The sequence below is a fragment of the Aphelocoma coerulescens genome, chromosome 2 (assembly GCF_041296385.1).
Source record: "Aphelocoma coerulescens isolate FSJ_1873_10779 chromosome 2, UR_Acoe_1.0, whole genome shotgun sequence".
Classification (NCBI taxonomy): domain Eukaryota; kingdom Metazoa; phylum Chordata; class Aves; order Passeriformes; family Corvidae; genus Aphelocoma; species Aphelocoma coerulescens.
This window is the reverse complement of record NC_091015.1, coordinates 128,427,864-128,497,282: the sequence shown is the minus strand read 5'-3', so window position 1 is coordinate 128,497,282 and position 69,419 is coordinate 128,427,864. Positions and strand designations below refer to the sequence as shown.

At 39.7% G+C, this 69,419-nt stretch overlaps 2 protein-coding genes across 5 annotated transcripts; both read left to right on the top strand.

Moving 5' to 3' along the window:
- The first annotated feature begins 23,448 nt into the window (after positions 1 to 23,448).
- On the top strand, positions 23,449 to 43,685 carry LOC138105112 (DGAT1/2-independent enzyme synthesizing storage lipids-like). The gene is made up of 7 exons (XM_069004760.1): positions 23,449 to 23,514; positions 29,381 to 29,711; positions 30,687 to 30,851; positions 33,347 to 33,540; positions 39,926 to 39,986; positions 40,382 to 40,521; positions 42,275 to 43,685. Exons 2-7 carry the CDS (start codon positions 29,384 to 29,386, stop codon positions 42,377 to 42,379), a joined length of 993 nt encoding a protein of 330 aa, XP_068860861.1. The 5' UTR covers positions 23,449 to 23,514; positions 29,381 to 29,383; the 3' UTR covers positions 42,380 to 43,685.
- Positions 43,686 to 46,109: 2,424 nt separating this feature from the next.
- Positions 46,110 to 68,007, top strand: LOC138105111 (DGAT1/2-independent enzyme synthesizing storage lipids-like). 4 transcript variants are annotated; one of them, XM_069004758.1, is made up of 7 exons: positions 46,110 to 46,124; positions 50,685 to 51,015; positions 53,461 to 53,625; positions 58,830 to 59,023; positions 61,670 to 61,730; positions 63,551 to 63,690; positions 65,691 to 68,007. In XM_069004758.1, exons 2-7 carry the CDS (start codon positions 50,688 to 50,690, stop codon positions 65,793 to 65,795), a joined length of 993 nt encoding a protein of 330 aa, XP_068860859.1. In that variant the 5' UTR covers positions 46,110 to 46,124; positions 50,685 to 50,687; the 3' UTR covers positions 65,796 to 68,007. The 4 variants fall into 4 exon arrangements, 3 of the variants coding, with proteins under 3 accessions (XP_068860859.1, XP_068860857.1, XP_068860858.1); XR_011148388.1 differs by lacking the exons at positions 46,110 to 46,124; positions 65,691 to 68,007 and adding exons at positions 46,934 to 47,060; positions 63,233 to 63,323 and having other exon boundaries at positions 63,551 to 63,627; XM_069004756.1 differs by lacking the exon at positions 46,110 to 46,124 and adding an exon at positions 46,934 to 47,060.
- The last annotated feature ends 1,412 nt before the right edge of the window (positions 68,008 to 69,419 follow it).

Here is a 69,419-nt window from a genome sequence, read left to right as displayed (position 1 = left end):
AAAAACGAGGGGCCATGGCACTTGGGTGCACAACAGACAGCTTCAAATGCATAAATAAGGGACTCGAAAGTAGAGGAAAGGTCTGGGACAAAAGCAGGATCTTTCACACTGTGCACAAGTACCATGGGATGCTCTGGGCAAGGTATCTTTTGAATCTATTGTATCAGATAAAGTGAGCGACATCATTATGAGTCAGGGAAGTGCAATAGCTGATATAAAAGCCTGCAAGTGACATCCCGCTAATCTTCAGGGATTCCTATGTAAGTGATGAGAGATTAGACCACCAAACTGATTTTTAAAATGAAAATAAATCAGACATGAGCAGAGTGTTCTGAAAACACCACCCTTGCAGCATTTCAATAGATTTTGCAACAAGTCTTGTAGCGCTGTGACCAGGATAAGAAGAGATATAAAGCTGACATCAGATACATAGTATAGCAGTTCATGAATTTTTTTTCCTTTCAAGGCAGTTCTGTGCATACAGGTGCTTCACTTTCAGCACTTAGAGAAAAATCCTAGTAAGTGATCTTTCACTGTGCAGTTCACTCGGCTCCCTTGCTGTTGTCAATGGGATTAGGCCTGTCTGTACTACAGCACTGGTAGCTCGTGAGTCTCTGCAAGCAGGAGGGGTTTTGCCAATGACTTTCAAAGGTTTTTTCTGATAGCAGAATAATATTGGGTGTTACTACAGTGACTGCAGGGAAATGATCATAGTTTCTGCTCTTATCTGTTCCCAGTAGGATTCATTTACCCCAGCTCTTTTTACCTGTCAAAGCCTTAGCCATGTTCTTTTATTGCCTCTCACTTCCTTTTTTTTCATTTAATACTTCTTTATACCTGTGCCTTAGCACAGTAAATCCTACTATTTATTAATGACATTCTTAGTTGTAATCTCTGTTAGCCGTCCTGGCCTCCTTCCCAGGATACTTCTGGCTTCATTCATTTTGAAAAAGCACTTGCAGGAGAACTGTGCAGCTTTGAACTTGGTGTTCAGAAGTTAAAAACAAAGAAAAAGCCTACAGTGCACTGGGCTGTAACCTGTTGCGTTACAAACTTCTTCAGAACATCCCTTTGGTTTTGTTAGCAGAATGCCTTTAAAATAATTTTGACTTGGAATTTCCAAATTATTATTAGTGCAGGTTTATAGTGACATACGTATTTTCATACTTATTTTACATGACAGCAGGTCAGAAAATAGACTTTCATTTTTAAAAGAACAACCATGGAACTGTTCTTTCAAATCACTGCTATTTAAACGATTAAGCAATATGTAATGAGTGATTACAACTTGTTTTAAAATAGCTTTGCCATTTAAGAATAAAAACATTTCCTGATCTTTATGGTTGTTTTTTATTAGGAATTAAACATGAAGAGATGTTATTTGGTAACAGATTATTTTATACAAAAGGAAAGGGATGGTCTGGTATCATCTAGTTGTTACATCTCCTTTCAAGGGAAATGTATGTTAGGTATTTTAATGAAAAAAGTATTTCTTTGAGCTGGCCAAAGCCTCTGAACCTGTGGTATGTTGCTAAAATGTCACCAAATACAAGACAATTTAACAATTCAAGGCAGTCTGTAACTGTTCAGACTTCTTTGTAAGCTTCAGAAGATGCTGCGAAAGTCTCTCAGAATTTTTGTGCTGAGTTCAAAATGGAAATGCAATCTTGCATGAGGCTTTCAGTCACAGTGCTGCCTAGAAAACAAACAAAAGGATTGTCCATAAGTAAACTGCTTTTTTGCCATTTTTCCTAATAAAGAATTTTCAAATTGTGTGTGTGTTTTGCTTTTAGAATTGCTCCTTTATTAGGAGTCTTCCTTTACTTCCACATTTCTGAATTAAATGTAATTTTTTTGGTCACCTTCCTCTGTGGATATGCATGTGCAATGCATCCTTCTTTTTAATAATGATGACCAGAGGAAAAATCCATGAATTTTAATACCTCTAATAGGAAGTAGCTTCCTGCACTTTATTGTATTGTATGCAGAAATACTATGTTGTGCATAGAACAAAAAAGAAATAAAGTCTCAGGTGCAGATTTCTTAAGCAGCTTCTTTGCAAAGTGTAATGAAAAGTTTGATCATGAGAATGGGTAACTGTCACTAGGACAATCTCTTGTGCTCAGTCTGTGACAATTTCATATTCATCTTCTCAGTTTTCTGATTTTGGAATTATTCTTACTTGCTCCATGTGCTCGTTTATTTTTGGTGTTATTTTTAAGTGTGAGTTTAAATTCCAGATGATAGCAGGGTACATATATTCATGTATTCATAAGTTACACAAACTGGTGCTTAAAAAGCTGTTATTGAATTGGCTTGTAATAACTACAAAAATGTCACAGGAGCACTATAATCAACAAATTTTAGGCCTCTAATAAAATGAACACAACACAAGCAAAGCGTGCCATATGCTATGCTCTTGGTTTTTCTTCACAGAATTTTGACCACATTGGCATTCTAAAATATTTGAGTGCCAAGACTCAATGATTATTGCAAAAATATTTAATTCTTGACTGCTCACTGAATCTTGACTAATGTGTATTTTCAGTTACTGTGTCCTCAGCATGCTGTAAGGGGTTAGGCTGTAGGATGCCCTGCCTGAAGCTGTGATTTGAAGTTTTGCATTCTGCACACCTGACCATTTATGAACAGCATGATGCAGAAACCACACTGGAAGGACCTTTGCTTATTGCTTGTTACCATGATGCTGTTCTTATAGATTATGGTTGATTTCTGCATTAACACAGCCTGACTCTGCCTCTCAGCAACTGATCACTTTATTGTCAGGATATTACCACAGTAAATACTTCTGTGGTAAATAAGATGTTTAGAGCCTAAATTTGTAATCTAAATTCAGACACCAGCCTTCATACCGCAACATGCAGGATGGATTTCCTGTTTTTCTGTTCAGTATTTAATTTGTGCTCAATTCAGATACAGACTTGTCAAATGGAAGAATTAATTACTTAATTATTTTTACAATCATTTGATGTCAGATTTGCAAGCAAAAGTGTGCACCATTTTAAATAACCTTTTACATCGGCGTAACAAATGGATTTCATATACAGTAATTAAATCATGTTACACTGCTATGTACAAGTAGAAAAGGCAAATACAGGTTTTAAGAACTGTGCAATGGAAAAGGGGATAGCATAGCTTTGGCAGAAGCAAGAGGAGTTCAGAGACAATTTATTCAAAGAATGACCCAGACAGGAAATCTAACTCAGCCCAAGGATTCAGGTTCAGTCTCTCTGTGACCTCAAGTCCATTTTGGTGCATTACATTGGGCTGAGCTTTGAGCTTTGAGAAGATTATTTTTGAGCTGCAAGACAGTACCTGAGCAATAGCCATGTAAGATAAGAAAAGTAATAAGACAGGCAAAATGTAATTATTGAGGTGGTAATTGCTAGTAACTGTACAACAGAAAATAGCAAGAAAAAAAATTAGGGAATTGAAAGAAAATGGTGAGCAATAGTGTTGTATGCTAGTCCCAGCTATTCATGCTTTTTGTTAACCAAGAAATAGTTGCTGGGTAATTTTTGAGCTGTAGATATACTGTTCCTAAAATCTCTCTGTAAACGATGAAATACGACCAAACCTGAAGAGTGAGAGTTAGTGAGGGTCTCTCTATAATCTGCTGTATGTACATGAGACAGTCTCTCGTCCATCTGAGTAGCTGCATTGGAAAGCTGTGTGAATTCTGCCTTCTGCCTTGTGATTCCTCAAGAGAGCAAAACAGACTTCTCTTTTACAGCATGAGCATATGTCTCTGCATGACGTGTATTTGCCCTTTGCAAACAGATGTCGTCTTAGAACCATGCCATGCCTCTACATGAAGTAACCTGTGGGTTTAAGATCCTGTGAGCCCACTGTTCTGTAGGATTACAGGGGACTTTTTTTATTTTTGCAAACAAACCAAGTTCACACTGCACATTTTTGGCACTGTGCCACTAATTTGCGTCAATTTTGTATGTTTGGTTCTTTATCAGCCTGCTTATCAGATATGTGATTGCACTGCTATTTCAGGGTAAGGCACAGATAATCTAGTAATAATTTATTTTATATGCATCTACATATCAGATTGTTACAACTTACGTGTCCATCGTTTCTACAGTTCTGCCCTAGGACCAACACTGGTTTTCGTTTGAGCCTTCTTAATACTGTCCCTGCCCGGCTCCGTGGGGTCCCTCGTGCCCCCACAGCCGCACGGGAGGGCTCAGTGTTACAGTCGGTACCAAGGAGTCGAGAAGGGCCTTTGCCTGCCTTCCACCAGGAGCATTCATTGCTGCTACACGGTCAAAGGGTGCAGAGGCAAACAGGAACATGACCCCGAAGCTCAGAGTTTTATCTGGGGGTGGGGAAAAGGCGGGACTGGGGAACGGGGACCAATGGGGAAGCTCTGGGGGTGGGATGAGGGGTAGAGGCTGACAGCTAACCAGGGAATCCAACCTGGGGTAGATTAACATAACAGAACGAGTATCCTGGGAGAAGCCTTTTTGGTCACCCTAACATAAAGTGGGTCTTGTGGTACTAGGGACTTGTCTTACTGAGAACTCTCTGTCCCTTGTAATGTATGTTCACTGGCCACCACACCTTCTTTATCCATTCTTCTATGAATATATTTCAAGTAATTTAGTATATAATGCTTATAGTATAGAGCTACCAAGCATAGCTCATTTATGTACATAATATTATATTATAGATTCACTCAGTTTCAGTCAACTAAAAAGTAGACCGATCAATTTATGTTATCTTACACACAAAGATGTTCTTTCATACGAGGAAGGGAAATTGTACTTATTAGCATCTAGCAAGTGCATCCAGAAGAGGGCACAAACAATATTTCTTCTTAAGAATAGTAGACATTTTGTACTACAATAGACCAGAAATTCCAGTTAGCCCAATATGCTCTGAGAGAGGCAATAACATGCTATTCAGGAAGACCATGTGAGTCTGGCTATTTTCTCTTTTACCTGTGTGTTACCTGTGTTCTGCTGCATGCAGAGATATTAGGAGTGTTACAGGGTACATTTCTGCCTGTCCTGTTTAAGAACCAGTTATTCATGACTTTGTCTAAACCCTTTTGAACCCATTGATAACCTCTGCCTTTATGAGCTTCTTTGGTAGGGAATTCCAGAAGTCCAGTGTCTGCTGTGTAATCAATTATTTCCTTTTATCTTTGTTTAAACCAATCTTCTACTCATTTCATTGAGCTTGCCTTAGTTCCAGTGCTGTGTGAGTTGATGAAGAGTTCTCTGTTCACCTTTCCTGCTGCTTTTATGACACAATAAACCCCAACCACATTCCTCTCCACCTTCTCCTCTGAAACAGTACTCTGAGTTTTTCTTCTCAAAAGACAGATGTTTCACTCTCTTCATCATTTTAGTTGCCTTTCCCTATGCCCTTTCTAACTTGACTATGCCCTTGTGAAATACGACTACCTGAACTACAAAAATTACTCAAGATTTGGGGGCATCATACTTTCACACTAGCACAAAATGACACTATCTACATTATTGTCTAAATGCCAGTAAACATTCAGCTAATGATTTCAAACATATAAATTATTATTATTATCATTATCATCAATGATAATGCCAGGATCTCTTTTTTGAATTATGAGTCAAATGTAACTTCTTTCAAAAAGCACTTTGCAGCTGATCACGAAAAACTTTCACCTGTTGTAATTTATCAGTAAAATGAGCTGTGTGGTTACTTGATCTCTGTGATTTACTCAAGAACTGACTCTAGAACTGATTTTGAAATGCTTTATTCAAAAATTTTGAGAAATTAATGTAGAGAATAAAATAAAACAGGACAAATGTTGCCGGAAGGAAAAATAACTCCCTAATGACATCTCAAAATTTCATTGATAGATAGGAATCTTGATACTAGAAATGTACGCATTCTAAGTTGTTAAGAAACATATGCAGGAAGCTGTTCTCTTAGGGATAAACACTGCCTAAACTCCTAGATGATATGGTGCAGAATGACGGTCTCATTGCACCTCCAGGTGGGAGTACCAGGATAAACACAGGACCAGAGAGCTGTGCCTCAAAGACAAGCCTTATAATCTTACTATTGAGATGAAACTCCATTAAAACTGGAGGAGGTAGATATGCATAGCTGGTCATATCCTGTCTTGGCAATCGGATCTAATCTTAATTTAATTTAATGAGAATACATTCCACTTGCTCTCTGGCTTAGGTCCAGACCTTTTTGTGATTATCTGGTACTTAGCATAACTGGGTTCACAGTTCTGTGCTTTTAGATACATATTAGGTCTTACACCCGGGGTAAAACAAACCCTGAAGAAGAGAGGAAACAGGGAGAGAGAGCATAGAACACACAACTGGTGAGTAGCATCAGGTATGAATAGAAAAGTTGCTGGGAAAGGATCAGGTGAGATTTTATCTTACTTTCAAGAAAAATGTTCTAACCAAATATAGACCAAGTTGCTCCAAAATCTGCCCTGAGATGTACTGGCAGATGGATAACAAAAATCCACTAGCAACATACAGGTCAAAGTGAATGTTGCAGCCAGATTGGTTATTACCAGAGATGCTGAGATAAAACAGAAAGAAGGGTGAGGAACTGAATTTCATCTCCTTAAAATAGATGACCCTTTGATCTAGATAAAATAAAAGAAAAAAACCCTACCACATAGAAAGTTAAGCATGAAGGAGATTTGTTTACGTTAAAGGGCAGTGTTGTCACAAGATAAAATGCTTATCTTGGTAATAAATACATGTAAATTGGAAGCAGTATCAGAAAACATGGTTCTGGAATAATGTCCTGAATGTGAAAAACCTAAAGTGTTTTAAAACTGAGTTTGAAATATTTTGGAAAGATTATACAGAAAATTCTCAGGGAGAAAATTAAATTCTTACATATTGCATGTGTTACTACCTCTGAAAGAGTAAGAAAAAGGGACTTTTATTTACATTTGTGTAAAAAAATTCAAATATTATATTGATCTATGTGTCAGTTTCTGCTGCTTGTCTTCGGAGTAGAACAGGAGGCTCTTCCTGCCTCTTTCCTAATCTTTCCACCTCTTTCCTAACCCTGGGTTTGCAGGACAAAATGCCTTTGTGTTTCTATTGACAGAGTATACCCCTTAAATGTTCAGCATTAACCTCTTTGGCCAGAATTGCAGTCAACAGAGAATCTTTCCTTAAGTCAGTCTGTCAGGGACAACAGGTGTTTCCCACTACCTGTGAGTTTTCTTCAACAAATTCCTTCTTGTTGCAGATAACTCTGTCATTGACAACTCCCTTAATCTGTCCTGTTCTAGTCCTGTGACACTTAATTGCTATGGCTCTTGACCTCTCATTAAAATTCTTAAGCTAGCTGATATGGAAGCATCATGTGCCATTGCAACTGGAGTAGATGATTTATGGGCTTCTTCAGTAACTGTCTGCCTTTTCCAGAGATTTCTGGAGACTGGATTCATACAGATCTTTTCAGTTCTGTGTTTTTATATCACAAATGGCAGTTGAGTAGCTTAGTTCTGTTATAATTACTCTGCACGCTGATGGCTCTGTTTTCTTCCCTGAAAAGTACAAATTTCATCTCTGATGAACACTGTGGAAATGAAACAGAAAGACAGCAATATTTATCCCACATAATTTTACGTGTTCAGATTTGTTTGATCCAGCTCAACTTGACAAAACAGACTGAGAAAACTTAATCATTGGCAAGGTGTGAGGGAAAGATGTTGCAACAAAGCAAGTTTGATTTGGACATACAGCCTACCTTCTGGACATCTTGCATTTCTCAAGAAGGATGTCACCTAGTGAACCAACCATGGCTCATTATCAACCCACCTCCTGCTTAAATTAGCTACCAGTATCCACAAAGCTGTGAACTACTATTCTGAATCCCTCAAAATACTTGGACAAGCAAATGGGAGATATTTGAAAACAGAATTAGGAGAAGAGTAGTTAATCCAGTGGTTAGCCAGAAACAGATAATGAATTTTAAAAGGAGTTGATATTTTAAGGAGTAAGAGAGGTAGAGATGAAGTTATAGTGTGTTTCTGTTGTACTTATTTGATCCCTCTAGTTTTTCAACTCTCCAGATAAAATTCTGGTGTTTTTTCAATAAACTACACAATTTGGCTAACATTCAGAGTTTGAATAGAGAATGTTTAAGTCTAAGGTCTGAGGCTGTCAAAGAGATGCATACTCTGGACTAGCTGTAAAATATTTTTTTCATCTGAATAAGATTGAATGAGATAAAAGCATTCCATAAGAGACATTACTGCTCTTCCCTGGGTAAAGAAAATCACTAGCTGTAGTTCTGGATCTCTGTTCTCCATGGCAGGGGTGACCATAGGTCCCCTGTGGACCAGAGGCATTGGACTTTGCAGTAGTTCTGAGAAACCAGGCAGCCTCGTGTCTCTTGCAGTTTCTCTACAGACCAAGGAATAGTATAAAAAGAAAACCACTGAGGAAGAACCACCCAGCTTACATATATTCTTTAAGCAGGAAAAAATCATCCAGATCAAATTTTTTGCCAAAAGTTAAAAAACCCACTTAAAAAAAAAAAAAAGAAAATTATTTCTTGCTAGTTTTGTTTTCTGTTTGCATTTGTTCCAAATTCTAATGTGGTTTGTTCATATGGCAGATGAAGTGATCCTTATCTTTTCTCCTGAGTAAGTTGTCTGTGTTTGCTTTTACTTAACAATTAATCTTCAACGCTATTTAATGAGAGGAAAAAGGACAGAAAACACCAAGCATTAAATTCATTATCTTAAGTTACAAGGAAGAGAGAATTTAAAAATTGAAACAGTGTTCTTCAAGCAGGAAAGCAAAAGAAGGTGGAGCTGTATATGAAAACCTCACATTATACCAGTATAGAAATTATGATTACAGAATTTAAAAGATAATTTCAGTAGACATTAATCTTATTCCTGCACTTAACTGCTAAGGAAAAAATAATAGTGTGAGAAGTGAGGATGTGAATTTATAGAAGATTAAAAAAAAAGAAGACATACTAGAATTGCATTTCATTAGAACCAGTTAACAATGCATTCCAGATTTAGTTTGTGAAAACTCAGGTAACTGTGTTCACACTTCTGATAAGAAATTACATGTTGGAGAAGAAATATCCATGCAAAGTGCAACCATTCACTTGGTTTCTCTTCTACTGGCATATCAAAAGGAGTGTAAGGTCACTCCATCAGTTGTTCTTTATCAAGACCCTTGCTTGAGAAACTGCCATGATCTCAGGATGATCTCAAAAATCTCATGATCTCAAAAATATTTTAAGCAATAGTGGAGTAAAAGTAATATTCTAGCCCTCCACAAAATATATTTGGAGATCTTTTGTCTTAGAGAGCATATGTTGTCCATTTTGCAAAGCCACTTACCTTCAGGAGTAATTTTTACTTTCTAAGAACTCAAGGACTGAGATCAGTGTCTTGACAGTAGAGCTGCATGAAGGTCCATGAAGGCATCCATGGAGGCTTCATGAGCATGTACCTCAAGAAGTCATTACTATCTATCCAAAATGCCTTAGACAAAAAAAAGTTTAAAAGCACAAAGAAGACTGGAAAAAAGTTCCCCAAACTAGAAATTAGTAAGACACGTTCTGGGGAAGAGAAAGAAGCAAAGCAACTCTGTTATGGCTATGCAATTAATCAGGAAACCAATCAACCAATCTTGTCAGAAAAATCTGTGAACTCATTGCAGAACTGGCAGTCAAAGAGCAACTTGAAAATACACTTTTACTATTTCACGCCATATATATTTAGACATATGGTCTAAATATATTCAGATATATTTAGATATATGGTAGGGTTTTGCCAGCCAAGGTGCTGATACTGAAGAATTACAAATGCTTTCTTGCAAGCAAGGTAATATAGGGAAATACTTTCAGTTAATGGGTTCTAGTGGCAGACCCTAGGTCTTACAGGGGAAGTCATGGGATTGAACCCTGATCCCTCTGGACTGCATGTGAAATGACTGTCTTCCAGAGAAACGAGAGATGGCTGAACTTCCTGTAGAGCAGGGATAGACAAGATGACCTCTTGGGTCTGTGCACTGTATTTTTGTAATTTTATATATCTCAGGTTGGTTTGATTGTTTTGGGTTTTTTTTAACAAGAATTCCACTGGATTTTATGTGAACCTGCACAGAATTTGGATACAATGTGATAATTTAGGAGGACAATAATAGGGTGGGTATTCTGATATCAGGATGCTATGAGTCTCAGCAGTGCTTTTTCAAAGTTTCAGACCACTGTTGCAATACCTGGGGTTTTTTTTTCAAAATCTTGATGATCCTTTTGTTGCCATGAGGTATACATTGTCAGAGATGAAAAAGACATTTTACCCTCCTAAATTAAGATTTATTTTCATAACTGATTGGGAAGAGTGGCAGTTATCATCATATGCATAACTTTTGGATATGCCTGGGGGACTCCTACGAAGTTTACACAGTAATAATAGCATGTCAATAGAACATGATTATCTAACCTAGAAGATGTCCAGTATGATCAAAAATTTTACTCAAACTGCCTCTAACTTCCCTCAGAATCTCCATTTATGCTGTGAGCAACTCCCTTACTAGATTTTTCCAGCTCTAGACATAAGTCAGGCTACCTTTACTGCATCTGGTGCCAGGTACAAGTAATTTATACAAACAAGGGCTAAAGAGAAAGAATGTTAAGATTTGCTAATGTAAAGTCACAACTTGCCAATCTCAGGCTCACTACTACAACATTACCTGACCTCTTTTGTAGATGAACAAGGCATAATTTTCCTTTCATAGGATTCACATATTAGTTGGAGTGAGTGGGTGAAGATGCATCAAGCCACTAAAGGAACTAAAAATCCTTTTAACATCGTGGTTATTCTAAAAACTTGTTTTTAAATAGGGATTTTTATGAAACTCTTCTTAGAAAAGGAGCAACCCCCAAAACCTTAGTCTGCATCTAGACATACATAAAATAGATAAAGAAAAATATTGATGCACAAAGGCTCTGTATAATGTCAACTGTTACGCAAGGTTATTTACAAGCACTGCTCTAACCAGGATGATTAACAATATTATTTCCACATCTGGGTGGTGTTAATGCAAGAGTTAATTATTTTTAATAACTTTGATTAAGCTGTTTATGAAGTTGGACTTTAATATCTGCTCTATGACTTATAGTGTCTAGGCAAATGACACTCCTATTGGTTTTAAAGATGGTTTTGACCCACAGATGTGAAATCAATTAGTGGTTTGTTCTCTCACTTTTACTGTAATGAGCCTGGTCAGTTCTGAGCAGGATAAAAAGGGATTTTGAATCTCAAAGGACTCCCTGACTTTAAAGAGCTTCTCATACTGACCACGTTTGTGAAGGTCAGGAGATGCTTTTTCACTGAGGCATCATCTCATGGAGCCACATCACTGAGGCAAGAGAACCAAGAAAAGAAAAATCTGCGCAAACATTGTTTTTTTTCTTATTGACTACTTTCAGCTGCACGTGTAGCAGAACTGCCTTGTTGGGTGAATGATTCAAAGACACTGTTGTGAAATCCCTACAGGGTATAGGAAACAAGTGTTTTGTTAGGGGTCTTTGGACTTTATTACCAGAAGACAGAACTCCTGAAAGTCCCCTTAACAGTGTAGGCTATCTAGCAATTTACCTATAGCTCATGATGCTGTAGAAAACATCAGTGTAATGACAGCTGTGCTTAACTGCACACATTGCTCAGCAAATATCCTCTGTTTTTAAGATTATCTTAAAAAGGACTTTTTTTTTTCAGGTACTGTTTAACTCATTAGTTCAACCACCTATTCACAAATAAAAATGGTAAAAATTTCAGTGGCTTCCTATCTGAGGATGACGGGAGTAAGGACATCCTACCAGGAGCAATGGTAGGTTGTTTGCAATTTCTGTTGTTAGGTTTGGAGTTATGTGGACAACCAATACGCCTGATGGCTGGAAACAAGAGTGATCTCAGCTGGGGGACTGAGCCATGTAGCACACAGGCAGTCTCAAGGCCTAGGGTAGCAGATGAAAGAGGCTATTAATTCAAGATTAAATCTGTAATACCGTGACCAATTCATCAGGGAGTGCACTTGCCTTTTACCTAACAATTAGAGGTAATAACAGAGCATTTAAAAACACATAGATATTTTTATCATCTTCCAACAGAATTATTTCGCTCCTTAGGGATTAACAAACTTTTCATTGGCCATCAAAGGTCAGTAGGGTAAGACTATTTCGACATGAGACAGTCCTAAGTCTGTCCTCTATCAAAGCTGCTGCTGCATTAAGAACTAGCCAGACTATGCCAACTGTTAGGTGTTCTGAGCAGCAAAGCAACTGGAGTCTTGAAGGTGTGTGATCCAGGTTTGCATCTCCGACGCGGAGCTTGGAGAGTTTTCACTCTAAAGTGTGTCGATCATGATCTCTCCTGCTCCCTTCATGCCCACTGCATGAGTTTGTGGGATGGAAAATGTCTGGCATCAGCCAAACTCTCTCCTGATGCCAAAATCCCAGAATCCAGATTCTTAGCAGATTCTGAAAGAGAAAGGAGGAATGTCAAAAAGCAAATATCCATAAAGATGATGCACTTTTAAGGACTGCAGCTGGGAGAAGTCACTCTCTTTTAATTTCATGTGGCTGTTTATGTGCATATTGAAACTTCATGGAGTTTTTCACAGTTCCTGAGTTATGGGTTTCATAATCCTGGAGGTAAATAAGGAATGTGGAAGGCTTTATCCTAGATAAAGTAAGTCAGTTTGGAGGGCTCAGTAGTGGCAGGGTAGTCAGAAGCAGTATGGATGCAGTTACGGAAAGTTACAGACAAGACATGGGCCATGTGGGAATGGTAAAATATCCTCAGAACACTGGGGCCACAGATACAGCTTGAGCACTGGTGGTGTGGGCTGTGATGACAGAGCTCACTTCCATCCACCTTAGCAGTGTCATAACAAGCCTTGATGGAATCTGCTCTGTAGTTATACAGTCTACCTGGGAAAAAATAGTGTTGTGGAGGGAAAAGAGAGATGGCCTTCTTGGTATCTGTAGCATACACCTCAGTCTCAGAGTTGTAAGGTCTAGGAAGGAGCACAGGTCATCTCTCCGATTAAATTTTAGCATCTGTGAAAAATTTGTCTCAGATGTACCCAGCCAAAAAAAGAACACTACTTTTGGAGAAGCAGCCACACTGGTCTTGATCTCTTCCAACCTAATGGAAACTGTTATCATTGGGAAAAACACTTTCCTGAATACATGTAATGATGAATAAATTTCCAGAGGCTCAATAGGTGAATGCAGGAAGGCTGCAAATACTGACATCAGGCCTTTACTAAGTGACAGTGTTTTGGAGATGGGAACAAGTCGGCCCATCCCTTTGTGAGTAATTTGATATGGAAATATTGAAATATATATATTTGTGGAAATATTGAAATACAGAAATGCCATGCAGTGGCCTAAATTGATTGCCAGATTAGCTACCAGGTGATACAATTCTTGCCTGACCCAAAAATATTTTAGACTCCTTCAATTCTAACTGAGAGTTCAGAATGATTACAAATCAGCAGGTAAAAAGGGGCAAGAACACATTACACATTATCCTGATGTATTTTGTCAAATAGATTTTATGATCCATTTTTATAGTTAGCAGGAAAAAGGAAAACTTAGTTTCACAATGAAAGAAAAAGCATTCTATGAATGCAAATGAATCATTATGCCAGGCATCCCTGGGTTGGAATAGAAGACCACCACAGAGTTCTGTGCTAAGCTGGGAAGAAAAAGGCAAGCTCTTGGGATTTCTCACCGAAAAAGACAGACGTACAAACGCCACTTTCTTCCTTCTTTTCCATTCAGATGAATGCTAAATTATCAAGTACAATTTTAATCACATCATGCAAGAACATATTGGATTGACCAAGACTCCATAATTTTCTCATAGACAAAGCCAGCAATCAGTGATGACAATATCTTTGGCCAGTACTTTTTAGCTCCTATTAGTATTACCATAACAAGGGGCAAAAGAAGCAACTACATCAAAGTGATTTGTCCTGATCAAGGCCAGCATGCTTATGTCTCCTACTGGTCAGTGACTTGAATAGACTGTTCTGTGGCTCTGAATCCATACCCAGAAATATCTTCCAGGAAAGCATTTCATGAAGTCTGGAAAAAAACCTCTAGTTACCCAGACAGAAATAGGAAATTAGTTCAATCCTCAAACAAAGCAAAGCAGTACTTAGTACAAAATACCCTCAGAAGAAAGTAGGAGAAGGATTTTTTTGATCTGATTATTTGATTATTTGATTCAGATTATTTGATCTGAGGTGGCCAAGCATAGGCCCATTCACATGTTGGGCATGGGAATGAATATGTGTGAAAATACAATACATATTTTTAAAATGAACTGCATCTAAAATGAGTTACGTTTTCATTATGTGAGCAGCATTTTAAATATAAACTAGATATTTTTAGAGAAATCTTATTTTAGATTCTAAGTCTGTAAGGAAGCCCTAGAGATATATGAATAGTAAGTAGATTTTTCAGGTATCCTCACTCTGCTAGAGCAGTGTAAAAAGAGTTCAAATGTGGATGAGAACCAAGGATCCTGCTCTGTTGAATTGGCAGCATTACTAAATATATCTGTGGCACAGTGAGTGAAGTAAGTACAGTTTAACACATTGCAGTAGATCCAGTAAATTCAGATTTTATTCTGAAACATGTAAAATATTGTATTTTTTCCTTCTTGGATGACTCTATTTTAGAATAATGTTGAATTATTTTTTTAATGAAGTAAAAAACTTGGGGTTTTAAAAGGTTTTTAGTTAGTGGCCACTGAAGCTTACAAACATGTTGTGGTTTTGGCTGGGATAGAGCTCATTTTTTTCCTAGTAGCTGGTACAGTTTTGTTTTTTGGGTTTAGTATGCAAATGATGTTGATAACACAGTGATGGTTTAGTTGTTGCTAAGCAGGGCTTACCCCAAGTCAAGGACTTTCCAGTTTCCCATGCTCTCGCAGTGAGCAGGTGCACAAGAAAGCAGGAGGGGGAATGGCCAGGACAGCTGACCTGAGCTGCTCAAAGGGATGTTCCATACCATAGAATGTCATGCTCAGTGTATAAACTGGGGGGAGTTGGCTGGAAGGGGCTGATCCCAGCTTAGGGGTGGGCTGGGCATTGGTTGCAGCTGGTGAGCAACTGTAGTGAGCATCACTTGTCTGTCTTGGGTTTCATTCCTCTACCCCTTCTTGTTATGTGCCTTTTCATTTCATGGCTATTATTGTTGTTATTATTGGTATTTAATTTATTTAAATTATTCAACTGTTCTTATCTCAACAGGTTTGACTTTTTCTGATTCTCCTCCCCATGGCACCTGTAGGGCAGGGGAGTGAAGAGTGGCAGCGTGGTGCTCAGTTACCATCTGGGGTTAAACCACGACACAATGTAACCTTAGATACCAGTAAATCTAAGATACAACAAAGTCACTGTGTTGTAAATCAGCTATTTAATTAATTACTAGTCATAGAGGTATTGAAAAATCCTCATTTGACTAGGTACAAAGTGTGGCTGATCACTGAAAATCTAGAAATTGAAAATCCAGAAAAAAGAACTAAGTTCAAGAAGCACTTTGTCACTTTTTCTAAAAGGAAAAGAAGACTGAAAAACATGCAGGGGAGATAAAAGGTCTAAGCCAGTCTAATTAAGCAGGTATGATGGTTTTGATTCACTTTCTTGTTACTAAAATACAAGCTTAAATTCTTGCCCCATTTTTCAGATTCCTTTCAGCTAATAGCATTGCCTTTGCAAAATTACTTGAAATAATGATTTATTATTGTATGATTGTGAAAATTATTTGATTTTACATGCTCCTGAAGAGCTCCTAAATTTTTTTCTTGTCATGCCTTGAACATCTAAAATTGCAACCAAGAAAATGTGTATCTCTGATTACTACTAATTTTACTGGAATATTAAAGTGCTTTTATTTATCATCTTTCAGTCCCTTCCAATCCTCTATCTCCTGAAATGCCTGTTTGCTTTACAGAAGGCTCATAACAAACTAGTAATATCACTTATCATGTTGGAGTGTTGTGGGGCAATCTCTATCATTAGATTTTTTTTTTTTAGACCGATGCAGAGAAACATCTGTGAAGACATGGACACAGGCAGCACTGCCATAAGCAAGGGGATGGATCTGATCCCCTCTTGAGGCGACCCAGTCCCTTCCAGTTCTGTGTCTTACTGAAGAGATGGTTCAAATGCCTTAGTGACACTGGACCTAGCATGTTATTGAATCATTAATTTGTTGTACTTTCTACCATGAGAAAAACTGCTCCAGTAAGAAACTTGACTGCAGCTTCTGACTCCTCATCAACCTACCCAGGATGTTTGTCACATTTCTGGCTGGGCTTTCTGGTTTTATTTAAGAATGAAACACTCCTGTAATCTGAAATTATGTTACAATATTTTCTCATTTGTCTTTAAATATATTCCCCTATGAGAAGAACTGTGGTTTCTCTCAAAAAAAAACACTCCAAAAACCAAACCAAACCCAAACAAAAAAAAAAACCAACAACAAAAAAAATCCAAAACAAAAAATCCCTCAAATCGGTTTTAGTGTTTTCTATCTGCTGTGGCTTAGTCAAGATCATAATCCACATAACCTTTTCTTAATGATGCAGAAGAAAACACTCATAAAATTTTCATTTTAGGCAGAATATTTGAAGTTACAGTTTCATAAATGACCAAAACAAGTACTTTCCTCTTAAATTGCTGAAGCATAAAGCATGCTACACAGATCCATTCAGCAAAACCCATGCTCCTGTAAGGTTTTGTGACCTTCCAGCCCTTCAGAAGGCTGCCCTGTTTGGTGTGTAGCTCCTGCGTGGGCAAGGGGAAAGGGTGTCACCCACACTTGATATTACAGCTCATTTACTTCATTTTCATCTTTGCAAATTCTACCCACTTAGACAATTGCTACATAGACACCCACTCAACTGCTTGCAATAGAAAGAATGCTATTATTACAGTATTTATGAAGTAATAACTAGAGCAAAGCTGTCCAACCTCTTGACAATCCGGACCTAAGTTATATTACAATGTTTATTTTGGGATTTGATGGCGAATGCTGTTTGTAATGCTCAAAGTGGTGCACAATCAGTCAGGAGAAATGGGACCATCACTTAGACTGTTCTGAAGGGAAGACCTGAGTCCAGCCATGGGATGAGCCTTACAACCCTGCATAATGGAAAAATGTCTAACGAGATAAGGCCATACTCTACTGTATCTATATGTACACAAGTTTAGAAAATAACCATGTATTCAGGTGCATGCAATAGTTAATAGCCTTATTATTTGCATATGTGTCTCTCAGTAACAGCACCACAGGGCAAGTATATAAAATACACTTCAGTCCTGATAAAAGATGTACACTTATGGCCATCACTAGTATTTTGACTGCTCACATCACACTGGGCTTGGTTCATTCTGCTCAGAATGGCACTGAGTTATCAGAGAAACTATGTATGCGTGGTTTTGCTGCGGTACCATGGGTGTTGCAACCCCGGAAATAGTGTGCAACCACTGCAAACATTTCTGAACCTCTGTTTGTATTAGGGATAAATTGTTTCTTCCTCCCTCTTCTCTGGTCTTTATGACAGCAGGCTGTGTGTGACATAGTTGTTATGGTCTAGAGGCAAATTTTAAATATTTCTATCCTTTGAACCATATGTTGCTCTTGGTTACATTACCAACTGCTTATTTAGTCTTTGAGCCATTGACTCAAAGGCTAAATAGTCCATTGTCACACTGGGCTGAATGGAGGGACATCACCAGATATATTTCTTACCTGAATCTAGGCTGACCTATCATGAAGCATAAAAAATGTAGTGTGCTTATGTTCAGAAAAGTGTCACCTTTTAATATCTAAATGTCTAAATGGCAGGGGAGTTGTAACTTGATGATCTTTAAGGTCCCTTCCAACCCAAACCATTCTATGACTCTATGATCTGCAAAGACTCTGTCCTCTCTATGCTATGTTTTTCTCAATATATAGCGTTAATCAGACAAAAATGATAATTAAACAGAAAACCTCATCCTATTTCCCCTGCCTCTAGGCACATAAACAGCACAAGACTATCAGAGCAGGCAATGAAATTTTATGGCAACTGCTGAGTTCCAGCAGACTGGAAGGAAAGAGAAGTGCAAGGGAGCAGTGAAGGTTGGGTGAGAATCATGAAACATCAGTGGGATTTGACAGATACGAGGTTGGGTAAGAAGCTGGGGAACAGCCTTTTTTTTCAAACAAACCATGGTATGTAAAAGAGCTGGGAATGACAACGGCATTTCCAGATAAGGAGGCTGTGGAGATTCAATAGTTTGGGGTCAATGAAAGGATGCTGGGAAGGGTGCACCTAACCACAGAGGGCAGCTTTCTTTGGTGACACTGTGATAAACTGGGCAAAGAAACTAGGAACCAAGGTGATGGAGACAAGGCAGGGCTTGTTCAAGTGAGATGGATTAATGTTGAGAATAGAAAAAGAGATGTAGAAAGGAGAGAGAGAATCTCAGTCTAAGAACTGGTGCTGGGAAAGAAATAGGGATTAGGAATAATGCAGACTGAAATTAGGTAAGAAAGAAATGCAAGGCAGGAAAATTATATGAATGTCAGTAGAGTGCACATGTATTGGAAAAGTATGCAGAGGACACTTTCAAAATATTAAGGTATATAGAAAAGAGAGATAACAGTACCTGCTAGAGACCATGTTTTCTTACAGATTGGATGGGACCCAAAAGTTCCTGATGATTTGTCACATCTCTGCTATCAGCAAATGATGTGCTGAAAACCATTAGTAAGGCATGCATGACAAGAAGGCAGGATGGAAACCTGTGGTATGGTGAAGGGATGCCCTTCTGTCAAATGGCAACCTCCAGCTGCAGTGGTTAGGAGGCCAGTGGTTAGGAGCCCTGCAAGCTGACACCAGTGTCCCTGCCAGTAGCTAGCTCTGAATCTGGAGCCAGCTAGCCTACATTGACAGCTGTAGAAGAGAAGAATGAAATTGAGGATATGGAAAAGAAATAGGGAGGCTTGTGCAGGAAAGTAGCCTTGGCTCTCATCCTCTTGCATATATAAGAGGGATGGTTTACACAGATACTGGATGAAGGAGCTCTTCTTGGAGCTAGGAGTAAGTACTCAGTGTTTTTGCTCAGATTAATATCTTCTGCTTCCAGGCAAGTGAACTGAGTTAGTTTTTAGACCACTAAATCTTAATGTCAAGTGACTTTGTATTTTCCTCCAGGACAGCAGCGATATTTGCAAGCACAGGCTAAGGCTGAGCCTTGGCAGAATTTGGTTTGATTCTACTGATTTTACATAGGCAGAAACAGAACAAGTTTTCACACTTAATGTTTGGATTCCCCTTCCTGAGCAATATAGTTTCTTACACGATCTACAGCCAGCAAATTCCATCTATATAACAGCTTTCCAAGAATGTTATTGGGAGGTATTTCCTTCAGGATCTAAAGGAAAAGCTCATTTTCTTCATCTTCATCAGTGAAAAATCTCTCCAAGAAAAGAAAAACTAATTATTCTTTGTCTTGGCAACCACCTCTTAAGCTTCCAAGCCTGCCTGCAAATATTGCCACATCTGTGGTACTATCTTGATTCCCACATTTAACATCAATTATTGATATGTTTAGAATGTCAATGTTGAAGAAAAAAAAAAGGCGTTCAAATTCAGTTTATTGAGACCTCCAGGACTGCATCTCTTCCCATCACTCTTCAACATTAGTGGCTGAAATAGGATCCTATCCTAAGAACCCACAAAGACTGCCATTGCTTCAGAATGGGGTCAGTAGCAATTGTTAATCCTGTCTAGGTTCTGGCATATATGCTCAAGCAAGTATTAAGAGACAGCAGGCAAGACTGAGGCACATCTTTAGAATCAAGTAATCAGTTTCTTTTTGTAAGAAACTTTATAGCCTCCAAACACAAATTGTCATTTTATGTTAGGCATAGAATCACAATATTTCAGGGCAGAAAAGACCTTTACGATCTAGTCCAAGCATTAACCTAACACTGCCAAGTCCACCACTGAACCATGTGCCTATGCACCACATTTATTTGTCTTTTAAATACCTCCAGGATTGCTCCAGGGATGGTGACTCCACCACTGCCCTGAGAAGCCTGTTCCAATGCCTGACAAACCTTTCAGTGAAGAAACTTTTCCTAATATCCAATCTAAACCTCCCCTGGAGCAACTTGACACCGTTTCATGTTTCTTGTTGCTTGAGAGAAGAGGGATCACAGGAGTGGAAGTGTGACCTCACCAGTGCTGACTATGGGGGAACAATCACTGGTCCTGCTGGCCACACTATTGCTGATACAGGCCAGGATGCCATTGGCCTTCTTGGCCACCTGGGCACGTGCTGGCTCATGTTCAGCCAGATTTGACCAGCACCCCCAGGTCCTTTTCTGCTGGGTTGCTTTCCAGCCACGCTGCCCCAGCCTGTAGTGCTGCAATGGGGTTGTTGTGACCCAAGGGCAGGACCTGGCACCTGGCCTTGTCAAACCTCATACCATTTGCCCTGGCCCATCGATCCAGCCAGTCCAGATCCCTCTGCAGAGCTTTCCAACTATCCAGCAGATCAACACTGCTGTTCAACTTAGTGTGACCTGTGAACTGAAGGTGCACTCAGTCCCCTCATCCAGGTCATCCATAAAGATATTAAAAAGGACAGGCCCCAATACTGAGCCCTGGGGAACACCAGTAGTGACCAGCTAATAACAGGATCAACCATTCCACATTCTATTGGAATCATCCTTGAGGAAGGGGTGCCAGCTCCAAGCACATCTCACCTGCAGTGTCATGCAAGCAACACCAGACTGTGATTGCCAAATTCTGTAACCTATCCATTTTCAACTTTCAAACAGCAGTAGAAACTCTATTACTTCTCTTGTAAACAGATTCATAACTTCAGTTTTTCTTGCTGGAAAACTTACTGGAATATAAAGTGTGCCAAAGTTATATGGCCATTAACTCTCATTTATTCTGTGCTTTGACAGACCTTTAACTGAGTTACTTTTTTACCCTCTTACTCCCAAAATTATTTAACAGCAACAGGTATATCCCACTTGAAATTTCATTGTGATAAGTTAAAATAAGCCACATGCCTCTGCCTCATTCTTTGGACTCTTTTCTGTCCTTGTTGCAGTGTAAATTGATCTACGTAAACAATGAGGAAATAGAATTAAATAAAGAGAAGATCTCAACCATGCCTTCAATGTTAGCTTTAACACTTCACTAATCCTACCTGGAACTTTGTGAGATAAACCCTAAGGTTATATTTACCCTTTCCATAGCTTCATGCCATCGGCAGGACTGCTTAGCAGCTTTAACAATTAGAAAAGGAAATGAGTTTACCATTTCTCCACATCTTGAACTCCTATTTTCTTAACACATATTGGTCTGGAACACACTGGGTAATGCAGAATAGAGGAGACTCCTAATTATTCTTAATTTCTCAAATATATGTATTAAATTTGCTATTCTTTGGTCACCTGGTATTCTAAACTCCACAAAGCTACTACAAATTCCTTACTACTGGGCCTGGAATTACATCTGCTAGACACTGTTCTTGCATAGACTGACAAAACTAACTGAATTTCTATTCTTACCATGTCTGAACCTTGATTTTTCATTCCTGTTTTATTATTTCTCCTCCTTCATCTTTATTATCAATCTGCCAATTCTCCATCTCATTACCTTAATTCAAAATTAGACCAAAGTACTTTTTCAGCCCTATTAAATTTTTATATCTCTCTCACCCTGGTTGCTACTTTTATTTTTAGCTGAAGTTTAACATATGCTTCTGATTCACATGGCACAGTTTATTATACCAATCATTTCCTTTTTCTCCATTTCTCATAGAATCTTTACAGTCATGATAATACACATTGTACACTAGGTATCTGTAGGAATTTTGGAAACTTTCTAAGCTTTTTGACCATTATTTCCCCTAAAAATTCCAGGCTGTTGAAATTTTGCATCTCTTTATTATATTTTCCCACTCCCTGAGATCCAAATGCTTAAATTTTGATTTCATGTAATGACATGGATTCCTCAGAGTAGTTTTGTCTATTATTAGAAATCTCCCTTCATATGCAAATCTGCTGATAGAAACCCATATCAGATTCCTAAAAATACTCTGAAAAAGCCACATACCACTTTTTCTTCAAGATGACTCTCAAGAAAAAAAAATGAGAAGGAAAAGCAAAGATAGCAATGCAATTCTTTTTTATTTTTTCCACCCAATGCTATTCAGTACCTTTTATCCCAGTGTGTTTTTCAACATCCATATTATCATGTTGCTGTTTCATTCTGGTTCTGTTCTTCAGTAATAATTTTAGTTCTTGTATTTCTGTCCAGACCCTTTGGATGGTAGTACACCATCATGCAAACACAAGGAAAAAAAAACACATGCAAACAAAACAACCTAATTTCAGCTGCATTTGGTGTTGGCTGGTAAGTGTTAGGTACAACACTTTTTCTCTCTGCACTGGTCATCTAAATGTACTTTCGTCTCTTGAATACTTTCTCTCTGCATTCTATCAAGCTCTCTACTAGCAAAACCACTTTTCCAATTATTTGCTGCTTCATGCTAGGCAAGGAATATCAAGTTTTTCTTCCCTCACAAGAAAAGCTGTTATTGAACAAACGTGTCCTGTGCCATAGAAGCCAGAAGCCAACAAAAAGCATCACTGGTGGATGCTTTTTTTGCAGGTTTGTGTCTACTTCCCCTGACCCACAGCTACAGCACAGCACAGGTGTGGGAAGAAATGTACTGCAGTCACGCATTTTACTTCATGGGAGCCAATGTCTTGCTCTGCATCAAATCAAATCAATGAAATTCAATCACCTGTCTTAAACGGGTTGGATTAACCATTTTCTGAACTTCAAAACTGGTACCTGTTGGTCTTATCAGTCTAAATAAGACCTCCACCATATAAGGAATAGGGTGAACAACAGTACAACATAAGGATATTTATTGCAGTTCATGTTTCCTCTGCTGAATTTAGCCATATTATCATGCTCTATCTGTGTTCGGCTTTAATTATATCCCAAGTCTATGTGAAAAGTCTCTCAAACTTTTTAAAGAGGTAATTTCCTTTGCAAAACCAGTACGTTTTCTTAACTTAGCAGTCAATGACCCTGTCGGAAAGTTTCCTTAATCAACGTAGACATGAATTGACTGGAAGCACGTCCCAGGGAGGCTTCCTTCTTCCAAGATGGGGAGGGCGCCGAAGGCTCCGCGCGTCGCTTGTTCCCCTGCGATGGGAAGCGGCGCCTCCATCCCAGCGCGCCCAGGCAGGGCTCCCGGCGCCCGTCCCGGGATTTTTATCGCTGAAGAACTGAAAGGAGATGTGGGCGCGGAGCCCGCTGTGTCTGCCAGGCGCAGCTCCGCCTCCTCGTCCCGCGGGCGGGGGCGGCCGTGCGTTTATCCCGGGACGGGGCTCGGCCGCGGGGTCCGGGACGGCCGCCGCGGGCAGGTGAGCGGGGCGGGGGGCACGGGACGGGACGGGACGGGACGGGACGGGACGGAGGGCGGCGGAGGAGGGAGGCTGTGCCGCCCCGAGGGGATCCAGCGCCGGGGGAAGGTCCGGCCGCGTTCCAGCACTCCTAGTGCTTCAGCAGCGATCTGCTCTTAGGGGCCCTTAGCGCCTGACATTGAGGAAGCCCCCGAGTCTTCTCAGTGTTGACGTTTGGAAATGTTACATGACATTTCCAGGTGGAGAAAAGGGATAAATGTAGGTGTTGGGTGCTTGCTGTATTTTACCTGTGCCTGAGCAGGACAGGTACCAGCTCTGAACCCAGATACTGCTCCTTGAACACCCTCTTCATACACCCGACCATGTGTGCTCACAGCTCAGGAAAGCCAACCATATCCTGGGCTGGATCCCAAGAAGTGTGGCTAGCAGGGTGAGGGAGGTGATTCTGCCCTTCAGATCTGCTTCAGGTGTGAGACGTCACCTGGAGTGCTGCATCCAGCTCTGGTGTTCTCAGCACAGTAAAGACATGGACCTGTTGGAACATGTATAGAGAAGGATCACAGAGATGATCAGAGGACTCTCCTGTGAAGACAGGCTGAGAGAATTGTTCAGCCTGATGAAGATAAAGCCCCAGGGAGATCTCATTTCACCCTTTTAGTGTGTGAAGGGGACCTACCTACAAGAGGGGTGGAGAGGGACTTTTTACCCAGGCATGTAATCAGCAAGACACGAGGGAATGGCTTTAAACTGAAAGAAGGCAGTTTAGATTAAATATCAGGAAGAAATTTACTGTGAGAATATTGAGACACTGGACCAGGTTGCTCAGAGAAGTTGTGGATGCCCCATCACTGGCAGTGTTGAAGGTTGGGTTGGATTGGGTTTTGAGCAACCTGGTCTAGTAGAAGATGTCACTGTCCATGGCAGGGGGGTTAAAACCAGATGCTCTTTAAGGGCACTTCCAACCCAAACCATTCTATGATTTTATGATTTTATTATTCTTCTAGCTCTTACCTGCCACATTTCTAGCAACTAAGCTGAGCAAGGATGCTCGGGCAGGGATGGTGCCTAATTTCCACATGCTCAATCAAACCCAAGTGGGAATTCAGTTATTCATATTTGCTGAAGCTGTAAATGGGAAACAATGTTCTGGGTTTAGTATCCTCAGTGTGTGAAACGGGTAGAATGGCTGCAAAACCTGGGGGACTGAGCACTGTAGTTGCTGATAGTTTCTTTCTGGAGAGGATAGACCCTTCGTTTTCGGGGTGGATGTGCTGAAAGTGGGGGAAGCTCTACAAACACAGGAGGGAACAAGATGGGTGGATTTATGGAGATAAGTAAAGTGGGTGGCAGCAGGGTGAGACCAGCAAGAGAGTTATTTTCAATGGAACTGCCACAAAATGTGCAGGAAATATAAAACTGGAATTTCATTTACACTGAAAAGCAACAGTCAGATTTGTAACTGTTAGATGGCTCCCCTCATGAAACAGAGCAATTGAGTTTGACTGAAGAGTAGGAGCCTGCCACAAGAAAGCAGGTGTCAAAAAATCCTCTCACCAAGAGTCTGCAGTTACTTTCCACTTGCTTCTGTGTAAAGCATCTTCTCACTATGCTCTCTGCTCAACTTATTGCCAAGAGCAAACTAGTGAGCAGTAGGACCAAGATCATAACTATTCAGTCATGGTTGAAAGCCAGCTACAAGGCTTTAATTTTAATGTAATAGGTCTCTTGTGACAGCTTTGTTCTTCCCTGGGATTATAATGTTGGTAAGATTATCCTTATCAGTAAATGATGCTTCAGCAAGAGCTTAGGATCTGAACGACTTGTAGTACAGCAGACTTGTTGAAACGGGAGCTCCTCTCAAAGTCGGGGGACAGTGGTTCTGTCTCTCTCTGGCATCACCTGTAATTCTACATTGTAGATACAGTGATTATTCTGGAATTTGATATGCTTTATAGGTGGAGCCCAAACAAATACCTCACATGTCAACACACATGTTGTTCTCTATAAGAACAATGAAATCACTCAGAACAGTAGCTTCAAGTCCATCACTAGATAAGATGAGAAAAATGCCGACAATTTAAAAAATGTTTGTTTGGGTTTTTTTGTTAAATAATACAACACTAAACCCGCTTGTTAACCTTTTATAGGATATTCAGCATTGAAGTACTTTGGAGCTCCTCCTGGCTCAGATTTCTTAAAAGCAGAAGAGAAATTTCTTTCTTAAATTTTGACATTTGGGGGAAACTAAAGCAGTTATAAGTAAATGTGTTGTGGTAACATTCCTGCATTGTCTCCTAGTGCATAATCAAGGAGGTTGTTAGTAACAGGCTTTAAATAGGCACTCAAATAGTTGTGTAATAATTTCCTATATGGTGTTTGATAGAAAGAATGCTTCAGAATTGTATTTGTGTTTTCAGCAGGTGACTGGTGAGAGATAGCCAGTAGAATATGGAAAAATAGAAGTCCTGTACTGTTGTAGCCCTTTGATGTTAGCAGGATGTTCTTTGACAGTAGAGGGATGCATTTACCGTGTTGGACTCACATCTTATGGTCCAAAACCGGGGTCCAGGTTTCAGTGATTGGAGTTCATTCTTTTCTTATGAAATATTGGAGGTAGTGTACAATTGAACAGTGAGAGCAGAAACTGAACCACAGTTGAGTATCCAATTTCCAGAAAAAACATGCTGCTTCTAGTTCTTTCTCAATCTGTCAATCATTTATTCTTTTTCTACTCTTGGATTCAGCTGGAATGATGTTGAATTAACTTGTATCCCACCCACCCAGCTGGCTGACTGAAGGCGAACTCGCTGTGTCTACCCAACTACTTTCAGATGTCTTTGGTCAAATCTGTACTGTTAAAATCTGTTTTGTATGTATTAAAAAAAAATACAATTTTTCACATTGATTCATTTCATTTTCTTTCTAAAGCTTTTCTCCAGTGTCTATATTGAACTTAAAATCAGAAATTAATAAGTTAAGATGTTAATTTATACTGTAGTCTGTGAGCTAACTAAGTTAAGGGTAGTGGTTTTCCAGCCAGCAAGTAACTTTCTGCTACATAAAAACTGGGATGGAGGAAGAGGAATCAGTGGAATGTTACATTGTTAAAACTGATCAATGTAAACATCCTATTAATATTAGAAGAAAATTCTGAAAATGCTGAATAATCTAGGACATAGATTCAGTTCTCATTTGGTAGCGATTCCACCACTGATGGATATTTTTTTGTCATGCTAGTCAATAACATCTTTGATTGCATATATGCTCCATTTAAAAGAGATATATTTTTTAATAAAAATGTCAAGTGGCATTGGTAATATACTTGTGTAATTCCCATATGCCAACCTTAGTTTGGGCTGTTCCCAATAGTGGTTTTGCTTGTGCCAGCATTTTCACTGGTATCCCTTTAGCAGGGAGCCAGCTGACGTTGTTGGAGATCAGTCTAGGGGTAAGAACATAGAGCAAAGGACTGGTGGAAGGACAACTTTCAAGCAGCAGCTCATGTGTGGCTGAAAGTGACTCTTTAAGAAGCCCCTGTTAAACTATATGTGCATGAAATCTGCACAAGCTATTAAACCTCTAATTTCCTCAAAGAATGGAGGTGAATTTGTTTACAAGGTCTGTTTCCCACAAAATTATAATGAGTGGCATCAGTTACCTTCCTCATTAAACAGCTTCTCAGTTACCTTGCCAGAAGTTTATCTGGCTGTTGAGTCTGCAAATATTTGTGTGTGGGGACTGTGGAATAATCTTAAATCTCGTTGGTAGATTATAGGATCTCTTGTTCATCAGTGATCTGTATATCCCAATTAATCCCCATATCATATAGGGGTTCTTATTGATGCACTTGCTGTGGATATGAACATTTTATCTGTGATTTTATGACACTTTTGGTACTGGCTGTAGTAGTCTGTGTTCCAGGCCTGCACCCCCCCATAACAATGCAAAATCCACTCACTCCCTTCACCCTATGCCGCCGGCTGAACGAGTTATTCCAAGTACTGCTCAGTATTTCTGATTCAGCAGCCTGAGGCAAGCCCCCTTAACATGGCCTTCTCCTGGACTCTGTCAGCACAGCATGCTTTGCACACATTGAGGATTTGTAGTCCTTGCTCTTATTAGAACTTTATAAACAATAACTTACTATAAAGTAGCACTGCACCATCAGCTTTATCCTTCTTTAATAGTGTTTCAACAGATATTTTAATATCTGAATCATGCAGACTATTCCTTTTTTTTCTTTCATGTTATTGATAAAATCTCTTTTCAGTGAAAATGTCCAGATCTTCCTATATCTTAGTCAGGCACCAGTCATCAGGATACAAACAATTCTATATTAATTCTTGTGACTTTTTGTCATACTGATTTCATTTGTTTGTACCATATTGAGCGTCTTTTAACACAGTGCTTGCTTCCTTTTAGTTTACTGTCCTTTCAGCTTGTGCTCTACCTGTGAAACTGCCTTTATCTCAAACCAAGGGTTTTTGCACTTTTAATCTTCTGATTCTCTCACCCATCTCACTGCAGTGGAGATTGAGTGAGCAGCTGTGTGGTGAGCAGCTGCCTACTGGGGTTAAACCAAGTGGTCCTTTTTGCTGTCCAGTGTGGAGTTCAAAGGGTTTGTGATATGGACAGGTTTCATTGGTGTGTGTATGTGAGACTAGATTTATAGCTACTGCAGCTACACATTCTGCAGGGCTTGCCATGGGGCTTGCTTGCCTTGCTGTGTGTTAGCCACTAGTGCTTATTCATGGCTGCTTTTCACTTTTGCTGTTTGCTCTACTCTTTGTCATCCGTAATTCTGAAGGGAGCTGTGCTTTACACCAGTCCACCCCTACAGTCTACCCAAGGCTTCAAAGAAGGAAAACAGAAGCGTACAGTAGGTTTGCTCATATAAGTACACAGCTGAAGATGTAAAGTCAGAGAAGGCTGAGCTTGCTGTATTTTATGATCCTGGCACTGACTTTGGCACTTACAATTTGTTTCTTGTAGGTACTTGTTCTGGTGCTGGAGTGGAAAAATCTACTCGTTAAACAAGTAGCAACCTGACTGAGGCAAAGAAAATCTGTATTCAGTTATGGATTACTGAACTGGATTGCAATGTTTAAATCTCTGGCAAATACTCAAGAATCTTAAAAGCAGCCAGCAATTCTGGAGTGCCTTTGCATTCCAGTGTAACCACTACCTGCTGTTAGGCAGGCAGGGTCAGCTGTAGGAATGGACTAACTAACCAGGGGGTTGCATGTGTAAAACATATTGGTAAGGCCATGGAGCTCTCTTGGCCTTTGGTAGGGCTGGAAGATCTGAAAAAAAGGTGTGTTGTATGGATGAGGGGTGAAAAGCTGCTTTTCCCAGTGTGAACAGCAGTACCAAATGTCCTGGACACCTCCAGGCCTTGTGAAGGAGCCATGACTGCCTTGGTTTTGCTTGCTGGCCCTTCAGCTGCTCATTCCACTATCTGATCCCCTTACTGCCAAACTGAGAGGAAGAAGAAGCTCAGGTTGGACTGTCTACAGAGGATAGGGAGAGTCCACATCTCTGGCAGCAGTCTTGGCTAACGCTGCTAAAAATACTTTCCACTTACTCTCTTGAGAGAAATCATCTGATCAGCCATGTTGCAGGGATCCTGAGGCTTTGTTGAACTCCAGCCTTTCTTGTTTCAGCCCCTATTCCATAAATACATGGGTAATCTCATAGCCAGCAGCTATCTTAGCATGACAGAGAGGCACAAAATGTTTGAACCTGTGCTATACCAAAATAAGCATCAGGTGTATTTACAGAAACCTTTTTTCCCTAAATTGAGAAACTACAGCTGGTTGTTTTGGTTTGGTTTTTTGTATTTTTTTTTTCTTTCTTCTTCATGCAGGACATGATAGGTAGAAAAGAATCCTGTGCTTCAGGACAGATACCAATGACCAACCTCGGCTGCCTTGTCTATGCACTGGAAGAATGGACTGTTGTGGAGTTCCTGAAGAAATACCTTTTTCATCTGATCGTTGCCTCACTTGCAATTAGTTCAATATTAGTTTTTTTTATAGTTCCTTTAACAATCGTCTTTTTCATTTACCTTACTAATATTTTGCTTTTAATATATCAGAGGAACAATGAGGTAAAAGCAGATCCCTTGAGTGATGTTTGGGATAGTGTAAGAAAAACTATAGCAAGCTTCTGGGATATATATGCAAGAATATGGCATGGTAAGTATGACATGACTTGTCTGAAGCTTTGAATTACAGTAAGTGGTAAATACACAGAAGTTTTAATTTTTTTTTTCTTTCAAATGGATGCAAATAAATTACATTTATTATACTTTGCATGGCATCTTTGAACATCCTGCAGTATAAAATTTTCTCCATGTCTTCCTAGGACACTGCCTACTCCAATCCCATCCAAATGGCTCATGGCAGGAGCTGTAGCAGGGATGGAAATGAAGGCAGAAAAGGTGGAACAGAACTCTTAGCTGGCAGAAGCTGTGGCTTTCCCAAGCCTTTGTATACATTAGACTTCTGGTCTGGCTCCACCTGAAACCTAAATCAAATGTAGGAAGAGTCTTGACAAGGATTCATAGAAGGGCATGTCTGTGAGGAAATTCCCTCCCACTGTGAATACACTTAACTCTTGTGGAGAGAACCTATCTTTGGGATTCTTACAGATAATGGTTTCAATTTAAACATCTCACCTTCTCTAAAAGAGGAGCACTTTATTATGGAAAATCCCAAACTCTTCCTTCTCCTGGACACAAAATAAAGATTAATACTTCCAGATTTCAGGAAAGCATCCAGACTGTTTGCCTTTAATTCTGAAAATGAAGCATTTTCACACCAGTTACTAATTTTTTTTAAAAAATATTATTATTGTACTATTTACAAGAAGTTCCTAATGGGAAATATATCATTTAGTTCCCTCACTGGGGAAAATGTCAGGTTCAGGTCTGATCTCATGGTTAAACTGACCAACAAATCAGTCCATTGATAAGCTGTGGTGTTTGAAGGACTTTCTCTCTGTTATTGACCGAAAGTTCCATCCAGAACTTAATTATTTTAAAAGCTACTGCAGAGGCTTTCACAACTCTCTGAAAGTCATTTAACAAAGGACAGTAAATAGCTTTTTTTTTAAACTGCCAGGTGATTTACAGATATCACTGTCAGTGTATTGCTTTCCATCCCAAACAGGTTACGAGCTTCATGGTGTGGAAAACCTCCCAGAAGGACCAGGCATTCTTGTGTATTACCATGGAGCTATTCCTATAGACTACCTTTACTTTTTGTCTAGGCTGTTTCTCTGGAAGAAAAGAATTTGTCTGTCAGTAGCTGATCATTTTGTGTTTCGTTTACCAGGTAAGAACACGTTCTGTTGTATGTAAGCTTCCTGGATTCACCTAATATGTTCTGGTTTTGGTGAACTTTACATTTTGTATACTTGAAAGAGAGCTTTTAAACAAAAAGACTGCTTTTAGACTTCTAAACTAAAAGCTGGTAGTTGTAACAGGATAAACAGAGTAGAATATCCTGTATTTTTGTTGAAAACATTGGTAAACCCTCCAAAGCCAACAAATAGACATATAATCCTTTGGGGATGAAATGTCATCCCTCAGTAGAAAGTGCTGGGTAGGATTCCACTGTTGACCTAGTGCTGACTGGTCAGGAGAAGATACAGAGAAGCAAAGATAATTCAATTTTAGAAAAACAAGGCACAGAGTGTCCAGAAGAAGTAGCAGTGAGATTATTTAAAGGCACTTTTATACCACTAATATTAAAAGCTGTTTTAACAATAGAGAATAAAGGAAGCTATTTAGAAATAGAAGGACACTCTTCAGAAAAGGAAGTTTTCCTGAAAACAAGTAGTATAAACTCAAGCAAATTTGGTGCAAAAACCATAGTCTGGCACCCCTAGAAAGCATACAAGAACTTTCTACAAGCATACTTAGTAAATAATGTATAGTACTGAGCACATCAGAAGTATGAAGTCGTCAAAAGATGACTGGCTTTTAAGAGTACCCTCAAAAAAAGAGAAAGTTTAGCAAAATGTTGGAAAGGAAACTCCTTTTTTAAGGGATAAGTAAAAGGGTACTCTTTCAAACTGAAGTGTCCCTAGCACAGCTTTTTATTACAAATGCAGAGTACACACTTGTTAGTACTAAGCAACACTCTCAGCTGTGCAGTTGCTGGACTACTGGTGTGTACATAACATATTGCTTGCATTATGTTCATGCTAGAGCAACAGAAGGTGGCAAATGTTGTGTCAACCTTTAAAAAGGCTATAAAAAGACATCTGGTAAGAAAGACTACAAATAATTGAGGTTAGTCCTCCCCATTGCATTAGTAGAAAATGTGGCTAAAAGTAATAGGCTGAGTGAAATTTCTCCCTAACCTTCTCTTGCTCTGCCATGCTTACTTACTTTTTGCAAAGAAATGTTACACTTCACAGATCGGTTCTTTAAAGAATGCTCATGAGCATATGCTCAATCTCAGTTCAGTTTATTTACAGAATTAATCACAGTTACAGGAGAATTCTTCTGTGAATTAATAACACTCTCCATCTTGGAATAGCTGCAAAGTAATAAAGTTGCAGTAAAAGGACAAGGATGATTCAGAGGTGTGGCATGGCTTCCTTTGAAGAGCTAGGACATCAGACAGAAGCCTTGCATGGCTGAGGGATAAAAAGTTCTGTGAGACCTGGAAAAGGGGAATAAGTGGTGATAATATTTTCATGTGAAACATTGTAATTCTCAAAAGTTTTAAAGCCAAGCAGATGAAGAACCTCTTTGCTTAATAAGGATATGGCATTCCTGACTTTAGGATCAAACAGAAATATGTCTGACTTCACAAAGGGGTTAAACAAAGTCAACATCTGTCTTTGACAGAAAGATCTATCAAGCATGATACCTTCAATAAGATTAAATACAATTAAATTACAGGATTTAATTGTATAACAATTAAATATAACAACAGCACTGTGTTATCCACTGTCTTCCAAAGTTTCTGTTGCAGATCTCTGTCAGTCCAGAGTTGTTTCTTCCATTTATTAATATAAAAAATTTCAAACTTTGCTGTTCGAACAGGGAATTTGAAGATTGTGGAAATGCTTGTTTGCTTTCTATCAGAGTTCCAAACTGATATATTTAAAATATGAAGATAATATTAGAAAGCACAGAGTACTTCTATGGTTCTCAATCTGTCTTTTAGAGAAATCCCAGCTATGGAAACTGAGGAAGGAGATTCACTGAACTGTTTGTGTGGTGCTGAAATTGCTCTGCTAGCTTCTGTCATTCATGCATCTTGAGAGTCTTAGTGCAGTGCAATTTGATCCACATAGTTTGCAATTAAACACAAAATACTCAAACAACTCAAACCCTCAATGTTTAAAATAGTAAACATCACGTTTTTAAAGAACACCAAAAATAGCTGCTTGTCAGGTATTTATTTTTGTAGTAATCTTTATTTTACTGAATTTCTTTTTCTGTATTAAAATATGTAAAAAGAAGGAGAGAGGAATAGATGCTTATTTTCAGATTTCTAGCTATGACCCACAAGTTTTGCTTACATAATTTGGTTGATAATCATGGAAGATAGCATGTGGAAGCCTTTTTTAATTGAGACGTTCCTGACAAGATGGTTCATCTTCATAATATTTGTGCAAAAATATTGTCACGTATTTGTCATTTTGTCAACATTTACTCTGTAGGTGTCTTACTTCCTTTGTAAAAAATTTGTCTTAGCCTAAATATATAACTACTAGATTTTAATTTAGCTGCAATCTGGCTCCTACACGCAAGCAGTATTTGGGATATATGTTGTTATATTAATATGCATTTGCTATTTATTTATTTCAGGACTTAAATTATTGTTGGGAGTGACGGGTGTTATACCAGGTACGAGGGAGGAGTGTCTCCTTGCACTGAGGAATGGATACTTGGTGTCCATCTCACCAGGTGGAGTTCGAGAAGCGCTGTTCAGCGACGAAAGTTACCAGCTCATGTGGGGAAATCGAAAAGGCTTTGCTCAGGTTGCTCTAGAAGCAAAAGTGGTGAGTGCCATAAATTACCAATCCCAGTTTATGCTTTCTGCATACATGCTTTGTTATAAAATGCAGCTTAGGAGCATTTGTTGGAAAATCTTCCAGAGGAAATGGTTGGGAAGTAAAGATTTCACTTCCTTTTCCCATCACTTTTGTCAAGCACATTAATTCACAAAAAGCAAGGGTTTTTGGAACTGTCCAACTTTTTCTTGACTGTTTCAAAGCATCCATCTCTGCAGTTCCATGTCTACAGTCCTATTATGCAGGCATCCAGTGTCTCACCTTGACTGCATTTCAGGAATCTTCACTGTGGTCCTTCTCTATTAGAAGCTTAGCGAGACGAGGAGCCCGGGCCCCCGGCGGGGGGAGAGAGTGAAACAAGCCGACCAATATGGTTGATAGAGCAAATTCCGCAAAACTCCGTTTATTAGCAGTCCAAAGGCACTTATGTAGTATACCAGCTTGTGAACTCCTAAGTGGCTTAAAGCTTATCAAAACAGATTTCTATTTCTACATAATTGGACTTACATTGGCAAGCTTCCATAAAGAAGTCAGCGTCCATCTCCCTCGTTCACTCCCGGATAGTACAGCTGGACCATCTCAAGACTCCCTCTTTGTTCCCAGCCCTGCTTGTTATCCTTCACACAGGGACTTTCCCATGGAAAGTTTTCTCACACACAAGCCTAAAGCTTCCAGGCCTATTGCTTGCACAGTTCTTTTATTGATCCCAATAATTCTATTTCCCAACACTTCTCCATATTGTCCTATGGTTTCATTCTTTTTTCTTATCCTAGTAGGCTTACATCTTTATCTTACTTCCATGTACCCCATCATTTTCTTATGGCTCTTTAATATATTATCCTTATCTTTCTCCTTAGCTATTCTGGGAGGGTCTAGGACTTTGTCCTTACCATTACTTTTCCTCATGTTTGCAAAAGATTGCATCAACTAACCTAAGATGTGTCTGCATCAGTGTCTGAGTTTGAATCATGTGTGCACTTTTGAAGCAGTTTTTGAATCTCCCTCACCATGCTTTCATTCCCATCGAGGAGCATGTTAGAATACCTGAGCTGCATTCCTTCTGGCTGAAACTAAACCAAAATTGGGACCTAATACTCTGCAGTGTCAAATGGTCCAATGGTTCCAAACAAGACTTTGTTCGACATAAAAACAGAGCACTGAAGTGTGTTCAGTGGAGATGTCAGATCCTCAGCATCCTCTAGAGATGTGTTTCTCTTAATTTGTACCCCACCAATGCACACATGGCCAATATTTCAGTTAGTTTCCATATGGAAAATGATGTACAAATACAACCTCCTACCACTAGTTCTGACTTCTTCCATCTAAATCCATATGGGAGACTGCTTTTCTGACATGGTCTCTGGGAAACAGTTTTATTTGGGATGGCATGCAGCTGAAAGAGCAGCAACCCTGTCTTTTTCCTAACTGCCTCTTCTCATCATCATTACATCTAGATACAAGTTTTATGCTTTAATTTAGACCTAGCATACTAGTGCTTTTTGTGTCTCACAATACTGGTGCAAATCCAGGCTTTATCTGTTCTGCCATGCACTTTCTGCTGCTTTCTCTTGAATTGCACAACCATCACTTTTTCTTCACATTCTTATGAATATGTCATCAATTGCAGTGCTCTTTGGCCTTCCACATAAAGTTTTCGATCTATACAGGTGAATCTGTACAGGGAGTTGAGTTCTTCCCATGAAACTTTAATTTCTTATCATCCCTTTCAGATTTTTGTGCAGTTATGTCTCTTCTGCACCTCATCCAGTTTGTTGCTTCTCAAACTTTGTTTTGGTCTCTTGTGCTATAGATCCTGCTACAAAGGACCTGAAGGTGCAAAATGCATGCTTCAGGTTAATATTTCTTCATAACTCTATCTCTAAATGATTGTGGGGAGATAAACACTAAAATAAACTTAGGGGCATTTACCCAATGTGTAAAGTAATTTTAGGCCCAGTGTCCTGTTTCTTGTCTTGTTATGTTGCCTTTTAAAAGTCTTATGTCTTAAGTCGAGTCTTACGTGCTTCTGTTCCCTTTCCTGTCCTTTTTCTCAAAAGTGTAGGCTGGTATATGTCAGTCACAATACTTCATATATTGTGTGGGCCTGTACACCACTAGGAAAGTATCAGAATGTGCATGGGATAAACTCAGTGAAATTCATATGGGCACTTAGAATTCCCCAATAGTCTTCTTATGTAATAAAGGAATAATATGCTCAAACAGTTAGAAGGAGGTGTCACTTCAAAAACCTGAGTGATTTCTAATGATTTTGCTTTTATATATGTCTTTCAAGCTACTTCAAACATCTGAGTACTCTTTTGCCAGATGTTTTCCCTTCACCTGGAACCTTACAGTAATGCAATGTCACAGGTTGTGGGTTTTTAAATAAAAATTGAATTAAAAGCTCTCAGTGCCCTTACACAGATTGCCACCCTGATCAAAACACATCGCAAGAATCTTTGCCAGTAATCCTCCTAATTCTACCAGTCTTCTATAATATAGAAGCACATGGAAATAGCTGAATAGTAGTACCTAAAATTGTTACCTCCTCTTGCCACAATTTGTGTTTTTCTTTTGTGGGGGTTTTAAAAATTTTATTTAATGAATTGGGTATTCATTGAGGATAAGGTTCTTGCAGTGTGAAAGGGCCTTGTGGTCCTTTGCATAATGTTTGGTAAAACAGGCACTATGTAGGACTGTTAGCAGGAGGGCAGAGAGAGTATTTTACCCTTTGACAGCTGCTAGCCTGGGCTTACCTTTAGAGTGCTACTGGTTCTTACATCTCTTATTATTACCCTCATTCAGCTTTGTGGGTTGTTATGCTCAGGAACTCTGACTGGATCCCTGTATGGTGGACATTGCTGTAATTAGCTTGCAAGCTTCACGAACTTTGGGCATCTTTGACATTTCTCTGGAAATCTGGAATCAGACAAACTTTAGATAACTGAACGCTTAAAAAATAAAGAGAACTGCCGTGCATTTAGCAGTAGAGAGGGCAATAATAACCTTATATATCACTTCTTAAATAAAGTTAGGCCCATAGTAGTCACTGGATCTTGTCTTTTGACACATTTCAAATTTGATTGTTCTTGCTGCATCTTTTTCAATACTGGCCGGACTAGTCTTGCAGGTTGACCAAAGACTGGGGTGTAGTGGATGCCAGGCACCCATCAAAGCCTCTCTATCACTGCCCTCTACAAGTGGACAGGGGAGAGAAAATAAAGCAAAAGATTCATGAGCTGAGGTAAAGACTGGGAGAAATCACTCACCAAATACCATTAAGGGCAAACCAGACACAACTTAGGGATATTAATTGCATTTATTAGTAACAAAATCAGAGCAAGACAATGAGAAGTAAAGTGAAAGTCTTAAAAACACCTTTTGCTCCATCTCTTCCTTCTTCCTTGGCTCTACCTCCTTCCCTGCAGTGGCGCAGAGAGATGGGGAATGGGGGTTATGGCCAGTTCATCACATGTTGTTTCTGCTACTGCTCAGAGAGAAGAGTCCTTCTCCTGTTCTAGCATGGGGTCCATCCTACAGGAGACAAACTTCAACTTGAGTCTATGCCATGCGCAACAGTTCTTCATGAACATGTGCGTCACTCTTCCACAGGGTGCAGTCCTTCAGGCACAGCCTGCTCCAGTGTAGGTCCCCCACAGGGTCACAAGTCCTACCAAGGAAACTTGCTCCATCATGGTCTTCTCTCTCCATAGATCTGCAGGCCCCTGCCAGGAGCCTGCTCCAGCACTGGTTTTGTACAGCTTCACAGCCCTCTTTCAGGCATCCATGCTCTGGTGTGGGTCTCCTCCACAGGCTGCAGGTGGGTCTCTGCATCCCCATGGTCCTCCATGAGCTGCAGGGGCCCAGCTGCCTCACTGTGGGCTGCAGGTGAATCTCTGCTCTGGAGTACCTCCTCCCCCGCCTTCAGTGCCGACCTTGGTGTCTGCAGGGCTGTTCCTCTCACATACTCTCACTCTGCTCTTCTCTGTCTGCAATTACATATGTGCAATAAATTTTTTTCCTTCTTAAATATGTCATCACAGAGGTGTTATTATCATTCCTGGTAGGCTTGGCCTTGGCCTGCAGCTCATCCGTCCTGGAGCTGGCTGGCATTGGCTCTGCCAGACATGGGACAAGCTTCTGGTAGCTTGTCACAGAAGCCACCCCTGTAGCTCCCCTGCTACAAAAAACCAGCCATGAAAACCAAGTATACTGGGGATAGACTCATCCAGCTATCAGAACTTGTTCTATTACGTAGCAATTAATATAAATTTGCTAATACTTACTCAGATATCATGAATGCAGACAAGGTAGAATTATAAGGGTATTTTAAAATTTTTTCTACATACAGTGTAACCATCAACCAAAGTACCACACACACTTTATCAGAACAACTACATGGTGGTTAATAACCTGTCATAGATTGCTTGAATGGGATTTCAAGACAAAACATACTTTATATATGAATAGACATTCCCATCCATCATATAATATCATGGAAGTTCAATATTTCTTCCACTGAAAAAGTTGAAGAAAAGCAAACAAGGAAGGTAGTTTCAGCCTCAGTCCTTGCCTGCAATGTTTTGTGTAACTACTCTGCTTAACAGGAGTCAGTGTTACTATTTAATGTCATGACTCAGTGTACCTCTGGGACATATATTTGTCTCAGTCAAATTCATCCATGACCTTCAGAAATACCCTCTGTCTGTGGCTTAGTTTTGACAGGCTAACAGGGAGGTATCATCATTTCTGAAGATCCCTGAATTTTATCTGTGCCAAAAAATTCCTTCGAGTTAGGTAAAAAATAAACAGGAACCATGATTTATAAAATTCTCTTGTATGGGCAAAAGATAAGTGAGTTCCAGAGGTCTCTTCCAACCCCAACTATCCTGTAATTCTGTGATTTTCAAGCTGTCTCGGTGTGGTCCAGCTCAGTTCCAGCACAGCAAATATAAATCTGTGGGTTACTGCAGATCTGGTTGTGCTGCTTTACAAATGTAAGATTTTGTGTGTACCTGTTTTTTCCAGCTTAGAGACAGAACATTGCTGCCTACTCAGCACCTCAATGGCTGATCATTGTATGAGAGTAACTTCTGTAGTTGCCAGATTTCTTTATAGCCTAACATATGTTTCTCTTGCATTATTCCTAAAATTTAAAACGTTTTGTCTGTGTGACAGATAGGTTTCAAACATTTTACATCTTAGATGTATAGTATTCAATCAATAGCTGAAGCAGAGTGTGGTATTTTTAGTGTCCAGTACTTAAATGTTTTTTAAAAGATGTTACTGATTACTTTTTAAGGCTTTATTTCTAACAATTTCCCTTAATTTCTTGTTCTGAAGAGTTTTACTATTACAACTTTATTAATGTTTGATACTTTTGCGGTCTCTCAGGTATTTTTTCTTTTTAATGGTTTCTATCACTATGAGTTATTTGTTAGGCTCTAGTTAGATCTTTTTCTTGCTTGTTTGCTTGTTTTTTTTTTTTTTCTCATCCTGCAGTTTCTGTTCTGTGGTAGTGATTCTTAGCAGTATAAATGTCTTCTTTCATTGCCTCTTAATTACCAATTACCAAATTGTTCCAACAATGTCTTCAAATTAGAGTTTCAGAAAAAAAGAAAAGGGACAACAGCGGAGAAAAAAAGTCTTTGCATATATGGATACAACTACTGTCAGTCTACAAACTATGAAGCCTTACCTCAGGCTGTAAGATATGACTGTTTCAAGTGCAGGTATTTCAAGTGTGTTTCTTTTCAGTCACAATGATGAAATGAATTTGTTTGTAAGTGCTTAAGGATCCACCCTCCAGAAGGTGTGTAGTCCAGGTCAGTGAGGACACACAATTGCCTTTTTTTGTCTCACATTTGCCTTTTTTCTGCAGGGAGCTGCAGAAGTCTTTTCCACTGAAGTTTTATCCAAACATTACTGCTTCAGTGAGACTCTATTTGAGAAGCAGATGAGATGAGCCAAGCATGAATGTCTGCTTGCTTTCTGCAAGACTTCACAAACTGAATACTTTCCTATTCACCACTCATGATGAAAGCTTTAGGCAGAGAAACTATGGAAATTCGTTTTATGTTCCAGTCAGTGATACTGCAGTAAATACATAACACAGGAGTTATATAAACCCTAATACAATGTCAGTCATTTTATTTACAGATAATGACTTTAAAACAGATGTTTGTGGGAGCTGAAAAATAGAATTCTATTTCTAGTCTGGAGTTTTTTATATCAAGAGTCCTTGCTTACTGCTTAACTGACTGATAATTACCCTCTGTATCTGAGTGACTTTCTTTGCTGCATTAGCAGGCACTAAGACAGAAGTTCAAACCGGGTATAACATTTCCACCTTTTTTTTTTTGTGCTTCCTTAGCCCATCATTCCAATGTATACTCAAAATGTCCGTGAAGGCTATAGGATGTTTAAAGAAAGAAGTAAGAACTTAAAAACATATTTTATGTATTTGGAATGTTTTCTCTCTTTTCTCTCAGATTTCTCTTGCTCTTATCTTAGATATTGCTTTTCAGACTTTTGCTTACTTTGGATTTTCTAACACTTGCTGTGGGTCAGAGGTAGCTCAAATATGGAAATAGCTTGTGCATAACTGGTCTGTGTGTGTGATTTTGTTCTTTAATGCAGTCTTATTTTGTGATCTATTAAGTCTGTTGGGCTTTGTTTTGGTGGACATTTACCTCAATCCTGTAACAACTTCCTTACTGTCAAATTAACCATGCAATTTTAAGAAGTCTTCTACATTAATCAGATTTCACGTTTGGACTGTGTTTTCTGTGACTATAATCTCACTTTTTCCTCCCATAAACCATTTCAGGATTTTTTAGACAGTTATATGAAAGCACTCGATTGCCTTTTACTCCTCCATATGGAGGACTTCCAGTTAAGTTTCGCACATACATTGGGAAGCCAATCCCTTACGATCCGAATATAACTGCAGAAGAATTAGTTGAAAAGGTAAGCTCTCTCTCCTTGCAGTACTGAACTACATGCTTTTCCCTCTACTATATATGCTCTGGAAACCAGTTTTTTGCATGCTTGGATAAAGACAAATACACTTTTACTTGCTTGTTAAAGCTATGGGAAGTTGAGGTCTTGGTATTTAATGTACAAATACCTACAAGTACATATTGACATAGTAATAGTTGATTGGGATGCCCTCATGTGTGAGCTCTGTCTTCTTGTTATGTTAACTTTGTTTCTCCCACGCCTTTGATAACTTTGATAATAATTACGGTAACTGAAATGACGCAAACTATATTTTAAATGCAGTTTTCATTAATAACATAAATTTCATTAATAACAAATAACTTTGAGAATCTTCACCAAATAGCATAGGGCTCTAGAGGCAAAGTTCTTCAAGAGCTTCAGTCTCATTGTCAAAATGAAAATGTTAAAAAACAAAGTTGCATCCAAAATATAAAAATACTTTGAGTACCTACACCTTGGTGAAATTATTAATGCCCAGGAGCATAAAAGTGTTTATAGATCTAGATTTTAGGCATTTTTCAAAATACTAAGCTCAACCAAAAATACAGCTTTTAAAATTTTTCATGGAAGATGAAAGGAGGATTTTATGCAAGAAGAATTAAAGAGTCTGCTATGACCTATAAATACACAAACAAATCAACTGTTAGAAATTACTTATGGAAAAACACCTTGCTGCCCTCACAAAGATGCAACAAGGCTAGCTTTTCTTTCATTTTCTTTTTTTAAGATCCATTGCAGGTTGTTCTGAGCTTCACAAAAGTGAAACCAGAAAGACAGGTTTGGTTACAAGGGAACAGCTCCAGCAAGCTGTGGAGTTTGGTCTTAGCAGCTTTAGGAGGCTGGAAGCAATATGACTGCCTTATGGTTATTCATATTCTTGTATTTTGGGGAAACAGTATTTTGTGTACCTGCAAAAGTGAAATTGAAATTTCCCATGATATAATTTAAAAATAAAAAGGGCAACTTAAATGAGGTTGGAGGTGAGAAGTGGCCTGACTGCTGTCTGATCCTGCTGGCAAAGGAATTAGGACATGAATCAGTCAGGAAAGGGTTGGCTACTCTTTTCTTATATTCACAATGATATTCTACTATAAGTCTGGGGTAGATCAGTGGAGTATGTAGCTACCCTTATTTCAAGTTTAATTACACAAGGGAAACCAAAAGGAGATAGTTTCTTATTTCTTTTAGAAATATTGAATATTGTAGTCATTCTTTTCCTCTCTTGCATTTGAATATCATATAAAGAGTATTAGGAATTTCCTTATTGTGTGCATGCTGTGTATGATAAAATTACGGGAGAATTAATGTTGGGAAGGACAGGCAAAGGTTCCTACTCCAAATTCCTAGTCCAAGCAAGGTCAGCTATAAGATCAGATGAGGTGAATCAGGCTTTATCCATCATTTTTGATGAAAACTTTCAGGGACAGGAGATTGTAGAAACTTAATGTTTGCATGTGTTGAAGGGTACTGCGACTTGGTAATGACCACATTTGATAAATCTCAATAATTTGAGCCTTCCCAAACTTCATTGGTTTTGTTCCTTTCTTTTCCATGAAATGTGTCATTAGGACAACTAGTTAATGTAAAAGACAATTATTTTCTTACAGTACAGTTATGTGTGAATTTTTTTTCTTGAACCTCGGAGAAGGCAGTGATTATATTGTTCTTCCATGCATAAATAGGTCCATGCATAAAAGGCAAATTTCTCTTCTCTTTTCAGACAAAGACTGCTGTTCAGGCTCTCATAAGCAAGCACCAAACAATCCCAGGCAACATATGGAAGGCTTTACTGGAACGATTTGATAAACGTCGTAAAAGTGATTAGAATGCTTATGTTTGTTTCATTGGTTTTACAGCATACAGTAAAAAACAATTTCCTACAGCACTGGTCACTAGTAGCTGGTGTTAACCAGTTTAATTTCTACAGATTTGGTGGAAGAAAACAATTAACCTCTTGAAAGTTCCCTCATGTCTTTGAGAATATTCTGAACTCAGAAAGATCAATGAAGATGACTTATGTATAATAGCAATGCAACAGCTAAATTCCCCCAAAGGAAATCATGCAGCCAAGATTTTCCTGGTTCCTAAAACAAGTACGTACTTACATCCAAGAGCCATAGTGGTGTTGTCTAGAACTGTGGGTTTGTCTTTTGAGCACAGTCCAGTCTCAGAGCAGAGCCTCAGAGTCGGTGTTGTCCCACCAGAGACCACCCCACCGGGTGCACCTTCCCTGATGGACTCACGCAAGACAGTGTCAGAACAGAAACTGTCTTGCTTTGGGTAATCAGCTACTGCTCAGCCCATTCTTCTAGAGATTATACAAAGAGCCATAATCCCTTTAAACCAGATATTAGACTCCTTCAAACACATCAGCTTAGTGGTTCATACCCTGGAAAGCAGCACTACTGCATCCAACGCTCTTCCCCACAAAAAAAGGTCTCTCAAAGAGAGGAGAAAAAAGCTTCAGTTCAGTGTAGCAAATATTGCAAACACATGTAGAAGGTAGTTTCAAGTCTGAGCTGGTGCGTGCACGCACTATTGCACCACACCATAGTTGTTTAGTGGATGAGACTGCCCCCAGCCTGAAAATCCCTGGATATGGTGTATGCATGGATGTGCTGTATTTACTCAAATCTCCTGGTGAGCAGGGAACAGGGTTGGGGGAAGCTTTCATGGGCAATGCATCCTTGAGGCTTATCATCACTGGTGGTTTGCCTAAAAATGTAGTACTTAAACACTGTAGTACTGCAACACTGCTGGTACAGATTGAACCAAAATGCCTGTTTGGAAGGGCAGTGTTGTCTTCCTAATGCAACTTGTGGAAAAGCAAAACTTAGTACAAAGCAGAACGTGTTTTGTACACAGGCTGTGGGATGTTGTTACTGGTGGGAGTGGGAGAACTTTGTGTAATCTATCCAATATGCCATTAAATGCAACCAAGTCTTAACTTCAAAGACCAAGAAAGGTAATTTTTGTGCCGCAGTTTTCCATCATGTACTTTTAATATGTAAATAATCTTTCCTCTCAACATCCTAAAAGGACTAGCATCTAAGGAAATATATATAATGTTTGCCCATTTTTAAGTAGAAAACTAAATCTGTGTTTTGGATTAAAATAAATTCTTCCTCAACCCTGCTTCTTCACAAGTATTTCTTGCACATGTGGTGAAGAGAGAAGGATAGACAGGTAAGTTATTTCCCTGGACCAAAAAGACAGGAATCCTGTCCTGAAAAAAACCCTCAAGTCTGTCTTAAGACAGGAGTCTTTACTTGAACACATTAACTAAAACTGCTCTATACAGGCAGAAAGATTTTTCTCCCAGCAGAGACTCAGCATGCATAGGAGATGATAAACTAAAGCAGATCAAGATGCTCACTGATATGCCTGGACATAAACAGGAATTCAAACCACGAAGTCTTACATGCTGCTCTCCAGCGATACAAGCTGAAATTCAAAGCCTGAGCTTAAGTCAAGGGAGAAAAGGAACTAAAGGAAAAGATTATTGAATACTAAAATGGACACAGGTGAAGAAGCAAGAGAAGAATTACAGTAACCAGAATCTGAAAGCGTTCTTTGTATTGCAGAAACTGAAGAAGGAGTAGCCAGAATCATTGTCTGACTATCCTATTTTTCAAGTACATTAATACCATCATGGGACGCGTCCAAAGAAGGGCAATGAAGCTGGTAAAGGGCCTGGAGCACAAGTCTTATGAGGAGCTTCTGAGGGAGGGGAGGTTGTTTAGCCTGCAGAAAAGGAGCCTCTGGGGGGACCTACAACTACCTGAAAGGATGCTGTAGCCAGGTGGGAGTCAGTCTCTGCTCCCAGGAAATAAGGGTCAGAACAAGAGGAAATGGAAGTTGTGCCAGGAGAGGTTTAGATTGGATATCAGTAAAAAATTCTTCACTGAGAGGGTTGCCAAGCATTGGAACAGGCTGCCCAGGGCAGTGGTGAAGTCACCATCCCAGGAGGTATTTAGAAGGTGTGTAGATGTGGCACTTGTGGACATGGTTTAATGGTGGGCTTGGCAGAGTTAGGTTATTGATTGGACTCAGTGATCTTAAACATCCTTTCCAACCTAAACAATTCTGATTCTGGGACCAATTAAACACTCCAGTAATCAGAATTTGCACAACCTTTCAAATGCCATGCTCTCTGATCACACTAGGAGCTGTGCTGCAACTCACAATGGAGAACTAACCTTGGGTAGGAGATAGGTAATCAGAGCACTGATTATCTTTCAAAGCAGAGATTCCTGCCTCTATCTCCTCTATTTCAGACAGCTGTTAAAATTTTCTAACAAAGTTTAAGTTTTTCCTGGGCCATTACATCTTTCAGCAGCATCAGTGCATTATCTGAAGCTTCTCTGAAGTGAATTGGAGTAAAAAATAGTTTCTATTTGTTGTCCTCTGTCACAGTTGTCTTAAGAGTATTTTCTGGGGTCTCAAGATGATAGACAAAATTATTATTGAGAAACAGGAGTGATTTTGAATGATGTATGTAATTTTCCTAATAAAAATTTTAAACAATTTTTCCAGAAACATTATAATACTGCTTTAATAAGATGCACTTATTATATTATTTTAGTGGCTCCCTCTAAATTTTTACTCTTTTTAGAGCAGTATTATAGAAATTAGAACTAAAACTGGTGTTATAGAAACTAGAGTTCTTGCATACAAATAGAAATGTAACTGCAGATCAAATCACTCCCCTGCTACCCTTATTTTTTAGCCTCTCCCTCATACAACAACAACAACAAAAAAAGAACACCAGCAAATGACCTGTGCCTGCCTCAAAATAAAAGCAGCATTTATGACTCTTCTAAGGTATAGTATGCCCAGCAAATAATGCAGGGAAATTCTGTTTTTGTAGCTTTCTTGTGTATAAGGTTCAACCAGCTCAAACTACAAGATTTTGCATTGGGGAAAAATATCATACTGATAACACAGTAAATTAATAAAATCATAGAGTCATAGAATATCCTGAGTTGGAAGGGAGCCAGAAGGATCATCGAGCCCCAAGTCCTGGCCCTGCACAGGACAGCCCCAAGAATCACACCGTGCCTGTTCAAATGCTTCTTGAATTCTGGCAGGCGTGGGGCTGTGACCAATTCATTCATTAATTGGATGACAGTGGAAAAAGTTACACAGTAAATTGTGTACAACTGCACAACCGAGCAGCTGCAGATGTCGAACAGGCACATGATGTACATGTAGAAGACAACTGGTCAGAAAAGCACAGCAGGCAGGGATCTGGAGAGCCAAATTAATCTCATGGAAGGCTGAGGGCGCAGCCATGGCAGTGTTCCATGTCTTCCTAGCAGGTAGGGTATCTGCAACAATACCTGTGTGTGTTTGGAGCTGCATCCGGTGTCACTGGAACACTGATTATTTCCTTGACTGATTTTTATTTTTAAATCCATTATTTAATTTATTTTTTATACGTAAATCCAGGGATTACCTCCACAGCCGCCGGGCAGTCAGGAGTGCCTTAACAGCACCGTGAATGCTGTGTTCGAACCACAAAGTGCCTGGAACGCTGACTCCCTGCAGTGGCTACGAGTGGGTACCAGGTATGGATGCTGCTGCTGCTGCTGTGGCAGCACCAGCGGGGCTGGAGAAGGAGGATGGCACCCACCTGGCAGCACCGGGACGGGGCGGCTGGGAGCTAGGCGGGGCTCAAGGCGGGAGGGCGAGCGGGTGGGACGCGGTGTTTCCCGGTGGGTGCCACGGCCGCGGGGCCGAGGGCACTGGGGGTTTAGTCTGGAGAAACGGAGACTCAGCCATGGTGACCTCACTGCTCTCTGCAGCTCCCTGAAAGGAGGTTCAGCTGGCTGGGGCCAGCCTCTTTCTGCAGGCAACCGGCGACGGTATGAGAGGACACAGCATGAAGCTGCACCAGAGGAGGTTGAGGTTGGACATTAGGAGGGGTTTCTCCAGAGATCAGACATTGGAACAGGCTGCCCAGGGGGGTGGTGGAGTCACTGTCCCCGGAGGTATTCAGGGAAAGACTGGACGTGGCACTTAGTGCCGTGGTCTAGCTGTTATGGTGGTGTTCGGTCACAGGGTGGTCTCGATGATCTCGGAGGTCTTTTCCGGCCCGATCCCCTCTGGAATTCCGTGGTTCCGGGCTCCCACCCTGCCCGCCCGCGCCGCCAGGGGGCGCCCTCTGCCCCCGCCGCCCCGCCCCACCCGCTCGCGGGGAACGCGCGCCCCCTGGCGGCGTCCGCTCCCCCCCGCCGCGGCGGAAGCGGCGGGCGGTGCGTGCCGGACGCGGGTCCGGGCGGCTCCCGCGCCCCCGGCGGCGCGGAGTTCCCGCTCCCCTGCCTGCCCCCCGCCGCCGCCCCCGCTCCGCAGGGCGCCCGGCCGCCCCCGCCCCGCCGCCGGGAGCCGCCCCGGCCCGGCCGCCCCGCGGGCACCCGGCCTCCGCGGGGGCGGCGAGCGGAGAGTAAAACCGGGCCCCGGCAGGGACGCGGGGCTGGAGCCGGAGCCGCCGCCGCCAGGGGAAGGTGAGCGGGCGCTGCCGGGCGGGTGGAGGGTCCCGGCCTGGGCCCCGCTGCCACCCCGCAGATGCCCGGGCGGGAGGTGACTTTCCGCGGTGGCCTCTGTCACCGCCGAGCTCGGGGCCTTGCTGTAATCATCACCGGGACAGGCGCTGCGGGCGGAGCGCGGTGGGAGCCGGGGGCGCTTCATGGGGGCAGCCGGGCCGGGGCCGTGTCCCTCGTGTGAGGAAAGCGAGCCAAGACCCCCTGCATCCCCCTGCGGAAGGAACCACTGACCAGCCGTCACGGAAGCCAGGCCAGTTCCTGTGCCTAAACAAGGACTTAACCCCCCTCTGACTTCTAGGGTCTCCCCTGTCGCAGGTGATGTTAGCAGGATTATCAGGGTCTTCTGGTATTTTTCGCTTATTTGGGTTTTTTTTTTGTGTGCTTGTGGTGGCAGTGCTAATTCTGGTAGAACTGCCCTCCGTACCCGTGTGTTTCTGTTGGCAGGGACATGTTGAGCTGCTGCTTTGCAGTGTCTTTCTAGTTTGGAAACACTGGGATGTCCTCCAGGGGTTTCACTTACACATTGCATATACATGCTGAAATCGTGCTGTGTGTCATTTACAGCAGTGTGTTGCTGTCCATAATCGCTCCTTCTATCGTGATCAGTAGGGTCTCAGTTATCCCAGCATCTGCTGACTGCAGCTGAAGGCCTCTGTTGTAGTTTAGTTAAGGCTTTTTCTGGGTCATGTGCTAGAAGTCAGTGAAGGGAGTTGTGTGCTTGCCTTGTTTCCGCTTCCTAAAGCCTGAAGTGTAAACATAAGTCGGTGTGAGCTGTCATTAGTCAAATGAGAAATTGCATCTTTGTGAACTAGTGAAAGATGTAAGCTGCTGCATTAGGAAGTTAGAACTTAAAAATGTGTATTTTGAACTGCTAAACAGCAAGTTGGAACAGACCAAAGTTTCATTATCTGTTACTATATAAGAACACATAATAACTGTGTTGAACCTGTACTCAGTGTGGAACTCCTGGGCTTTTTTTGATCATAATCTGCCTTCCCTTCTTCACTGCCACTGTACCCACATTGTGAGGACCTTACTGCTGCTCTTAATGAGTGATTATAGAGGGGGAAGTAGAATCTTTGCAGCAAAGTGACAGGAGGCAACAGACACAAGCTGTAGTAAGGGGAACTCTAGAACTAGAATAAAGGAGAACGTTTCCAATCTGAAGGTATTCAGGCAGTGGATTAGGGGCCCTAAGAAACTGTGGGATCTCCATCCATGGAGATACTACAAACTGGACTGGACGTGTCATTGAGCAACCTGGCTTAACTGGTTAGTTAGGAAGAGGTTGGACAGTGTGATTTCCAGCATAAGTTACCCTGTGATTCTCTTCAAGGTGAGGAAGCAGCATTGTTCAGGGTAGAGCTGACTGTCCCTAAGGGAAGGCAGTGCTTTAGCTCTTACCTCTGTGGCTGGTAGCATATAAGATGTTAGATTTTAATTTCTGTTGCAGGTTAGCACGCAGATATGCAAGTAAACTTATAAAACTGTGGTGATTGCATTTGAGGTATTGCATTGAACATTACAGGCAAAAGGACATGTAATATTTTGCAAGACTGACATGTGTGAACAGGACTTTAAATTTACTTGATGGAGTGTTTGGGGTTTGGGGAAAGCCATAAACAATTAAAAATATATAGTAGTGGGAGAGTATAGCTATAAGTAGTCTTTTAAGCTACATAATACCTCTCAGTTTTGAAGAAATGCTTCTGTGCCATAACCCATGCTCCATATTGTTCTCTAGGTAGTAGGTGGAGCCATTGGAGAAGTCCAGGCATAACAATCTGATAAATATTGTGGTGTTGAATGCTACTCCTAAATCTTCCTTGGTCTCACAAGTTGTGTTTCTTATACTTGCTGTGGGTGTTTGCTGCCTGACAGGTTCTGGAGTTCGGCTCTGGCAACTGGAAGGAAAAAGAGTTTTCTCTTGCTCTCCCACACACTCATTCTCTCCCATCCTTTCCCCCTAATTCACACCCCAAGTACAGGTGCATGAAATCCATGAAGGGCATGTCACTAATGCTATGTGCTTATATGTTGCTGGAGATAAATCAGCTTCCCATCACACACTGTCCTCAAGAACATGCTGAGGAGCAAAATGGTGTAAGCCTGAATTAGTTTGGAACAGGCATGGATTGTGGGAGCAAAGATCAGCTTTCTTCTCATTAACAGGAGTTATCTTGAGTAATGTGGGTAGAGGCCGATTTCAAAACCAGCCCAGGAGAAGGGACATCCTTGCTCTGTCAGAATGTGAGGGAAAATTGAGACACAAAACTAAGTGAAATGAGTTCTACTCTAGTATGTGTTTCAGTGTTCCTTAGCAAATGTGGAATAAAATTGATCTGCTTTGTAATTTTTGTTGTCACTGGGGTTCTGATAGCAGTATTATCTTCTGTATTTCAGTCTCTTGTTTCTTGCAAAAATAGAGCAAAAGAAAGATAGACATGTATGTCTGTCTAGGCATAGGAGATTTGCAGTCATACCTGCTGTAAGTCACATTTAATAAACAAAACACAACAGCTTCAAGCTTAGATTCTTTCAGAAATACTGTTCTTAATTAATTTTTCTCGACTAGCCTATTTCACAGTTGCAACATGTTTTTCTTCTTGGTCCTGACTAGCAGAAGTTGGAATATTGACCAAGTAGTTTTTTTCTAGACTAGAATAACTTTTGTTCCCAGAGGTATTAGGTTTGCTGTTCAAGCACTGTAGCTAAAATAGCCAAGCATTCAGGTTGTCCTGTGTTTGTAGCAGAAGTGAATAGCAAGTTGTCCCCTAAATTGTACAAAGCTAAGAAAAAACTTGTTGCTCTAGAGTTACAGAAAGCCTGAAATTCCAGGCTTGACCTCTATGGGCTGGTGTCTTAGGAGCTGGCATTGGAGTAGAGAGATTCTTGTAAATAGACAGAGTAAAGCCAGAGCAGTTAAAACTCTAAAGAGGACTTTTTGTGATCTTTTCTTCCTTGTCTGTTCCTGCTGCCTTTCAGTGTTGTGCTCCGGGTCTTGAAGTTTCACTGTCAGTAAATTTTTGGGTACAAATAAAGGTCTTTCCAGGGCTGAGACTTTGTTATTTGAGCCAGTCTTCTTCCTGAGTCATCTATGGTTGTAGTGAGTAGAAGTGTTCAGTAGGTTTTCCTTAAAGCACTGGATTTGAGATTGTGCTGTTTCCTATTATAGTTAGTGCTTGAGAGAAGGTTTTATTTTATTGTAACAATAAATTAGAGTAATCAATGCAGCTTTTGAAATTCAAAAATAGAGTATTAATTGGTATTGGTAACAGTATAAATGTTCTGGATCTGTTCAAGTTGAGCAATTTTCAATGAGATAAAATCCTAGCCTGAAATTAAGCAATTGCACCATCTTTCTCAATAGAATTGTCAACATTTCCAGTACACAAAAGAAAAGGACTATAAAGATCAAGTAAAAGGTTTGCTGTATGAACTGTTATGCTTCTAACAGGTGCTGCTGGGATGTGGGGTATGAATAAAATATATCAGGCAGGTTTATTATATGATTAAACAGTATATGCAGATGTATCTGTTTGGAACATTTATTCATCTACTTTTTAAAAATTTTATTTTAAACAGGAGATGACAGGTGGAAATGAATCCTGTACTGCAGGACCAACATCTATGTCCTACTTAACTTGCCTGACTTACATTCTGGAAGAATGGACTGGTGTGGAGCATATTGGAGATTATCTGAGTTATGCATTCTACATTTTGTGGTTGCTTTTCCCACTTGTACTAGTCGTTGTACTTCCAGGAGTTATCGTCATTCTCTTCTACGTTTCCATCCTTTTACTTCATATTTATAAAAGGAAGAATGAATTAAAGGAAGCTTATTCCCATGATGTTTGGGCAGGTGCAAGAGAAATGCTGGCTACCCTATGGGATGGACATGGAAGAATATGGCATGGTAAGCGAGATCTGACATTTCATAAAAAACTTCTGAAGCTCTTATTCCTCGTTTAGCTTTCAAGATTATCAAATATGCCTGGTCGTTGGTGCTGGTGCATGCCATTTCAGGCCAGGTTTGTTTTCTGTTTTATGAGTGACTGTCAGTGGTGCTTGAGAGAAAAAAAAAGTGATTGAGACCTTTTTGAATGTAAATTTTTTGTCTTTTGCATTTATTCCTTTGCTGCTGTAAAATAAGATCTCTGTTCTGGTTGAATATATGCACAATTTTTTAAATTGCCTTTTTTTCCCATTTTTTCCTTTTTTTAACAATTCCTGGATTTCCTCATTTGAAGAAGACCTGAAATGTGTGTTGTGTTAAAAACTAGATCAATTAACTGTATCATTTCAGGGTCAATATATGAAGACTGGAAGTTAAATGCCAGTTCCCTGATAGCTGGTATGTCAGCCAGCACATGTTAGCATAATTTAATTGCATTTAGCCAGTCTTACATAAAATGCCAAATGATGGCTAAAAGGAGCACATAGTGTCAATTTACTCACTAGTTGAAATTCATTTTAGAGCCTGATACTGTTACAGAACCCTATTTTTTAATTTGTCTTCGTATTTTGGACAGCTACTTTCTCTAATAGAATGTCAAAACTAAGGGTCCTGTTCCTTGTCCTTCTACTATTACTTCTTTATAAAGACAGACATAATAAATGATTTGGCTTTTCTGTCTAAGGACATCGTAAGTCTCTTTCAGAGCCATTCAGTCTAGATGCAGCTAAAGGAGAAAGAGATACTTAAGAGCAATTTACATAAAGAATAGGTCCTTCTTGAAAATCATCTCTATTTGTTCTCTAGTCAAAGGGAAGCGGGTTTTCAAGGCATTGATAACCAGATGGTGCAGCAGCTGTATCAGATAGGCTTTGTAAGACTAAGATGTAACTTTCATATCTAGGAAAGTACACTGCATCAAAATCAACAGCTACATCAAAGACCTTAAAGTGCTCCCTTCACAATAAAAAGCTATTTACTTTTTTTTTTTTTTCACAAGAAAATTATTTTTTTAAGGCCTTGGCTCTTCTAATGCTTAGTAACTTTTTCTTTTTGTAAGGTCTGACATTTTATTTGTGCGAGAAGATTCTTATCTGGTCCCTCATTGACAGCTGTGACTTTTTTCTGCCCTGCCAGCTGCTTCCCTCTTATCTATACACTTGTATTGCTAAAGAATGAAATGTTTTGCAGTTATTTTTTCCCTCACTTGATTAATAAGGATATCATAAGAAGAACTTTTCATCCTAAAATCTAACAGCATTAGAAAAAAACCCCAAAAACCCCACAAACAACCAAACAAACCAAAACCACAAACAAAAACGAAACAAACATTAAAAAAAACCCAATGCCACAACTAAAAGCCCCAAACCAAGCCTGAAACCTGCTGTGTGATACCTGTAACTTTACATGTATAATGCCAATGCTCTATGTGTTGGCTGGTGTGGAGTGCACTTAGTGCTCCCTTGGGATGGGACAGATGACACATTTGAAATGTGTTGCAGCTCCACTCCAGAAAGTAAAATAGAGGGAGGAGAGCCAAGCGTACCTCCAGAATTAAATTAAGTTAATGGTCTGGGAATTGCAGACCTGATTAACTTTGGAAGAAGTGACAGCAGTTGGTTGGGGTTTTTTGGTTGGTTTTTTCTGTGGTTTGTTTTTTAGCTTGTTTTACTCTATTTTAAAAAAAATACTGTAATAGTACTACTGGGTATTAACTGAACATGTTCTATACTGATGCATTTTGACATATTATGTTAATTAAATATATTCTGCGCTGTAACTTGAATAGAAATGTGAGGTCAGTAAGAACCTTATGTGTGTTTATGTATTTTTCAGCTAAGCATATAAAGTCCCAACTAGCTTTTAGTATATAGTGATTGAAAGCTGGAACAGGTATGACTTGGAGAGAAGTAGCAAAGATAAGCTTCTTACCCTGGAGTAAAAAGAGACATATAAATCGGTGCTGTCATTTCAAATCTTCTGAAACAATCACTGGTGGCAATGAACTTTGAAAGGTTAATAATAGCTTGAAATAGTTGTTTCACCACTCCAGTCCTTATTTTGATTTCTCTTGAATGATTGACTCAGAGGACTTTGCCTCCTTGAAAACAGTGAACTGAAAAAATAAGGATAAATTATACAGTTCAAGACAGTGAGAGTGGGTGTTTTGTTTTAATGTTGGGTTTTTTTGCTCTTTCTCAAAGTGTGGTGCCTTAAATGGAACTTGTATTCTCTGTGAAGCAGCTTGTGTTTCCTGTAGATGCTGCAAGTTACCTCTTGACTTATTTTGCTCTTACCACTTCTCAATCGGTGTTGGTTTCAGTTTGCCAGCTTGCTGCAAGTTAGTTTCTTTGGGATAGAACTGTATAAAAATTTAACATCTGTTACACTTTCAACTCCTAACAGGTTATGAGCTTCATGGTGTCGAAAATATTCCTCCAGGACCAGGACTTGTTGTGTTTTATCATGGAGCTACTCCTGTTGACTATATCTATTTCTCAGCTAGACTTCATATAACAAAGAAGAGGACGTGTACCGTAGTAGCTGATAATTTTGTCTTTCGATTACCAGGTAATGTACTTCATTATAAACAAGCAGTTTTGGAATTCTTATTTTAATTTTTTAATAGTGTAATTAATAAAAGTCATGTTGCAGGAACACAGCTCTCACTACAGACATTCAGACAAATTTAGTGAAAGTTTTGAAACAGAGCATGGTCTTTACAAACAAGAATGAGACTGGCCCATGCGAGGACGGGACATAGTCCTGTCTGGGCAACACCTTGTGATGACTCTAGGGTGTTTAGAAACAAAGAGGAGATTGTAGGAGAAACAGTGTTCTCTGTATTAATCATTAGGAAAGACTTCAATAAGATGTTTCTTTTTTATTAATATAGGCAGAATGAGTGGTGTAAACTGATTAAGAATTAACCTGTTTGGAACAAATACCTTATAAGTTAAAAATACTAGTCTGGAGAGACAATGTATTTTCTTGTCCCACCCAACTCTTATCCAGTTGAGCATGGTGGGCAGTGGAACCTGTCCCCAGGAAGACTGTTTCAAGTCTAATCTTTTTTGGAGGAAAGCTAGAGAAGTGTTCAACATGCTTGTGTGAAGCATGAGGTAAAGCAGGTAGAAAATGAAAAATATGTGTAGGGCAGGATTTTGTCTGGACAGCTTAGTGCAATGCACTGCCAGCTGATGAAATTATTGTGTGAGGGGTTTGTTTTTTGTCTGTGTGAAATACAGTAGTACCCACTTTCTTTCCCAAGTTTGGTTTGTGACTAAAGGCCTGTCAATTCACAAAATGAATTACAAGGAGCGTTCTGTAGTGTACTGGTGCTTTTAGTGGAACCAACTAATATAAGAAAACTGTCTTTGTTGGTATAGGTTTATTTCAGTCTTAGTCCCTGAAAAGAACTTTTTCATACTGATCACAGTACAGCTTTGCCTCTACGACTGCTTTTGCCAACAGATTCATTTGTCAGTTGGTCATCAAATCTTTTGCATACAGACTAATATAACCTACTTCTTAATGCAGATTTGGCTCCATATTGTATCTATATAGGCAGAGTTGTTTATCAATTGGAAGATGATGTTTTACTCCATTTCTGCTTTAAAATAAGGCTCTAAGTGTGAGTATACTTATGAGTCCCTCAAATATTGTTCAGTAGCATTGCAGAAACAATGCTGGTCTTGAAGAACTGGTTTCAGCATACACCATCTAGCTAACAGCTACAGGTGTTCCTCAGGGATTGATACTGGGACCACTGCTGCTTAGTTAGTGTTTTTATAGAAACCCTGGATGAGGGGTTGGAGCATGCACAGGAAATTAACTGATGATACCAAACTGGGGGGAGCTGTCGATATACTGGGCATTAAAGCTTGTCTTCAGAACTTCATAGAAGTTAACTGGCAGAAATATTAGGAAGTTAAGCAAATGTAAAGCTGTGCATCTGGGATGGAGCAATTCTGTGCAATAGTACTCTGTTTAAAAGGGGGCTTTGCAGAAAAGGACTTATAATTCTAGTGGACAACAAGTTGAATGTGAGTTGGCAGTGTGCCCTTACAGCAAAGAAGATGAACTGCACGCTGAGCCCTTTTTAGCATGAATGTAGTTGAGTGGCTTGAGTGAAGAGGTTATTTCCATTGGCATGGCACCTGTGCAAGTACATCTTGCAATATGGTGTCCAGTTTTGGACTCCCCACTACAGGGCACACTGACACACTGGAGCATGTTCAGTGGATGTTGGGGGGTCTGGAGCACACAGTGTACAAGGAGAGGCTGAGAGAACTGGATTTGTTTGGCCTGTACCAGATAAGGGTGGGGAGAAGAAGAAGTCAGACTATTCTCTGCGACAGAATGAGAAACAGCAGAGACAAGTTGCAACACAGTAAATTTTGATTAGACATTTGGAAAGGTATTTTAACATGAGAGTGATCAGACAACTGAACAGATTGCTTAGACAAGTTGGGGAATCTCCATCCCTGCAGACTTTCAAAACTCCACTGGGTGCGGCTCTGATCTAGTTGGACTCGCTTTGAGTGGGAGGCTGGACTAGACGACCTCCAGAGCTTCCTTTTAATCTACATAATTCTCTGGTTCTGTGAAAGAATTAAGGCTGTTCAGGGAGACAAGCCCAAAGAGCCCAGAAAATGTTCTGGATTGTTTCAAAATAAGCACAGTAATCTATGACTGGCAGCTCAGCTAGATGCTGCTTCTCTTGTGAATCAAACCAGAAAGACTATGTAACTTTATCCTAATGCTGTCTGATCTTGATTAAGTGTTCAGATTAAATTGGATGCCTTTTTAGAAGATGTTTTTAACTGAAAGTTATTATGCTCAATGCAGGGGAAATGGGAAGAGGTGGTAGTGCATTTGGGGAGTCTGTTAGACACACATGGATGTGTCAGTATTAAGTATGCTTTTGTTCCTTGCATTTTGGAGGAGAAGGATATAAAATATGGTCATGTGCATTCGTTTTTTCCTTCTTTATAACTAGAGGTTAGCCACAGGGAAAAACAGCTCAGTATTCCAGGCTTCTGGTTCCTGTAGACTCTTAGTTGTGTAGTGCTCAGAAATACATTGACTTCTCTAAGTTTAGGAGAAAGACTTTTCCCAAAGCGTTCAGAGAGGACTGAGATTTTGCTTGTGTTCTTTTGCATCATCCTCTGCAATAGTATGGGCCTTTTTTGCTTCCTAAAGTCATCTGGGAGGCCTCTTTAAAAGGTTGCCTGCTATTTTATGTAACTAAGACAGTCCCTTTCCTGTCATGTTCCAGAGGAAAGGAGCTTTGGCTTCTTGTCTGTTACGTGCACAAGGTGTTGCAAAGTATCTTGTGAGCTAGATTCTCTGCAGATATATATGTGTGATTACCTACAGCTGTGGAAGGTTGGATTCAATGGTCTAAATGGTTCCTCTCTATCTGGGGGCCTAAAGGTCAACCTTGGGAAAATGATGACATCCTTGCCATCCTGCTGCCCAGTAGCTGACAGCTCTGATGTTAACAGTCACTGGGGCCAAGATAGAGAAATGTGCACAAGTTGAGAGCAATGTTACATGCATTACCGGGTTCTCTCCAAAGGGCTTCCAAACATTTCTGCCAACACAGTCTTGTGGAAAATGGGAAAAGAGTGTGTTGGGGCAAAGGGCAGAGTTGGGGTTGAACTTCTTGATGTCTGGAAGAATTAGCATGTTCTGTATGGATGAAAAATAGTGTTTAGATAATTCTGAGAGTTGTTTTGTTGTTTAAAATGGAAAAAAAAATAGATTCTTGGTCACTTTCATTCAGTGCCACCTGGTGCTACGCCAGTGTTTCTTCTAACTTCGTGATGACCTTTGCCTTGGACACAGGTACCCTGGCTGTCCTTTCAGGGTCACTGTCAGATTCTGTCTCTCAGCTGCTTTAAGGGAGCCAGGTTCCTCTTTGGTACTGAAGCAGAGCTGTCAATAGTAATGTATGATCTGCTGGCAAGGCTATGAAGTACAGCTCAGAATATGAAGTTGATGCTCAAAGTCAAGGGTGGGAAATACAGCTGTATTGTCTGTATTCTGTCAATATTCTGTTATTTTTTTTTACTGATATCTGAACTGGACAAACTCATGGTGTTGCTTTGTCACACACAGCCTCCCCCCTGCCTCTTCACCCATGTATCCAATTCAGAAAGGAATGGTGGTGTCGCAGTCTCTGCTTCCTTGGAGTCTCTTTTCCTGCTGTCTCGAGCCTTTTCATGTCTGTTTTGTCTGTCTCCTGAGCTCACTGACAGAATGAACTTAGAGACAGGCAGCTTTTTACCACCAGGTACATTCCAGAGAGCTTTAATTACTTTGGGAATGTAAAGCATTGTAAAAATCAGCTATTGAAAATCCTACAAAAAAAGCACTTTAAAGAAATGAATTTCCATTAGGTAAACTATTTCAGGTGTTCCTTCATGCAGATGCTACTAGATGAAGACTGAGTGTCATCAGCAGTGTGTGAGGCAGGCACAGCAAAATATGAGACAGGTGTAATGCAGCTTGTATCCTGTTGCCATGTGTATGGTCAGACCCTGATTGGATATAGATATGAGTTGGGAGTAATTATACTCACACCAGCTACAAAGACTAGTTAGAGATCAGAGTTAAGTTAAGAATAAATTAATGATGTGTTGCCTCATGCTTTTCTTCCCAAGCCCTTAGTTTATGTGAGCTGTAAGATAAGACAGACCTCTGTCTTCTTAACTATATTTAGACTCTCCTTTAGCATGTGTGTGTATGTAACAAATGTGTGCTTATACTCACAGCTATTCATTTGTTATTGAGAGGCAAACTTGACTAGATCAGTTCTTTGTCCTTGGCTATGGCTGATAGGGTTGTTTGCTGCAGTGTGAAACTTCAAGAAAGAGAAGTAATGTTTCCCTTTTTGCCCAGTCATCCAAAGTTACCATTTTGGTATGCACTACTCATAAATACTGTATAAATTTAAAATTTGTTGAACCAACTGAACAGGACTTATTTCCTACAAACAAAGGTTTATGCTAGTTATGTCCTTTCACAATAGGCTAGTTGTCTGAATTGATCAGATATGTTCCTTTTGATGCTTGTAGGAAATTTTTGATGTTCTGCCGTTTCTTGAATGAACGGTCAGAATGACACGTCAAATTCAAGGTGATATGAGGAGTTTATGTAACCTTGGGTTAAAAACTTCAATATTAACAGATGGTGAGTGTACCCCACTGAGGCTCACCAGATTCCTCTTTGTATGAAATGCCATCCAGGTACTCACAGACTGAACCAGAGTCAATTGCTGCAGTGATCTGTAATGCAGAGAATGATGCATTTTCTTTGTCATTCTCCTTCTTATGCATGACTGCTCTTTGCCAAAGTTCACAAAACAAAACCACAACAATTTCCTGGTACTGCTTCTTGTTGCTCTTTATTTGGACAATGCTATGTTTGAGCAGTAGAGCTTGAGCAAGGAGCCAGTGCCCTTGAGTCAACTCCTTTGAAGGGACACCTGAAAGATGTCAGAGTGCTTGACAGTTCTTTTTCAGTTTAGTCCTGATTGTGGGATAACACCTGACTTTACTATGACAAAAAGCCACTGAAACCCCTAAATCTTCAACTATTGAGACCAAAATCTGTAAGTTGGACTTAATGCTTCATTCCCTCTTGGGGACTTGGGGCCACAGCTTATTAGACAAGTAAGTTTTAGCCATAGTGTTCTGTGCTGGGAATCTGTACTCAATGGTAGTATGAGTTAACATTTTCTGAATTAATATTATCTTACCCTACAGGTTTCAAAATACTACTTGATGTACTAGGAATTATACATGGACCAAAAGAAGCTTGTGTCAGGACTCTGAAGAATGGCTGTCTGTTAGCCATTGCCCCGGGTGGACTTCGGGAAGCACTCTTTAGTGATGAAATGTATACTATTTTGTGGAGTAATCGGAAGGGCTTTGCTCAGGTGGCCATTGATGCAAAAGTGGTAAGTATAACACATCATGGAAGAGAAGCAAAGAATGTTAAGTTACTAGTACTTTCTTCCAGAGAAAGCTGTTTTGATTATCATATATTTGATGTTAGATTTCTGACTGTCATGAGTATGGTCTACTTGCTGTAGGAACTACATTTCAAGACTCTTTTTGTTGCTTTTGATAGATAAGAAGGCTTTAGAGTCAGCAAAGAATAGTGTGGTTAGGAAATCCAGAGTTTAAAAGAACGAGAGATGAAGTCCAGGATGGTTTCTCCATAACAAGCATGTGCTGTTTTGCACACACCTGGTTAGTATTGTGATGGCTTAGCCCTCCCTGCCCAGCATGGCTGGGAAACAACCCTACAGCTCAGAGTCACAGAATATGCTGAGCTGGAAGGGACCATCAGGATCACGGAGTCCAACTCAATGTTGCTGTTTCTTCTCTCACTGAAGTGTGGTGTGACCCAGCAGGGTATAGACTCACTGGCACTACATACTGTATTGGCATTTTATGGTAGTGAGGGATGTCCAGGGCGTACAGAGCAGCAGGAGAAGCTGGTCACAGGTGTGAACTCTCTTCAGTTCTAATATACAGCATTGGGCTTGGTCAGCAGGCACATAGCTATTCATAGGGGACCAACTGTTAAGGCACAACAGTGTGGGATATGTTTGAATTGTAACTATTTTAGTAATCATTTCAGAGTCCCTCTCATTCTATATTTGTACTTGAAAAATATGTGCATATGTCCATAGGTCTGCATATACCTAATTTAAAAGCAAGTCTCACACCAGGAGTTTTATATTTAGGTACTGTCAAAGAGAGACTAGTTAAATCTCTTGGTTTTGTATAGGAACAGATTACTTTTGAGATCCAAGTGTGCATCACTTTTCTCACAAGGAAAATAACAGTGCTTAAACAGGTATTTCAACAGGCTTAGATTTTACTAATGTATTGTAATAGCATGTGAAAGGCCATACTTGAGATTCAACTATGATTGTACTAGTTACATTTATTTCACTGGATGTGTGTTTATGCACTCACAAGGGTCTTGAAGCTTCTGATGCTTCTTCCGGGTTTTAAAATCAAGAGTCAGACACAGTTAAAAGGGAAAAAGGGATTTTACCTTGGTATTTATTTTAAGGCTCATTAGGTGCACGACATCCAAGGCGAATGTACCGAAATGCACACTGCAGTGCACACCCACAATAGATCTGGTATAACATTATAGGTCTTACTAATTAGCATGTCTATCAAAAATTACTCAATGAGAGGCTTGAATGAGCCCCCCTCCCCAAGGAACCTTCCCCTGGATGGTTCTATCTTAGTTTACAGAATGTGTTCTGGAGAGGACCTTGGGGTCTGGGGCACACTGGTCCCCTAACTACGAAGCTTCTAAAATGTTTAGTCTCCCAGCTGAACAAACAAGTCCAAGAATGTAGGCAAAAAGCACTAAGAATACAGAAGTTGCAAAAAGGTCTAACAGGGGTATAAAAGAAAAGGCAAAAAATCATCACGGCATCACTTCATCCCCCTTAAAAACACCCCTGAAAGACACAGTAATATAGGAAGAGTGTCAGAGGCAGGCTGAAAGTGGGAAAAACATCTTTATTTAGATTAAAGATGAACTTTTAAGTCACCTTGAATCATAAGCAGAACTCCTCATGGAAAGAAGAATGTGTCTGAAACATCAGAAAAATGTGTCTAAAACTGGGACCTTCAACTTGTTGAAGTTGTCTCATTTCAGCAGGTTTTTTTGCCAGAATTTCTGTCATATAAAAAAAAAATTTCTACCTCTATGTCAAAAAATAAGATGTTCCAAATAAGATTGTTCTAGAATAAAGATACTCAGTTTAGGCAGCTGCACTTCTTTTTATTCTCTGTAACTATTTACAAACTTTTTTTTCTCTCAAAAAAACCCCAACTTGATGCATGTCTGGAAAGTTACATGTGATAGCTCATCTCCATTCTTGTCTTTAAAAAGTTTAAAAGAATTTGAGTGCATGAAAATCCCATGAAGAGTTCTGTATTTCTGATGATGCTGTGTACAGTGGGGACATACTATAAAAATATCTTGAAAAACTTTATATAGTAGGTGACCCCCTCACAGTTCTTGTCAATCTTGACAGCTGTTTGCAATTTCAAAAACAGCAATAAAAACTTGAAGTATTCAACACCATTCCAAGTACTCATCAGCAGAAATAAGTCATGGACATGTATTGAATATGACACATCAAGTGTGAAGCAATACCATCAGCATAGCAGAGAGGAATCAGACAAGTTTAGTGTCCCAATCCTGTGAATTCTTCCCTTTGAGCATAACTACAAATTAGGTAAGAGGTTTAAGCACTTAAGTCACGACTGTGCGAACACTGTTAGATGGGGGGAGGGATGCCCAAATGTTCCATAGGTTCTGAAATTCTGGACTGCTCTAAGAAAACACACTTGCTGAAACAGTGACTCACTGAAATCTTGTGGTATTCTCCAGTTTGAAACCTTATGGCAGAAGGTCACAGAAGAACTTCAGAATACTTATTTTGCTCTCTATAAATCCTTGTCTGAGAAACACTTCTGAAATTAATTTGCTTGTTAAGTGAGGTAGAAGTTTTTTAGGTAGTGCTATCTTCCTTAAATTCTTAATTATTTTTTTTCCCTCCTAGCCCATCATTCCTATGTTTACACAAAATGTTCGAGAAGGCTTTAGGACATTAGGAGGAATAAGTAAGATATTTTCTATTTTTTTGTAGTTTATTTTTCCATTTGTGTGTCTAGAAATAATCCTCATATAAGTTTGAGATTTAACACAGCCTTGTTTCTCAACATTTGCTCTCTGGTAGAGCTCAGAGATGTTATCAGCATTTAATATCAGCATTAGATGTGGTATTGGTTCATCTAAGTTATTTTCCACATAGCAGTGTTCTTTTAGAAAAGCAGTAGTAGAAAGGAAAAAGGAGCCAGAAAAAGGCAGGAAGATTTAAAGCACTTTTTTCTCTGCTTGTGTCTGCTAGGCCAACCCTAGGTTTTCTGCTGTCTGTTAAGGTGCAAGGCAAACAGGTTTGCAACTGACACATAATTCCTTTAAATGTCCTCCTAAAACTCTGTGCTTACACCTCTAACTGCACTTAAAGTTTGAATGGTTTGAACTACATTTAATCTTTAATAGTTTAATAGTTGCTTTTCTATTCTGCCCTAGACCTGTGGTTCCTCACAAAACCTTGCATTTGGCAGCTCTCCTTCCTTATCTCTATGGAACTTGCAGCCAGAACATGAATAGATGGCTCTTTGTCTGAAGGGTCCATCTCTGGGATGATTAGATGCCCACATCTCTGCTCATTTGCTGGGGTTAAACTCCTTCTTTGTTATATTCTCTTGGTTACTATCTAGCAGAGGGGCCTGAAAAAGTCTCCTCCACACCCCGTGTTCTGCCTCAAGTATGGCGGCATCACCTTCATCAGAAGGCTGCAGGGTGACACAGTTCAGTTTCTCTCCCCCTCCATTTAAGAGCTGTGGATTGCATGGAGAAAGCCAAGGCATCAGATGTAGCTAGAATAATTCACACATTTGCCATGCTCTACAAAAATAAACAGCAGTTAATTGTTGCTGTGTTCAGGAGAATCCCAAACAGAAGAAATTGAAGCCAAAATAATTCATGCTACTTGCATTCTACAGCAGAGTTGCTAGAGCAGTGTAACTCTCTTGATCACTGGAGGTGTTACTCTAGTTTCAGTAGTTTTGTCTTTGTTTTTGTAGGTTGTGTACAGAAAATTCCACATCTTGATCAGTAAGGATTTTTTATGCCAACACCCCAGTTAATGGAATTTCTTGTCTGAAATTGAGAAAGATAATATTAACACACATTTTTTGAAGAATCTCTTCTGGGTACATTTGGGATAAACTCTTAGAAGGTGGCATGTGGGGAAGAAAGTGTCCTCTTAGAGCTGATTGAAATACCTGTTTTTTCTCTATTTTTATATTGTTTATATGCAACCAGTGTGTGATCTGAAAGAGCAATTCAGTATGTTAGCATGACTGACTTTTAGGCAGATAAGGCTATTTCTGATCCTCTAGACCTCAGTGGGACTGAACAGTGCAGTCTTCCAATACTAGTTTCTAATGCTAACCTGTCAAATGAGCTGAACCTGTAACCTGTATTGCGTAGCATTCCCTTCCTCTCCAGAGAGGCAGCTATTGAATTTCTCTCCTCTTCTTCCTTCTCGTTTCAGCTACTCTTTGGAAGAAAGATTTCACACCAAGTTAGGGTAGAAACAAGTCTGATGTTATCATTAATGCAGCTTTTAGGAAATGACAGTCAAGGTAGGATAGCACTTGAGATGACACGTTTGAGAGTCTGGTTTGGGGGCTAGATTACTTTACAAGCCAGTTTCAATGTTAAGATATACTAGAAAAAAATCTTTACAGAATAATCTCAGTCTCTCTCTCTCTCTTTCTTCCCTCCTTTACCCTCCCCTACTCCCCTTCTCCCCTCCCTTCCCTTCCCCACCTTTATTTCTCCTGCTTTCCATTGCATTTTTTCACATTAGAAATACTTAGGTCACTATATGAGCGTGTTAGATTGCCAGTAGTTCCCCTGTACGGGGGGTTTCCAGTCAAGCTACGTACATTTATTGGAGAACCCATTCCATATGAGCCAAATATGACTGCTGAGGAACTAGCTGAGAAGGTAAGATAGATATCTATATATATAAATTTAAAATATTGAATGTTTTGACAAAAACCACTGCAATAGTTTTGTCAAATGATTTCTGTCTAGGAGCCAGTTATAGAAATTGGTGGAATCATGGTAAGTTTTGTACTTGCCTAACTCTGAATGTCCTTAAATGCTATCTTTTTGTTGCTACAACTTGCAGATATTCTAGGTCTTTTAAAGTTTATTGCACCCTATATTTGCTTTGAGAAACAACTTGCTTTAAAGACTGAAGAAGTTCGGTCAGATAAGACAGCTCTGGGTTGACAGAGAGAAGCACCTCACCCAAGAGGAAGCGTTCTGCTTCCTTGTGTTTCTAGAAAAATACTAAAGAAGCCTTTCAAACATAGCAAATCTGTGTTCATAAACTGTTGGAATTACATACAATTTTTAAAAAAGGTAAATAATTTCACTGCTTTGTGTAGTGTGTTTCTGTTTTGTCCAGCTTCTATCCCAACAATTTAACTTCTAAATGTTCCTCTAAATCAGATTTGGATGCCTTATAGAAAGGATTTTTAGGTCCTTATGTTCATTCAGTTTATTAATAGATTTCACAGTGCAAAGACATAAACCAGTTAAGTGGTGGAGCAGTGAGACGGAGTGGGCTGGAATAGGTATTTTTGAGAGCTCCACAGATGGTCACTTATAATATTCTGAAAACTTCACTTGAGAGAGAGACTGTTCTTGACCATGCAGGTGTCAGTTCAGTTGTTTCTCCTCATCTGTTTACCCTATGATTAAGATTCTGCAAAAAAAACCTCTTAAAATGTTTGTCTGCCGTATCTTAGGCCCTGGTTATGGAAAACTGGTTGTTTCTGTTGTGAGTTCACCCTGACAGGACTTCAGAATGTGTTTAAATTACTTTCAAACATACATTGCCATCTTTCATTTGTGCCAGCCCTCACTTACTTCTGACTTAAGTTCCAATTCTGCTAGAGAAGGCCCCTAGAATGCGAATTCCCTAGAATCCTAGTTAGTTAGAGTGATTTTAAAGTTGTCTCTCATGATTCAGGCTATGGCACTGTATGCATTTTCCCAAGATATATAGAAAAAATGTTAAGCTCAAATCTTTTACCTAATGCAAGTTTTAGATCTGTAGAGTCACTTAGGACCAGATGTATAAAGTCCTTCTCCAAGGACTTAACAGTTGATCACTTACTTCATGTAAACAGTGGGAGCTTGTACCAACAAGCAACATTCTACCAACATTTGCCCTTGCTGGCCACTAGTGTACAGAGGCAAATAATTCTCTGTTCTTCTGCTTCCAGCCTTAAGAATTCACTAGTCTGTGCCTGTCTAGGAAGAATAGGAAGATTATGGTGTGTTCTCACCACAGCTTTTGCATGTTGCCCTGCTTCTGAATGTTCCCTGTAGAGCTTTTATATAATAAGAGTAACTGCTGTGCACTCCTTGGCCTGTTTGTTTTTTTGAGTGAAAGTGAAAGCTGCTGTCACATGCAGCTAAGTGTCCTGATCATGTGTTACAGAACCAGTTCCTTCAGGGGACTTGGATCCAGAGGGCATTACTTTGTACAATTTAAATGTGCTGAGACACAAGGGTGTTTCCAGTGCTGCTTCTGAGTATGTATAGAAGCAAAGTTGATGCCCACTGGAAGAATGTTACTGATGCAAACCTGGGCATAGGCAGGAGTTTGAGTTGCAGTACATCATGCAGGTGCTTGACAGGCTTTATAGACCTAGGTCTCTTCATGAATTTACTCTGTTGTCGTTGGACTTTTGCATATCACTAATAGAGCTTGTGGACACAGAGATAAGCGACACTAGTTCGTTGGTCTGTTTCATGGCAGTGTTGCCATAATTACATCCTTTGGGCTTAAATATGGAAGAATAGTATTTTAAGCTTACAGTAGTTGTGTGGTATTTGAAAGGATGAAAAAGAGCCTAGAAATTGTGTTATTATATGAGCAGTATAAAGCTGAGTTTTTCTGACCAAAGCCTTTTCTCTTTTCCCTACAGACAAAAGCAGCAGTCCAAGTTCTCATTGAAAAACACCAAAAAATACCAGGAAATATATTTAGGGCTTTAATGGAACGATTTCAAACACAAAAGAAAGAAGATTAAGGTCTTCTGAACTTAAACTTCTATAACTACTATTTAGTTATAATATTCTTGAAGTCACATTTGTAAATTATTCATTCTTCTAATAATAGGTTTTAAAGACTGTCCTAACGATAATGAGGTATAATTTAAGATAGAAGTCACTTGCCTTTGCCCTTTCCCCTGTCCAGTATCAAGCTCAGGAACTCAAACTTCAAATCATTCATAATGGGGCAAAATTTAATTTTTGATAGATGCATTCCTACCTTGGAAGTGTGCGGGTTGTTGATTTAGGGTTTGTTTTGGGTTTTATTTTCCAAATAACACTGCAAGCCTTTATGTATATGGTCTGTCTTCCTTTTGGTCTGTCATTGTCTCCCATCCCCACCATGATGGATCTCTAACAGGAATGTCAAACCTGCTGCAGAGCTGGAGTCTGTCTTGACCTTCATCACTGTAAGGAGGTTTTGTGGGCCAGATTAATGCCATACAACTCATATGAAAACTTTCCTGAGATGGTTCCTCTCACAGTGCTGGCTAACAGCCCACCACCCTTGGCCTGCAGAACCTCTAGCAATGCCTGTAAAACTTGCGTTGCAAAGTGTTTAGTTTTGCTAGGTGAGCTCAGAAAGGGTTCAGAGGAGTGAAAATTGATTAGAGAACTACAGTGATCCAAGGAGGTTTGTTATGGAAACTACTCCGATGCTGCGAATGAGAGCCCTACAACACAAATGCTATTCCAAGCCAAGCCATATTGGATGTCTGCCCTTGAGTAGACACTTGTCCCATTTACTTCTTACTGAATCTACAAATTCTTTTGAAACAATGAGCCAAGTGTTCAAACATCAAAAAGAGAAATGACAGTACTGTTTAATAACATGAGCTCAAAAAGCTTTATTTTGATGGAAAGAGAAAATTGTTACAACACTCTAAAAGCAGTAGTTCTTTTGAAAAACAGGAAAGACATTCCCAAATACCCTTTAGATTTAGTATGTGGGTAAACTGTTAAACATACATATTTTTCAAACAGTTATTTATCTAAGTTAAATAATGAAGGAGAGCGAAGTTCTGTATACTTTCCTTAAGTGAAAGCAATTGAATCAAGAGGAGAGAGTTGTAAGATTGGGCTTTTGTGCACTTACCACAAATTATAATGTTGTATTTTTTCTTAGCTAAAGCCTATGGTTTTATTGTCCAAATAGGAAATATCTGAAATATTTCTTCTGATTTCCAGGAATTTTAATCTACAGTTCTTAAAGTAACATCTGGGAACTTTTTAGTTTTGGGATGAGGACAAATTCCTTCAGAAAAGAAAAAGAGGTTTTTGGTGTATGACGTGGTCTCCTTTCAATATTGTTGCGGTTTGACCTTCTCTTAAAAAAAAAATACCACCTCCCTCCCAAAAAAAAAGCTCCAACAAACAACCAGCTTTTGAAGGAGCAGCTGTTTTTGATATACTATTCATTCCTGTCACCATTTAAGCACAGACTTGGCTTTATGCTCTTTTAAATGTGTAAATTAGTGACATTGCATAAGTGCATGTGGGTGATGCCCTGTGTTAGAAAAATATCACTTTATGGCAAATTGGCTGTCAGTTGTGGTTTACAAGAAGCAAAAGGTTTACTTACTTTATGATAATTTTTTATATCAAAAACATTTTATGTAGTGTTAAATTTTTTAAAGCTTTGGGAAGAATCGTGTTATATAAAAGCAAATGCCCGTTCTGAAGTTCCTTAAATTACTTTGGTTTTACTTGAAGGCAAGATTGTGTTCTTTTTAATTTATTGGAATGTGTTTCAAAAATACTGTGTTAACACAGCATGTCATTAAAAGTGATAATGCTGAATTCCTGCATTGAAGTTTAACTTAAGTATGACTTTTTTTTACTGTCCATCTTGAGGAAAACGTACATCGGTCTATGTTGTGAACATCTCAAAGGCAGCTGAACATATTTCATGTTGAGGTTGCATATATGTAAAAGAGGACTCAATCTGAAAGGTTCTGTTAGACATGAATGGGCATTGTTATCAGAGATTTTGTAAAATTTATTTTATTAAGTATGTGGGCTGTTTGCTGCAGTTTTGTCCCTTTAAGTATTGAAAGATCAGTATAAAAAATGAAGGGCAGTATTGGTACTCTCTAAGTGTTGATATTTGTATAGGCCTTTCATATTTATTTCTATATATTAAAAATGTATAGAAGACACCTTTCGAATAAAATTGACAACTGGAACAGACTTCTGAAGTTTTGTGTTGTGTTTGAACTAAATGGAATGATACATGGCCTGTCCTGCTGAAGCTTGAGTGGTTTTGAGCAGCATGTCCTACCCCTGAAAAGCCCTTCCTGTCTTGCAGTTTCTGAATAGGGATGGAAGGAACAAAACCCCAGAAGGAATGAAATAAAGGAAAAGTAATTCAGACAACAGTGGAATAAAGGAAAAAAGTCACATAACCAATAAGGTCTGAGTTTTAATAGTTGCAGTCAGTGCTGCAGAAGGCCTTTACAAGCACTGCAGTACCACTTCAGTTAAAAGTTCTGCAACAGAAAATAGGCCATAAATACTGACTAATAAGGTTTATTTGTACATATTCGGGGTGTGAATGATTGCCTACTTTGTTTTATTGAAAAAAAGGCAGACATGGATAGAGACTCTCACAAGTAAGGTTATAGACCAGCCATCTTTTTAGCTGATTTGGTTTACTGTGCATCAAGCAGAAGTATTCAAAGGGATTTTTATCAGGGTTAGACTAGACCACTGATTGTCTGGTTAGCCTTTAGATACACTGAAGACATTACATGTTTCCCCATGTGAGCAGCATTAGCAGGATATGTATTTTTAGGTTGTTTGGAAGTAGACCAACTGCTGTACTGACAGGTATTCATCATTATCTCTCAGCAAGGCCCAAATCTCCTACTGGCCAATTTACTGTCCTGTTGTGTAATAGCAGAGCTCAGTCTGAACATCTATTATTAGGATGCTTTCACATGAAATTAATCTCTGCAAATGCAAGGTAGAGCGGTTAATCAGCGCTGTCAACACAACTGTGTGGCTCATCCGGTATGGGGTTTGCTGTACAAGTATAGCATTATGTTGCTTCATCCTATTATTCTGTGGAGAAGATAGAGCTATGATGACAACGTGTTAGCTCTACAGTGCTTAATCCCTATTAAGCCCATCATAGACACTAGGATGCTTTTTTTAGTGTTGTTTTTGCATCAAAAAATTACGGTACCAAAAAGTAAACGTGGAAGTGCGTGGAATTGCTACATGAGCATAGTTGCTCTGGAAATACATGTTAAGTAAGATAATTCTCCAAAACATGTCTGCTAAAACTTTAGGATGCAGTCTGATGACACTTTTCTATTCTCTTCGGTTTTTTTTAAACTCGGGACTAGTCAAAAGAAATGATAGTCTCAAAATTATGAAGATGATCAGAGGGCTGGGGTACCTCTCGTATGAAGGCAGACTGAGAGAGTTGGGGTTCTTCAGCATGGAGAAGGCTCCAGAGGGGCATTGAAGCACCTTCCAGTACCTGAAGAGGGGTACAAGAAAGCTGGAGAGGGACTTTTGACAAGGCTGTGTAGTGACAGGACAAGGGGGAATGGCTTTAAACCAAAGAGAGTAGGTTTAGATTAGTTATTAGGAAG

Bases quoted from the DNA above. Each gene is read 5' to 3' on its own strand.
- LOC138105112 (XM_069004760.1), top strand. From the start codon at position 29,384: ATGATAGGTAGAAAAGAATCCTGTGCTTCAGGACAGATACCAATGACC. The intron at 29,712-30,686 runs GTAAGTATGACA...CATCCCAAACAG, and splicing joins ATATGCAAGAATATGGCATG to GTTACGAGCTTCATGGTGTG. The intron at 30,852-33,346 runs GTAAGAACACGT...TATTTATTTCAG, and splicing joins TTTTGTGTTTCGTTTACCAG to GACTTAAATTATTGTTGGGA.
- LOC138105111 (XM_069004758.1), top strand. From the start codon at position 50,688: ATGACAGGTGGAAATGAATCCTGTACTGCAGGACCAACATCTATGTCC. The intron at 53,626-58,829 runs GTAATGTACTTC...CTTACCCTACAG, and splicing joins TTTTGTCTTTCGATTACCAG to GTTTCAAAATACTACTTGAT. The intron at 63,691-65,690 runs GTAAGATAGATA...TTTTCCCTACAG, and splicing joins CTGAGGAACTAGCTGAGAAG to ACAAAAGCAGCAGTCCAAGT.